We start from the raw sequence: 68,416 nt of genomic DNA, 5'->3' as shown, positions 1-68,416 counted from the left end.
TTTCTCTGTGTGTGATGGTACATGCATATGTGTGTATGTGTGCGTGTGTGCATATGCATACATGTGTGTCTATTTACTTTTTATGACTTTTTGGGCCACATCCAGTGCTGCTCAGCCCTGGTGGGTTAAGGGATGAATCCCTATGGAATGCAGGGTATCAAACCCGGGTCGGCTGCATGAAAGGCAAATTTCCTCTATGCTGTGCTACCTCTTCAGCCCCTCATGGTTTCTCTTATTCCCTCATGCTCCTGTTTCCCTATGAATTTGGGATTCATTGGAGAAGTGCAGAGTTTTTTGGGAGGAGGGGCAAACCCAGTGATGTTAAGGCCTTACTCCTGGTCTGTACTCAAGAATCACTCTTAGGGGGCTGGAGAGATAGCACAGCAACGTTTGCCTTGCAAGCAGCTGATGCAGGGCCTAAGGTGGTTGGTTCGAGTCCTGGCGTCCCATATGGTCCCCCAAGCCAGGAGTGATTTCTGAGCACATAGCCAGGAGTAACCCCCAAGTGCCACTGGGTGTACCCAAAAAACAACAACAACAAAAAAATCACTCTTATTGGTGCTTAGAGGACCATATAGGAATCAAACTTGGGTAGGCTGACGGCAAGACCAGAATCCTCCCTGATGTACTATCACTTGGCCCCCATAATTTTGGAGGGCCACATCTGGGGTTGCTCAGGGCTAACTCTTGGCTCTATGCTCAATGGGTCACTCATGATGGTATTCGGAGAACCCTGTGGGATGTCGAGGATCAAACCCAGGTTGGCTGTGTGCAAGGCAAAGCACCCTCCTTGCTGTGCAACCTCCCCAACCGCTCTGCTCCCTTTTGGGTAATGGTTCAATGATGCCCTGGCAGAGTCTATGGAGGTCCCATGAGGTGTTTCGTGGTCCACCACTGGCCTTGGGATGTCCTGCCATTGGCTAAGCCTTGTCTGTCTGTTCCACACTTCTTGGCTTTCCTCCCTTGGGTTTTGGCCCCGAGGTGCACCTCCCCTGTGCCCCTCCCTCTGCCCAGCTCACAGGTTCTGGGTGGCATGTGCAGTGCCTGAGGGGCCAGCCCAGAGGAGCCCCACCCCCAACCCCAGCAGCTGACCACAGCGAGTCTCATCTGAGCCGTCCACACAGTCCACGCTGTCGTCACACTCAGGGTTCACTTTGCTCACGCACTGGTTGTTCTGGCAGGAAAAGGCATTCCCAGGACAGCGGCCTATGGACAGACAGACAGACAGACAGACAGACGGACGGACGGACAGATGGACAGAGAGATGGGCCCTGTGGGGACCCCCACTGCCCCACCCCTTCCCAGCAGCTCAGGGGTCCCCTGATCCTCTTCAGTGAAACGCCCACAGTCTGGACATGCATGTCCACACATTGATACACTCAATATGCATGTACACATGGTAGGCGCACATGCGTGTCTGCAGAGATATGTCCATGTGGGCATTTATATACATGGTATACACACATATGAAGTTATCTGTATGTATGTCTTTTTTGTGTGAGCTTTTTGTTTTTATTTTGGGGTATTTTTGGGGAGATTACACCTATGCTATGCTCAGGGGTTACTCCTGGCTCTGCACTCAGGGATCACTTTTGACAGTGCTCGGGGGACATTATGAGATGTCAGGGACCAAATTCAGGTTGGCTACATGCTAAGCAAACACCCTATACCCACTGTGCAATTTCTCGTGGCCCCTCAAGGCAAATGCCGCTGTGCTATCTCTCTGGCCCACTCTTTTTTTTTTTAATTAATTAATTAATTTATTTATTTTGGTTTTTGGGCCACACCCGGCGCTCAGGGGGTTTACTCCTGGCTATCTGCTCAGAAATAGCTCTGGCAGGCACGGGGGGACCATATGGGACTCTGGGATTCGAACCAACCACCTTAGGTCCTGGGTCGGTCTGCTTGCAAGGCAAATGCCTCTGTGCTATCTCTCCGGCCCTTTTTTTTCTTTTTTAAAAATGATTTTAGGGGACCGGAGAGATAGCATGGAGGTAAGGCGTTTGCCTTTCATGCAGAAGGTCATTGGTTTAAATCCCGGCGTCCCGTATGGTCCCCTGAGCATGTCAGGAGCGATTTCTGAGCATGGAGCGATTTCTGAGCATGGAGCCAGGAGTAATCCCTGAGCACTGTCGGGTGTGACCCAAAAACAAAAACAAAACAAAAAAAAAACAAAAGAAAAAAAGATTTATGCTATGGCCCAACTGTGCTCAGGGGGTTCCTCCTGGCTCTGAGCTCAAGGATCCTTCCTATTGGGGCTCAGGGAACGCTTTGGAGCAATGGTGATCGAACCCAGATTGTCCATGTGCAAGACAATTGCCCCCCCACCTACTCTACTCAATATTATTCCAGCTCCACCTATTTGCATGTTTTTGTATGTGAATTCACATGTGTGGATACGTACATGGTGTCTCTGAATTCAAATAATCTATATGTATGTTATTGTAAGTGTATATTATATTATATCCGATAACCTGTATACATGTAGTCTATGTAGATATACTTATGTGCAGCATATTGTGTATGTATGTTGGAGTCACAAGGTTACATAGGTCTTGTGTGCTATGGATACTCTGTATGATGGTGGTACACATGTGAGCATGTGTGTACACAGGATGTGCCTTGTAGAGACATGCACAGTTCTTCTAGAAGCCCCTCTGAGGCCGATGGGCAGTGGTTGCAGAGAGCAACATACCTGATTTTAGTTCACGCTCTGCCCACAAACACTTCATGGCCTCCTGCAGGAACAACAGTGAAGAGACAGAAAAGTCCTCCATGAGCAAAGCTGCATCTCAGAGCCATTTACACCCCAACCGAAGGCACTGGAGGAAACCCCAAAGACTTTCTCTTCATCCAATTCACCAGGCCCCCACATGACAGCAGAGAAGCAGCACAGCTGTTAGTTACCCTGAAAGTTCCATCAGCCAGCCCAGATATTCAGGGTACCAAAGACCCTAACACTCAGGGCGAAGTGAATCAAGGTCACCCACATCCCAGAGGGCAAGGTCAAGTTGCCCCGGAGTTCTGATAGCACTTTGGCTCATAAAACACGCCCATTGTAACTGGAGTGACAAATGTTGGCTGTGGTTTCTAGTCTAACAAATCATCAAACTAGAGCCTGGGGCGAACCTGGCCTTCAAGTAATAAATTTGTCAATAAAACTTTATTGGCACCCTGGCCACACCCCACTCATCACGGTCAACCTCATAAAGATATGGCAGGAGATGGAAATATGGGCACTTTGGCCCTTTACAGGAAAAGGTTGCCATTTGCCTGGTCTCCTGCTGAGCATGAACCGAAAGTCTTTCAAGAAATACAAATTGGGGCATGGCTCCCTTCTGCCCAACTGATTGGTGTCCTCAGCCTCCTTCTCTGGGTGTCTGTGACCAACTCACCTATTAACTCAGCGGACAAGATGGTGCCATAGGTGCCCAAGGGAAGGCCGTGATCCTGCAGTCGTGCTCGCAGTCCCTGCTGTAACAGCTTCTCTTCCAGGTCTCGGTTCAGCCCCCCAACAGCTGGGAGCAGAAAGTGCATCTGGAACTGCACCAACACACTGGCATTTCCTGGACTGCAGGGAGAACAAGAGGCCCTGGAGAGTGGGGCTCCTTTTGTTTCCAGAACTTTCTAGAAGCTTCCCAGAAGTTTCCAGAATGTATCAGGGTTTGGCCTAGGTTCAGTACCCTGCTGGAAGCTCCCAACTCACCTGTAGCTGAGCACTGTGCAGCCCACACAGCGAGCCTCCAGTTCGGTCTTCCGGAAGGCTGCTAACAAACTATGACAGAAACCACAGGCAGCAAATGGGGTACAACACCCTGGGCTCAGGGACATACTCCTGCGGACTGAGAAAGAGGAGCTGGAGGATGGGGGAGACCAAAGTAAACAGCTCCTCTCATACTCAACACTGGGAGCGGGGGCAATGGCAGAAAAGGAGGGATATGTAGGTTATTCCTATAGAAAGGACATGGCCTACCTAAGTTTAATCTTTGCACCCATATGGTCCCTGAGCACCCCCAGGGGTCACTCCTGCACATAAAGCTATGAGTAGATCCTAGGACTGTTGGGTATGGCCCGGGAACCTCCAAATGAACAAATAAAAGTGCACAACCATTTGACGATGGTCTTACTACATGGACAGGGTTATGCTAATATCACCTCTTGTTCCAGAATGTTCTTTCACCCCCAAGGAAGCATACAAGTGTAGTTGCAAGGTCTAGTCTTCAGCCTTTACTGCTAAGCATGCTGGGTACAGCATCCATGCCAGCCATGCCAGCAATGCCATCCACAGCTTTTTGGAGGGGAGGTTATTTCTTTTGGGGGGGTCACATCCAGCAGTGCTCAGGGGTTATTGCTGGCTCTGCACTCAGAAACCACTCCTGACAGGCTTGGGGTATGTACAATATGGGATGCCTGGGATCGAACCTGGGTCCCTCCCGGGTTGGCTGCATGCAAGGCAAAAACTGCTGTGCTATCCTCTGGCCCGACCATCCACAGCTTTACCACTGTTCACTCCACCCCTTAGAGTCTTAGGGACACCCTGTCCCCCTATCCTTCTAGAATTCTGGCTGGCACCTTTCCCTCCACCCATCCACCCCTGCCCCCTGCCCCACTCACCAGAGCTTGCAGTGCAGGGTTCAGTGCATTGCGGTAGTCGGAGTCACCCCGCTGCAGACTTTGGCTGTACTGGATTCCCCGCAGCTCGGCCACGTGCTGTAGGGCCACGCGCTGTGTAGACAGGGCGGCTGCGGAGGGGGGACCCCCACCCCATGAATGGGCCACACCCCAGACTTCCCAATTCAACTCCCCTCCCTGGGCAAAGGGATCCAACACCCTCAGACCATCCCCTATGCCTATGCCTATTTCCGAAGACCACTTGTCTATAAGGGCCCGAGCAAATTCCGGACCAGACACAACCCCAACACCCTTTGCTCAGGAAGGATTGTGGGGGGACCCCATGTGGGTAAAGGTCAGGGTGAACAGGCACTAGTGGGGGGGGAGCCTTAGCGGGATTTTCAGGCCCCAGTTTCTCTCGCTGAAGGGTGATATGGGTCACACTCAGTGCTCGGCATTACTCCTGGCTCAGTGCTCAGGAAATAGAAAGCAATTTGGGATGGAGCCAGGAAGGGCTGTGTGCACTATTCTTCTTGCTCATGATTTCCTTGATATTTAGGGGGATGTTGAGCTTTAACAGTGGTTCTGGGGGTCACCGGGTCTGCATGTACTAGTTGGGGTGTGCCTTAAAGTACTGGGGATTCCCCGGGGCTGTTACATGCTGGGAACTGCTCCCTGCCTTTGAGCTGGCCCAGCTTTACATGTCCATTTATTTCTCTCCCTCCTTTTATTTTATTTTGGTTTTTAGGTCACACCCAGCTGCACTCGGGGATTCCACCTAGCTCTACGCTCAGAAATCGCTCCTGGCAGGCTCAGGGGACCATATGGGATGCCGGGATTCAAACCACTGTCCTTCTGCATGTAAGATAAATGCCCTACCTCTATGCTATCTCTCAGCCTCTTCCCTCCTTTTCTTTTCTTTTTTTTCTTGTTGTTTGTTTGTTTTTCCTAGTCACACTCATCGATGCTCAGGATTCACTCCTGGCTCTGCACTCAGGAATCACTCCTGGCAGTGCTCAGGGAACTATATAGGATGGTGAGATAGAACCGGGCTTGTAGCATGCAGTCAAACCCTTACCTGCTCTATCTGCTGACTATCACCCTGGCCCCCTTTCTCTTCTCTTCCTTCTTTCCTTTTTTGTTTTTTAGTTTAGTTTTGTTTTTGTTTTTGGGCCACATCTGGCAGCACTCAGATGACTATCTGCTCAGAAATAGCTCCTGGCAGGCACGGGGGACCACATGGGACGCCAGGATTCGAACCAACCCACCCTTAGTCCTGGATCAGCTGCTTGCAAGGCAAACGCCGCTATGCTATCTCTCCGCCCTCCTTCCTTCTTTCCTTTCTACTCTTTCTCCTTCCTTCCTTCCTTCCTTCCTTCCTTCCTTCCTTCCTTCCTTCCTTCCTTCCTTCCTTCCTTTCTTCCTTCCTTCCTTAGGTCCTGGGTCAGCTGCTTGCAAGGCAAACGCCGCTATGCTATCTCTCCGGCCCTCCTTCCTTCTTTCCTTTCTACTCTTTCTCCTTCCTTCCTTCCTTCCTTCCTTCCTTCCTTCCTTCCTTCCTTCCTTCCTTCCTTCCTTCCTTCCTTCCTTCCTTCCTTCCTTCCTTCCTTCCTTCCTTCCTTCCTTAGGTCCTGGGTCAGCTGCTTGCAAGGCAAACGCCGCTATGCTATCTCTCCGGCCCTCCTTCCTTCTTTCCTTTCTACTCTTTCTCCTTCCTTCCTTTCCTTCCTTCCTTCCTTCCTTCGCTTCCTTCCTTCCTTCTTCCTTCCTCTTTCTTTCTTTCTTCTTTCTTTCTTTTCTTTCCTTTCTTTCTTTCTTTCTTTCCTTTCCTTTCCTTCCTTCCTTCCTTCCTTCCTTCCTTCCTTCCTTCCTTCCTTCCTTCCTTCCTTCCTTCCTTCCTTCCTTCCTTCCTTCTCTCTCTCTCTCTCTCTCTCTCTCTTTCTTTCTATTCTTTCTTTCTATCTTTCTTTTCTTTTCTTATCTTTTTTTCTTTCTTTCTTCTTTCTTCTTTCTTTCTTTCTTTCTTTTTGCTTTTGGGCCACATCCAGCAGCATTTGGGGGTTACTCCTGGCTCCGTGCTCAGAAATTACTCCTGGCAGGTTCAGGCGAACCTAAGGGATGCAGAAGATCAAACTTAGGCCAGTCACAGCTAGGTAAAAGCCCTGCGATAGATCTGGGGTTGGCCACATGCAAGGCAAGCACCTGAAATCATTGAACTCTCTCTTTTTCAGTGAAAATGAAAAATAATTTTTTCTTTTGGAGGGGTGGTTATTCCTGATTCTGCACTCAGAAATCACTCCTGGAGGTGCTTGTGGAATGATACTGGATGCTAGAAATCGAACTTGGCTGGAGTAGGTGCAAAGCAAATGTCCAAGCTGCTTTACTATCTCTCTGGCCTCTGAAAATAATTTTTAGACTCCTTGAGTTGTTTTGTTTTGTTTTGTTTTTAACAAGAGGTTTTGTTTTGTTTTGTTTCTGGGCCACACCCACGGGTTACTCCTGGCTCTACGCTCAGAAATCGCTCCCAGCAAGCTCGGGGGTCCACATGGGATGCTAAGGTTCGAACCCAGGTCCGTCCTGGGTCAGCCTCGTGCAAGGCAAACACCCTATCGCTGTGCTATCACTCTGGCTCTGCCCTGCCTTTCTGAGTGCAAGGACTCGGGGGTTCAGAGTACCCCCCACATTTGTGCTCATACATTCACAAAACATGAAATCATATGATGCATATACGTGTACACACGTGCTTACTAACACATGAACTGTGTGAGCGCAGTCACACATACACAACCACACACACACGTATGCAAAGTGCCCAACCACACACCTGCACACACAGGGACCTAGGCAACACATAGCTGTACATGTGTACACAGAGGTACATTGCACGCCATGCAAACATATGCAAATGTCATGTGCTCACACACGTGCGCATATGCACGTAACACACAGCGCACATGCGCACACAGAGACACATATGTACCTCCTGAACACAAGGTCACTGATTTGCCTGCACTTTCTCCTGTAGCCAACAGAGGGCGCGCCTCGGTCACACTAGATTAAGAACTGCTCTTTTTTTTTTTTTCCCTGGTTTTTTTTTTGGGGGGTGGGGGGTCACACCCGGCAGCGCTCAGGGGCTATTCCTGGCTCTACTCTCAGAAATCGCTCCTGGCAGGCTCGGGGGACCATATGGGATCTCGGGATTCAAACCACTGTCCTTCGGCATGCAAGGCAAATGCCTTACCACCATGCTATCTCTCAGGCCCCTAAAGACTGTTCTAAGCTCTAGGTTTCTGGGCCTTGGGGCTCAGGGCTCACTCTTGGCTCTGCACTCAAGGGTCAACCCTGGCAGGCTCAAAAGACCACATGGGATGTCAGGAATGGGCCTGGATTAACCATGTGCAAAGCAAACAACCTCCCTGCTCTATATTATTGCTATACTTTATCACGCACTAAATAAAAAAGAAAAAATATAAGAGGATTTATAAAAAATTAAAAAATATTATGGCCAGAAAAAATATTGGGGGCCACAGCTGGCAATTCTCAGGGCTTAGTCCTGGCTCTATGCTCAGAGACCATTCCTGACAGGTTAGGGGACACTATGGGATGCCAGGGATTCAACTCTGGTCTGCCCCAGGCAAGTCAAATCCCCTCCTGGCTCTGCTATCACTTTGGCTCTATGGAAAAAAAAAAAAAAACTCCAGTAAGGCCTTGCACATGGCTGACCTCTCATGGCAAAAAAACATATTATGAAATGAATTAGGGCCAGAGTGATAACAGCAGGTTGGGAGTGCGCCTTGCAAGTAGGTGACCCCGGTTTGATCCCCGGCATCCCATAGGGCACCCTAAATCCTAGCAGGAGTGATTCCTGATTAAAGAACCAAGAGTCAGTGCTGAGTATTGCCAGATGTGGTCTTGGCAATAAATAAAACACAATTGGGAATAGACTCAATTGTCCACATAATTCTAAATGAGGGGGCCAGAGAGATAGCATGGAAGTTTAAGGTGTTTGCCTTACATGCAGAAGGACGGCGGTTCAAATCCCAGCATTTCATATGGTCCCCGAGCCTGCTGGGGGCGATTTCTGAGCATAGAGCCAGGAGTAGCCCCTGAGCGCTGCCGGGTGTGACCCAAAAACCAAAAACCAAAAAAAAAAGAATTCTAAATGAGAAGCCAGCATGTGCATATGGTGAGAGCGTCTCCCACACATATAGGCTTCCTCTTTTTTTTTTTTTTTTTGTTTTTTTTTTTTGGTTTTTGGGCCACACCCGTTTGACGCTCAGGGGTTACTCCTGGCTATGTGCTCAGAAATCGCCCCTGGCTTGGGGGGACCATATGGGACGCCGGGGGATCGAACCGCAGTCCTGATCCTTGGCTAGCGCTTGCAAGGCAGACACCTTACTTCCAGCGCCACCTACCCGGCCCCTTTTTTTTGGTTTTTGAGTCACAGCTGCTTAGGGGTTACTCCTGCATTCAGAAATTGCTCCTGGGGCCCGGAGAGATAGCACAGTGGTGTTTGCCTTGCAAGCAGCCGATCCAGGACCAAAGGTGGTTGGTTCAAATTCTGGTGTCCCATATGGTCCCCCGTGCCTGCCAGGAGCTATTTCTGAGCGGACAGCCAGGAGGAACCCCTGAGCACCGCCGGGTGTGACCCAAAAACCAAAAAAAAAAAAAAAAAAAAGAAGTTGCTCCTGGCAGGCTCGGGGAATCATCTGAGATGTTGGGAATCGAACCCAGGTCTGTCCTGTGTTGGCCACATGCAAGGCAAATGCCCTACCTCTGTGTTATAGCTCCAGCCCCACATATTGGCTTCCAGATAGCCTGAACATCACTCCATTTCAAGCTTATGAGCTCTACTCTGAGGGTCTAGAAAAGCCAGGGCTTCTGACCGTCTTGCTTTTCTTTAGTAGCTTTTGGACAATACCTGAGGATGCTCATGAATCACTCCTGACAGGCTCAGGAGACCCATGGGATGCTGGGCATTGAACCTGGGTTGCCTGCATGCAAGGCAAATGCCCTCCCCACTGCTATCACCCACTGCCCCCCATCTTGTTTTTTTTTTTTTTTGGTTTTTGGGCCACACCCGGTAACGCTCAGGGGTTACTCCTGGCTATGCGCTCAGAAGTCGCTCCTGGCTTGGGGGACCATATGGGACGCCGGGGGATCGAACCGCGGTCCGTCTCCTAGGCTAGCGCAGGTAAGGCAGGCACCTTACCTCCAGCGCCACCGCCCGGCCCCCCATCTTGTTTTTTAAGCCCGTGTCTCTCTATCATTGTCTTGGAGCCAAGATTTATTTCTACTCTATGTGTGATCCTGGAGACTCAGATGACAATGTAGCATCACTTTTTTTGTTTGTTTTGTTTTGTTGTTTTTTTTTTTTTTTTTTTTTTGGTTTTTGGGCCACACCCGGCAGTGCTCAGGGGTTACTCCTGGCTGTCTGCTCAGAAATAGCTCCTGGCAGGCACGGGGGACCATATGGGACACTGGGATTCGAACCAACCACCTTTGGTCCTGGATTGGCTGCTTGCAAGGCAAACGCCGCTGTGCTATCTCTCCGGGCCTATAGCATCACTTTTTATCTGAAATGATACCTCGGGGGTTAAGGAGAGGGAGCATGCAGGAAGAACTCAGGGGCTGAGCACAGGCTTTGCATGCAAGAGAGCCAGGTTTCATCCCCCTTTGCTGCATGGTCTACTGGGCACTGCTGGGTGCAGCACCCCCCAACCCAAATCTGAATGAGTTCCATGCAAACACAAGCCATCACCAATGGTGGTTGGAGGGAAAAGAAGCAACTTTTCCACAGTCTCTGACTGTGCAAACAAGGTTTGGGGCCTTAGAGATAGTACAGTGGGGAAGATGCCAACCCAGGTTCAATCTCATGGTGCCACTTACCCACAAGGATTCCCAGTGTGAAAAGGACAGCGCCTGTGGCCAGTGCAGCAGTCACCACCTCCCGGCAGCCCACCCTGGATTGTTCCTTGGCAGCTCCAGGACCAAGCTGCGACTGTCCCATGGCTGGTGTCTGCATAGTACCTGGAGGGGCAGGAAAGAATTCAGGGGGAAGGTTCCCCATCCCCAGTACCTCACAGTACCCAAAGCCATCCTGGACTCTTGTGGGCAGAGGCCTGCAAGTTCCCCACAGGACTGGGGGCCATGACAGGGAAAAATCTTTGAGATTGAGGATCCTGCAAGCAGATAGCCTGGAAAGGGCTTCTATCTCCAAAGCCCAGAGTTTTGTTTTGTTTTGTTTTGTTTTGGGCTATTTTGGGGGAGTCACACCTGGCAGCACTCAGGGGTTACTCCTGGCTCTTCGCTCAGAAATCACTCCTGTCAGGCACAGGGGACCATGTGGGAGGCCGGGATTCGAACCACCATCCTTCCGCAATCAAGGCAAATGCCCTACCTCCATGCTATCTCTTCGGCCCAATACCGTTGGGGTTGTTTTGTTTATTGGGGTCACACCCAGCCACGCTCAGGGGTCACTCCTGGCTCTACGCTCAGAAATCGCTCCTGGCAAGCTCGGGGGACCATATGGGATGCCGGGATTCGAACTATTGTCCTTCTGCATGCAAGGCAAATGCCCCACTTCCATGCTATCTCTCCAGCCCCTTGTTTGTTTGTTTTTTTGTTTTGTTTTTTTGTTTTGTTTTGGTTTGGTTTGGTTTTGGGGCCACACTCAGTGACGCTCAAGGGTTACTCCTGGGTATGTGCTCAGAAATCACTCCTGGCTTGGGGGACCATATGGGAGACTGCGAACTATCCTAGGTCAGCGCATGTGAGGCAAACACCCTACCACCACTACACTGCACTACAAAGCTCAGAATTTAAACCTCAGAATGTGGTTGGAGCAATAGGACAGTGGGAGGGCATTTGCTTTGCATGCAGTCAAGTCAGGTTCTATCCTCAGTTTCCCATATGGTCCCCCAATCACTGCTAGGATTGATGTCTGAACACAGCGCCAGGAGTAATCCCTGAGCATCACCAAGGGTGGTCCAAATAACTTTTGGGGGGGGGGGGTTGGTATTTAAGGTCCTACCTAGTGGCACTCAGTTGTTCCTTCTGTCTCTCTGAGATGCTGAGGATCGAACCGGGGTTGGCCGCTTGCAAAGAAAACACCATCCCCGGGGACGGTGAGGTGGCGCTAGAGGTAAGGTGTTTGCCTTGCAAGCACTAGCCAAGGATCAGGACCATGGTTCGATCCCTCGGTGTTCCATATGGTCCCCCCAAGCCAGGGGAAATTTCTGAGCACTTAACCAGGAATAACCCCTGAGCACCAAATGGGTGTGGCCCAAAAAAACAAAAACAAAAAAAGAAAAGAAAACACCCTTCCCACTGTGCTACTGCTCTGGCTCAAAAAAATCTTTTTTAAATGACCTATTTGGGCCCCAGACACATTTCCAAGAGTGGAAAAACATGCAATGTTAGGGCCCCTGGTCCCACCCCAGGATCTGAGCACCCAGAATGAATGACCTCAAAACACAGATCGAGGTGTAGACCCCACCCCAACCTGCACCTACTGGAGTGGCCCCAACCCCAAATCAAACCTCAAGCCATCCACAGAGATCTTATTTGATGGTTAAGCTGCAAACCGCTCCCTCTTTTCCCAGGGAGCTGGTAGGTGAGGCTTCAAGGTTCCAGTCAGTGGGGGAGGGTCTGGGGGGTCCCCCAAACTAGAGACAGTGAGAAAGTGGAGAACATTCCATCCTTTCTCCACCCCCTGCGCAGAATACTTTCAAAGGACACAAGGGAATCTCTAAGAATCGCTCCATGAAATGTTTGCTTGGGGACAAAGACAGCGAAAGATTCATTTCTGCCCCTTGCACACTGCGCCCATTCACGCCCCCGCTCCCCTGCACCCCACGAGGCTCTGAGGATCCCAGTGTCCCAGCGACTGTCTTGTCATCACCTCCACTGGCGCCCAGCAGGGACCCCAGTGCTATTCAGCCACAGAGATAGAAGCGCCATTCATTCAGATTATTCCCCGAGCAGGACCAGGTCTGGCTGCTCTGTGCTGGGATGGGGGTGGGGTGGGGTGTGGGCCCCAACTCTGCAGGTTCTGAGGGAGACCCAAGGTACCTCTGAGCTGCAGAGTCAGGACCCAAAAAAAAATCAATTCACAGTCAGCAGGAGATAGAGAGCACAGTGGGGAGGGTGCTTTTGACCAGGGTTCGATTCCTAGCAGCTTCTAGGGTTCCCAGAATCACCAGGGGTGATTCCTGAGCACAGAGCCAAGAGTCAATCCTGAGCCCACTGGGTGTGGCTCAAAAACAACAACAAAGAAATAAAGTTGTAGGAGCCTTACTTCATGACATTATTCTCACCATGCCCTGTGCAAACATTTCTGCATAATCTAGGGGGATTTGGGGCTATACTCTGGGATGCTCAAGGTCTGTTCCTGGCTCTATGCTCAGAAGTGACCACTGAGAGTGTTCAGGGGGTTGAACCATGTCAAAGGTCAGTGGTTGGCACCCTAAACTTCCTCCATAAGACCCCAACTCCAGCACAATTGTGTGTGTATGTGTGTGTGTGTGTGGTTTTTACTTTTTTAGCCACACCTGACAGTGTGCAGGGCTAACTCCTGGCTTTACCATCCTGGCCAGAATTGGGAGACCATCTGGGGTTCGAGGGATTGAAATCTAGGCTAGCTACATATAAGGTAAAATATCCTCCAAGCACCACCTGGGGGTGATTCCTGAGTGTGGAGCCAGGAGTAATCCCTGAGCATCAACAGGTGTGGCCCCCAAAACCAACAAAAGTACCAAGTTGAGGGGCCAGCGTGGTGGCGCTAGAGGTTAGGTGTCTGCCATGCAAGCACTAACCTAGGACGAACATCGGACCTCGGACCGAAGTTCGATCCCCCGGTGTCCCATATGGTCCCCCAAGCCAGGAGTGACTTCTGAGCGCATAGCCAGGAGCAGGAGTAACCCCTGAGCGTCACCAGGTGTGGGCCCCCCCCCAAAATAAAAGTACCAAGTTGAATAAGCCAGAAGTAGCCAAAAAAAGTATCTGAGAGGAGGAGAATGGACAGAAGTGGGGGGTAGTGGTGCCAGCAATCAAAACCAGGACTCATGTTCCCCCTTTAGCACTGAACCACCTCCTAGCAAAAAGGGAAGAAAGGGGGCAGAAGGAAGCCAAGAGAAGGAAGCCAAAAGGTTAGATATTTTCCTCGTAGTTGGCCAAACATGGTTCAATATCCAGCACTAAAGAGGTTCTCCTAGCATCCCTTAGGAGTGACCCCGGATCATGGAGCCAAGAGGAAGCCTGTGTGGCCCACCCTACCTCCCCCATTCTACCTCACACTGCCTCTGCAAAATGACCAGACACACACATTCTGTGTACACACAGATGCACAGAAATTCTGGAAATAAAAATAGCAGCTCTTAGAAACCACTTCTCAGTTTTCACAGTGTATAGCTCTCGAAAAGGCCTGGAAATTGTTCTTGTGTTGGTTGGCAGTGCCTGGGGAACAGGCAGTGCTGGGGGGGTGGGGGTCAAACCCAGGATCTCACACAGGCAAGGCAAGTGCTTTGACACTGAGCTCCGATCCCCAGCCCCAGGTCATTGTGAGGTTGTGTGAACCAGAATTAAGATCCTGAGTGCAGGGGCCGGGCGGTGGCGCTAAAGGTAAGGCGCCTGCCTTGCCTGCGCTAGCCTTGGACGGACCGCGGTTCGATCCCCCGGCGTCCCATATGGTCCCCCAAGCCAGGAGCGACTTCTGAGCGCATAGCCAGGAGTAACCCCTGAGCGTTACCGGGTGTGGCCCAAAAAGATCCTGAGTGCAAAAAGAGAAATCAAAAGAGGATCTGGGGGGCTGGAGAAATAGCACACTGGTAGGGTGTTTGCCTTGTATACAGCCGATTCAAGACAGATGGTGGTTCAAATCCCGGCATCCCATATGGTCCCCCATGCCTGCCAGGAGCTATTTCTGAGCGCAGAACCAGGAGGAACCCCTGAGCACCTCCAGGTGTGACCCCAAAACCAAAAAAAGAGGGGGGGCTGGAGCATTAGCACAGTGGGTGGGGTGCTAGCCTTGCACTCAGCTGACCTGGGTTCCATTTCTGGCATCCCATATGATCCCTAGAGCACAACCAGGAGTCATTTCTGAGTGCAGAGTTGGGAATAAGCTCTAAGCACTTTTTTTTTTTTTTTTTTTTTTTTTTGGTTTTTGGGCCACACCCGTTTGACGCTCAGGGGTTACTCCTGGCTATGTGCTCAGAAATCGCCCCTGGCTTGGGGGGACCATATGGGACGCCGGGGGATCGAACCGCGGTCCTTCCTTGGCTAGCGCTTGCAAGGCAGACACCTTACCTCCAGCGCCACCTACCCGGCCCCTCTAAGCACTTTTTGTTTGTGTCACACCCAGCAGTGCTCAGGGGTTACTCCTGGTTTTGCTCTCAGAAATGGCTCCTGGCAGGCTCGGGGTGAAAAGGGACATGAACAAGTTAAAAAGTTTAAAAAAGTCTCTGCATATGCCCAGAAAGCCCCCAAAAGGTTAAGGTGAACACAACTGAAAATTCACTGAACCTGTACAACCTGTTATTGTGTCTGTGATAAATGTTCCACATTCCACTGAAATGTAAAAGTCACTAAACTTCCTGAAATCAACAGTCATGCTGTGTTCTGTAAATTTTCCATTGTACTGGAGTGTTATAAAAGAACTGCTGGATTTGTGAACGGGACTTCCAGCCTCTAGCCCATGATGGCCATGCTGGGTGCCCATGCATGCATGTATGCTTGAGCAATAAACCTTTGCTTTTGCATGAACTTCAAGTCTTGGTGTCATTGAACAACTCTCCGGTCCTTCAGGGGGACCATATAGGATGTCGGGATGCAAACCACCATCTGTCCTGGGTTGGCTGCATGCAAGGCAAATGCCCTTCTGCTGTGCTATAGCTGTGCTATATCTCCAGCCTCCCTAAGTACTTCTGGTGTGGTCCCCAAACAAAAGTAAAACAGAGCCCCAAGTTTGGCGTGACCCAGAAAAATATGCTAGTTTGTGCCCTAGATCCAGTTCTGGGAGTGACCTTTGGGATCACAAGAATTACTAAGGAAATTATCAATGTATCAGTCAATGAATCGATGAGTCAATAGATCAATCAATGAGTAGGTCAATGAGCAGATCAATCTATTCTCCATTGAATTAGTGAATGAATCAATGAATTGAAAAAAAATTGTTCGGGGCCGGAGAGATAGCATGGAGGTAAGGCGTTTGCCTTTCATGCAGGAGGTCATCGGTTCGAATCCCGGCGTCCCATATGGTCCCCCGTGCCTGCCAGGAACAATTTCTGAGCCTGGAGCCAGGAATAATCCCTGAGCACTGCCGGGTGTGACCCAAAAACCACAAAAAAAAAAAAAAAAAAAGAAAAAAAAAGAAAAAAGAAAAAAAATTGTTCAACATGAGCCGGAGAGAGAGCACAGCAGTAGAGCATCTGCCTTGCACACAACCGATCCAGGACAGATGGTGGTTTGAATCCTAGCATCCCATATGATTCCGACCACCTCCCCATGCCTGCCAGAGCGATTTCTGATCACAGAGCTAGGAGTAACCCTGAGTGCCACTGGGTGTGACCCAAAAGCAAACAAACCAAAAAATTAAAAAAAAAAAAAAGATCAACACATCTCTCTCTCTCCCCCCCGCCCACCCTCCCTCTCTCTCTCTCTCTCTCTCTCTCTCTCTCTCTCTCTCTCTCTCTCTCTCTCTCTCTCTCTCTCTCTCTCTCTCTCTCTTTGGTTTTTGGGCCACACCCGGCGGTGCTCAGGGGTTACTCTTGGCTGTCTGCTTAGAAATAGCTCCTGGCAGGCACGGGGGACCATATGGGACACCGGGATTCGAACCAACCACCTTTGGTCCTGGATCGGCTGCTTGCAAGGCAAATGCCACTGTGCTATCTCTCTGGGCCCGATAAATGCAATTATTAAGGTCTTAGTCACTGAATCAATCAATACAGTCTCTCATGAGTCATTGATCTAGCTAAGAAATTATTCAATAAACCAGCCAATAACTTGATCTATAGTTATGCCACTAAAGTAAATATGCTTATAAGATCTGACCCCCCCCCCCAAAAAAAAAGAGCTGAACCCAAATTTGACCATTATCACAAGTCCAGGGCCGGAGGGGTGGCACAAGCAGTAGGGTATTTGCCTTGCCTGTGCTAACTTAGGATGGACCTCAGTTCGATCCCCCGGCGTCCCATATGGTCCCCCAAGTCTGGAGCAATTTCTGAGCGCATAGCCAGGAGTAACCCCTGAGCTTCACTGAGTGTGGCCTTCTCCCCAAAACAAACAAAAAACCAAACAAGGGCCCGGGAGAGATAGCACAGCGGTGTTTGCCTTGCAAGCAGCCAATCCAGGACCAAAGGTGGTTGGTTCGAATCCCGGTGTCCCATATGGTCCCCTGTGCCTGCCAGGAGCTATTTCTGAGCAGACAGCCAGGAGTAACCCCTGAGCACCGCCGGGTGTGATTCCCCCCCCCCCAAAAAAAAGCTTATGGCAGAAAATCTGAGCCCCAGCAGAGGACTGAAGAGAAACTTGGGGTCTGGCATATTGAGGATATTGACAAGGCATATATGGGGGCCAGAGCAATAGTACAGAGGGAGGGTGCTTGCCTTGCCTTGCCTTGCATGTGCCCAAACCAGGTTCAAATCCCAGCATCCCATAGGGTTCCCTGAGCACCACAGGGGTGATCCCTGAGTGCAGAGCCAGGAGTCAGCCTGAAAATCACCGGCTGCGACCCCAAAACCAAAAAGATAGTTAAATAAAAGAAGTATCAAGAGTCGGTCTGTCGGAGGTGGTCAGGCCTGAATGTAAGAAGAATCAGAGGATTATAAGAACTTTCTGTGCCTCCATCTAAGCATGGCAGGACAGGCAGTTCACCCCAAGACCCCAAGTTAGCATTACCTGGATCTTGGCCCTGCAAGCTGTTGGAGATCAGCACTCAGGTTTGGTGGGATTTTGTGTCTCCCTTCCCTGAGCCTCAAGGTGATTGAATATGAACAGGCCAGAACTGGAACAAGCCATGACTACGGCTTCTAGAAGGTTCTGCAAATCCTTTTATTTTTTGTATAAACAAACAAAAATAAATTAGCCCACATCTGGCGATGCTCATATATTATTCCTGTCTATGCACTCAGGAATTAATCCTGGATGTGCTCAGGGGACCTTATGGGATGCAAGAGATTGAACTCCGATCAGCTGTGTGCAAAGCAAGCACTCTCCCAGTTTTGCTATGGCTTCTGGTGGTTCTGCGAGTCTGTCTAATGAACTGTCCAGCTCGAGGGTGGTTTGGGGACACCCCTCCCCTCCCAAAGCTGAGAACCAGAGAAATTATTCAAATGGCTTCACATGTCTAAGTCCCCATTCCATCCTGACACCTGTAGGACCCCGAACACCTCTGGGATTCAGGCCTGGGGACTGGACCCCAAAAGCACATTGGGTGAGGATGAGGCTGGCACGGAGGCAGCTCACACTTTTTCATCCAGAAAGATCCAGCCTCGCCAATGCCAGGAATCGGTGTCCAGGGAGTGGGGCTGAGGCCAGGCGCCCGGCAGCTCCCTGCCCGGCCAGCGCATCTGTGGCCCCGCACAACCCCGCGGGGTTCTCCACGAAGGGCAGAGAAACCTCATCCCACCCTTGGCAGGCCCAGCGGGGCCCAGATAAGCATCAGGCAACAAAATCCCTCGGCAGCTCGGCAAAGTGCAGAAAAGGCAGCGACTGTCAGGTCCACAAGAAATCCCAGCATGGGAAACTCCGGGTGCTGGTCACCCCCGGATTCCAGAGGGCAAAGGCCCTGCAAAGACAAGTGCAGGGAGGCCGCTGTCCCCATCCCTCATGAGAGGAAGGATCATGCGGGTGTAATGGAATTGGGGGGTGTCTCGGATCCCAAAGCCCAGTGTCCCCCTGAGGGTCCCCATGTGAAGAAGAAGGATCCAAGTCTGCGATGCGACATCAAGTGTTGCAGGACTGTTTTAGGGTGTTTTTTGTTTTTTGTTTTTTTGGTTTTTGTTTTGTTTTTTGGGCCACACCCGGCAGTGCTCAGGGGTTACTCCTGGCTGTCTGCTCAGAAATAGCTCCTGGCAGGCACGGGGGACCATATGGGACACCGGGATTCGAACCAACCACTTTTGGTCCTGGATCGGCTGCTTGCAAGGCAAACGCCGCTGTGCTATCTCTCCCGGGCCCTGTTTTGGGTTTTTTTGTTTTGGGGTCACACCCAGCAGTGCTCAGGGGTTACAGCTGGCTCCACACTCAGAAATTGCTCCTGGCAGACTATGGGGAACCATATGGGATGCTGGGATTTGAACCACTGTCCTGTGTGCAAGGCAAATGCCCTACCTCCATGCTATCTCTCAGGCCCAATACCGTTGTCTTGTTTGTTTTGTTTTGTTTTGGGGGGTCACATCCAGCCACGCTCAGGGGTCACTCCTGGCTCTACGCTCAGAAATTGCCCCTGGCAGGCATGGGGGACCATATGAGATTCGAACTACCAGCCTTCTGAATGCAAGGCAAACGCCTTACCTCCATGCTATCTCTCTGGTCCCAAACCGGCCCCTGTTTTGTTTGTTTGTTTGTTTTTGGGTCACACCCAGCGGTGCTCAGGAGTTACTCTTGGATCTGTGCTCAGAAGTGGCTCCTGGCAGGCTCGGGGAACCATACGGGATGCTGGGATTTGAACCGGGGTCTGTCCTATGTCGGTCGCGTGGGTCTACTGCAGTGCTATCGCTCAGGCCCCGAATTGCAGGACTGGAGGAAGAACCTAGCCTGGTCTAGGAGGCGGTGCCTTCAGCCCACCTCGGTCTGCCAATCACTTCTTCATTCCACGAGGGATTGGTCTACGTGGAGCCAGGCCTGCCAATCACAGAGTCCACCCCCTCTAATCTCCACCGGGGATTGGTCCATCAAGAACCCAAATCTACCAATCACAGAGTAGAACTCCTTATCCCCACAGAGGATTGGTCCACTCTGAAGTTAGGCCTGCCAATCAGAGCACACTTCTTCACCCTCACTGTGATTGGTCTAGTCTCGAGCCAGACCGACCAATCAGAAAGCAGAGCTCTTTTATTTTCCCCCCCCACTTCCAGGGGATTGGTCCATCCTGAAGTCAGAACTGCCAATCACTGGGCCCACTCCTTTACCTTACAAGGATTGGTCCATCCTGGAGACAGGCCTACCAATCACAGAACAAATTCTCTACTTCCCTTTCATCTCCTACCAGTGTGATTGGACCAAATGCTGGCACGTGACTGGGGTGGACCAATCAGAGTGTGTCCTTGCACAGTATAAATAAGCTCCTTTTTCGGGCTGGAGAGATAGCACAGCGGCAGGGAATCTGCCTTGCAAGCAGTGTATTCAGGACGGACGGTGGTTTGAATCCCAGCATCCTATAAGGTCCCCCGAGCCAGCCAGGGGCTATTTCTGAGAACAGAGTCAGGAGTAACCCCTAAGTGCCGCCGGATGTGATCCAAAAACACACACCTCAAAAAATTTCCCTTCAGTGCACAGGATGAAGTCTGTTTCATAAGTCAGTCAAGGAAAGTGGGGAGGAAGCAGCCTTCTTCACAAGGGGGCCCAAGGCTGCCCTTGGCCATCAGGGTTGCGGCCTGGAGCCAGTCCGAGCTTGACCTGATTCTAGTTGGGCTGGTTTCTCACAGGGGAGCAAGATTTAGGGAACCCCTTCTACACCATCAGTGACCCTCGCTGAGCCAGCATAGACCCTGTGTTTCCTCCTACATCCAAGCATGACCCTCTGGGATAAGCCAGTCCCACCCCCCAGAAAGCCTCTTTTCTCTCCTCCATCCTCCTCCTCCTTGCTAGAGGATTACACAGCTGGACATGGGTACATTCGGTTCACAGAACCTTCTAGAAACTCCTGAAACCCGCAAATCTGGATTCACAACTCCTTTCCCTGGCTCTGGAGTTTTCTGCAAAGGCTTTGCAGTAAAGCTGAATGCTGCTGTGATGACTGATTTCTCTTTCTTTTTTTGGAGAGGGTGACTACATCTGGCGGGGTTCAGGGGTTATTCCTGGTTCTGCACTCAGGTACCAGTCCTGGAGATCTTGGGGGACCCTACGGGATGCAGAGGATCGAACCCAGATAGGCCATGGGCAAAGCAAATGCCTTTCCTCGCGGTGCTATGACTCCAGCCCCATGACTGTTTTTGAGAGAGGCTGGCTGCAGTCGAATTGGCTGGGTGAAGGGCATATGGGGCCCCTTGATGGGGCCCTTGATGCAGCCTGTCTGGGCAGCTTTATCTTCTCTCTAGAATTGCTGTGCGGGTGGGGCTTGGGTGAATCATCAGTCTCTGGGTGTAACAGAAATCCACTTATTTATTCCTTGATTTCAGGGGGGCCTCTCAAGGGGACCCAATGATCACACCCAATGATAATTGAGCCACACTCCAAGGGCCTGGTGGTTCAGTAATCAGACCTGTGATGTGATGATGCTTGAACTGGAAGGCTGGGGGCAATCCGGGATGCTTACTAGGGTGAGGGGGTGTTATATGGTCCAAATGTTGGACTTAGGGCCTCATGCTTGCAAGACATGTTATGGTCCTGAGCATTTACAATTTAAAGTTAATTAAATTTTAAAGTTAAATCTAAAATTTAAACTTTTTGTTTTTGTTCTTAGTTTTTAGTTTTTGGGTCACACCCAGCGGTGCTCAGGGGTTACTCCTGGCTGTCTGCTCAGAAATAGCTCCTGGCAGGCACGGGGGACCATATGGGACACCGGGATTCAAACCAACCACCTTTGGTCCTGGATCGGCTGCTTGCAAGGCAAACACCGCTGTGCTATCTCTCCGGGCCCTAAAATTTAAACTTAAAGTCATTAAAAATGGGGGGGGGGGGCGGCCAGAGCAATAGGACAGTGGAGAGGGCACTGGCCTTGAATCAATTCCCTGCACCACATACGGTACCCCGAGCCCTGCCAGGAGTGATCCTGGAGCACAGGGCCAGGAGTCAGCCCTGAGCAGCTACAGATGTGGCCCATTAATGCTAATTATTATAGTGGCCAGCAGAGGGCCACGGGCCTAAGTCTTTGATCACTGCAGCGTCTGGTAGTGGGAGTTAGTGGGGACATTCCCCATCAAACCAGAGCCTCGGGGCCGGAGAGATAGCATGGAGGTAAGACGTTTGCCTTTCATGCAGAAGGTCATCAGTTCTGATCCCGGTGTCCAATATGGTCCCCTGTGCTTGCCAGGAGCAATTTCTGAGCATGGAGCCAGGAGTAACCCCTGAGCACTGCCAGGTGAGACCCAAAAACAAAAAAACAAACAAACAAACAAAAAACCAGAGCCTCATATATGTGTATACATAGACACACATACACATAGGTACAGATACATGTGAACCTGTGAGTACATGCAACACATGCACATATATGTATATGTATATGGCGAGGCCGTCAGGAGTACTTGCACTGAGTCTGGTAACCTCACCTTCCCTTTGTGGGGACTGGGGAGTGTACCCCAAGGCTCTCTTCTTTCCTCATAAAATTGCTGCTTTCTTGGCCCCATAAAATTGCTTTTGTGGGCTGAAGAGATAGCATGGAGGTAAAGCGTTTGCCTTTCATGCAAGAGGTCATCGGTTCGAATCCCAGCGTCCCATATGGTCCCCTGTGCCTGCCAGGAGCAATTTCTGAGCATGGAGCCAGGAGTAACCCCTGAGCACTGCCGGGTGTGACCCAAAAACCACAAAAAAAAAATTGCTTTTGTACCAAAAAAAATGAAACAAGGCTTCAGGCTAGTTCTGAGTAATGTGGACACATGTTCTCCAAATGTTCAGCCCAGCTTTCTGGTGGATGGTTTTGGGGCCACATCTGGTGGTGCCCAGGGCTCACTCCTGGCTCTGCCTCAGGAATTACTCCTGGAGGTGCTCAGGGGGCCCTATGAGATGTCAGAGATTGAACCTGGATGGGCCACATTCAAGGCCAGTGCCCTACCACTGTTCTATCACAGAAGCTCCTTACTCCTTTTCTAAGCACCCCACAAGTGCTCAGAAGACCATGTGATGCCAGAGTTGGAACCCAGGGCGCCCATATGTAAAACACATATGCTCCATCCCTCAGATTTATCTCCTGACACTGAGGCCAGATTCTAACTGAAGGGGGTGCATAAGGGTCACTGCTGCAGGGGACCCAGACTCAGCTTGGAAGGACCCTCAGGCCATGCAGTGGAGAGGCCTGTGGCTGGGCTTCAAGGCTGCCCTCAGCATGAGTAACTGTCCCCCAACAGGTTCCATGGCCCTGTTCACACCTTCAGATGAGGGGTTGGAGCAATAGTACAGCAGGGAAGGCACTTGCCTTGCACGCGTCTGATCCATATTCAATCTTAGGCATCCCATAGAATCTCCTGAACACAGCCAGGAGAGATTCCTGAGCACAAAGCCAGGAGTAACCCGAGCCAGGAGTAATCTCTGAGCATCACTGGGATCAGGGACCAGAGTGATAGAACAGCAGAGAGGGCACTTGCCTTATACAGTCAACCTAGATTCGATCCCTAGCATCCCATATGGTCTTTTGAGCTCCTGTCAGGAGTGATTCTTGAGCCCAGGGCCAGGAATTACCCCTGAGTATCACAGGTATTGCCCCCCACAAATAAATTTACACCAAAAACTTGGGGCCAGAGTAATAGTATAGCATAGAGGGCACTTGCCTTGCATATAATAAATCTGGGTTTGATCCTCAACATCCCATAGGGTACCCTGAGCATTGCCAGGAGCAATTTCTGAGCACAGAGCCAAGAGTAAGACTTGAGCATCACTGTGTGTATCCCCAAAACTAAAGGCAACTAAACAAACAATAAACCCCTTCTGAGGAGACCACATCATGTGCCCTGGTTCCTGCTTCTCAACACCCCATATCCACAAACTGTGGAGGAAAGGGACATACTTGTTTTTTGGATTGTCTTGAATTTGGGGCCACTCCTGGAAGTGCTCAGGTGTTACTTCCACTTCTGTGCTTAGTAATTCTTTCTGGCAATTTTCAGAGAAGCAGGCTTCAGGCATGAGCTGTTTCCTGTCCCTGTTGGGGTTGTTTAAAGCTATTTGTTGGGTTTGGGGACTCTGGAGATGCTCAGGGAATCAGGCAGTGCCAGGGATCCAACTCAGGGCCTCTAGCCCATCAGCCATTTCCCAGGACTATAGTTAGCATCTGAATTTCAGACCCCAAGTTATATGGCAGCTAATATTAGTTCAGGGGGTGCTGACGCCACAACTTCTCGACCTGGCCCCCCACCCACCACAAATCACACATCCCCACTCACACACTCACTCTGGGTCCAATTTGCACACTCTGCACTGATCCAGCTCAGCACTGCTTCAGTTACTGATTCACAATGACCAACATCGACCTCCGACCTCCCTCTCAGGCTCCATCTATACAGGTGGGGTCAACAGGGGGGCTGCAGAATTGCTTCACTCTTTGTGTTGTTTTGGTTTGGGGCCACCTCTGGCAATGCTCAGGGCTGACTCCTAGCTCTACATTTAGGGATCATTCCTGGTGGTGCTCAGGGAATTGTATGGGGTGCCAAGGAGCAAAGCAGGTTGGCCTTGTGCAAGGCCAGTGCCCTGTCTGTTGTGCACTTGCTTCAGCCCCCTTTTCTCAAATAAGAAAATTCCAGATCAAGAGGACTGAGGAGCTGGTGCTGGCCTTGCATGTGGTTAACTCTGGTTTGATCCCCAACACCCTGATCTCAAAACTGGGAGGATTCCCCCAGAATTGCTAAATGTGGTGAATTCTACCCCGCAAAAAACACAGCCAACCAAGTTGTCAGTGTCACCACAACCTAAATCCAGGACTTTCTCACTTCTCCCCTTCCACCACAATTTCCTTCCTTCCTTCCTTCCTTCCTTCCTTCCTTCCTTCCTTCCTTCCTTCCTTCCTTCCTTCCTTCCTTCCTTCCTTCCTTCCTTCCTTCCTTCCTTCCTTCCTTCCCTCCCTCCCTCCCTCCCTTCCTTTTTCCTTTCCTCTCCTCTCCTCTCCTCTCCTCTCCTCTCCTCTCCTCTCCTCTCCTCTCCTCTCCTCTCCTCTCCTCTCCTCTCCTCTCCTCTCCTCTCCTCTCCTCTCCTCTCCTCTCCTCTCCTCTCCTCTCCTCTCCTCTCCTCTCCTCTCCTCTCCTCTCCTCTCCTCTTCCTTCCTCTCCTCTCCTCTCCTCTTCCTTCCTCTCCTCTCCTCTCCTCTCCTCTCCTCTCCTCTCCTCTCCTCTCCTCTCCTCCCCTCTCCTCTCCTCCCCTCCCCTCCCCTCCCCTCCCCTCCCCTCCCCTCCCCTCCCCTCCCCTCCCCTCCCCTCTCCTCTCCTCTCCTTTCCTTTCCTTTTTCGGGTCACACCTGGCAGCACTTAGGGACTACTCCTGGCTCTATGCTCAGAAATCACCCCTGGCAGGCTCGAGGGACCATATGGGATGACTGGATTCAAACCACCGTCTTTCTTTTTTTTTTTTTTTTTTTTTGGTTTCTGGGCCACACCCGGTGATGCTCAGGGATTACTCCTGGCTATGCGCTCAGAAGTCGCTCCTGGCTTGGGGGATCATATGGGACACCGGGGGATCGAACCGCAGTCCATCCAAGGCTAGCACAGGCAAAGCAGGCACCTTACCTCTAGCGCCACCGCCCGGCCCCAAAACCACCGTCTTTCTGCATGCAAGGTAAATGCCCTACCGCTGTGCTATCTCTCTGGCCCCACCTGCCTTTCCCTAGTCTGGTTTTTGGCACTTCTGTGTGAGGGTCCCGTGTGCCTCCTGGCTCAGGCCTCCCAATCCTGTCTATTCTCCTGATCTCCTCTGCCCAAACTCTTTTCCAATCCCAAGGGCCTGCTCGCCTCCAGAGCCCCCACTTCATGAAATAAATCACTCAGCACGCCCACAGGGAATTTAATAAGCCTGTTTGTGTGTGGTTCAGGGTGGCGGCGTTTTTTTTTTTTTCTTCCCCTCTTTTTGTCTGTGGACTTTTTGTTCAGTTTCATGGGAAGAGCTGTTTGGGAGGAAAGTTGGGAGATAACCCGGTTTCTCTGAGCTTAAGAATGAGCAGAGAGAGAGCCAAGGAGGCAGCAAGCTCTTCAGAAGGCAGGGCGGTGTGAGAGAAGGAGGAGATAAACAGGAATGATTTTCAGGAAGGCACGAAGGGACACAGAGGGAATCTGGAGGAACCTCCTTGGATGCACACAGCCAACTCAGTTCGATCCTCAGCATCCCACCACATTCCCCCCCAAAGCACCTCCAGAAGTGATGCCTGAGCACAGAGCCAAAAGTCAAACCTGAGCATCACTGGATATAGTGTCAAAACAGAAAAAGAAATACACTGACAATTTAAATGATTTTCTTTTGGGGGTGGAGAGGGCATTTGCTGACAGTGCTCAGGGCAGGTAACATGGTTCTGGGGTCACGTGTTCAGGCATGTGCTTCAGGCTTTGAACTATGTCCTGGACCCCACAAGAAATGTGATTTTTTTTTTGTTTTGCGACCACCCTCGGTGGCGCTCAGATGGTACTCTCTGACCTCACAGATATGATTTGTTTGTTTTTGAGCCACACCTAGAAGTTATCCTAGCTCTGTGCTCAAGGATCACTCCTAAATGGGACTCATTCAGAGACTATATGAGTTGCCAGGGATTGAACCTAAATTGCCTGGATTGACTGCATGCATGGCAAATGCCTTCCCTACTGTACTATCTCTCAGGCCCACATGCGCTCGCTCTCTCTCTCTCTCTCTCTCTCTCATATCTCACACACAATTCCTTTCCTTCCTCCAACACACTATTTCCAGAGGTGAATCCCCAATGTAGATTCATGTAGCAACAAGAAACAGGGTGGGGCAAGAATGCAGCTCCCCCAACCATGACTCTGAAAGTGACATAAGACCACAGGTTCCCCCCCCCAACATCCCCTGTCCCTGCTCCTTCACCACTAGAGAGATGGAACCCCAGTCTCTCTACCCCAGCTCTGCTGAGCTCTTATTTTGGGGGTTGCTTTGGGGCCACACCTGGTGATGCTCAAGGCTTACTTCTGGCTCTGTGCTCAGGGGTCGCTCCTGACAGTGCTCAGGGGACCCTATAGGATGCTGGGAATTGAACCCAGGTCAGCCACGTGCAAGGCAAGTGCCCTCCCTCCTGTGCTGTCACTCTGGCCCCTCTGGATTCTCTTTTCTGAGCCTCTTTTTTGACTCAGGGCTGACTCCTGGCTCTGTGCTCAGGAATCATTCCTTGTAGGGGTGCCAGGGATCAAACCCAGGTTGGCTTTGTGCAAGGCTAGCACCCTCCCCGCTGTCCTGTCTCTCAGGACCCATGTTCTGGCCCTGCAAGTGGGATGGGACTTAGGAGCCCTTCCAGGCCACCCCAACACTTTCTGGGGCCCCTGCAGAGCCTGTCACAGGACAACCTTGAATGGGGTGTTGGCATGGCCCAGGGCAAGCAGATGCCTGTTAATTGGACTCTGTACCTCAACAGGACCGACTAGAGTTTGTCTCAAACCCCGAGTCCTGCAGGTCTCCAAACTTTCACAATCGTTCCTACCACATGCCAGTAGTGGGGTGAGGGGCTCATGTGCAAACCCACATGTACCCTGGACCCTGAAAGGGGCTTCAAGAGGCTGGGTGGACATGTTTGGGGGGGTTTCCACTGTCCACTGACAAACTGTTCACTGCTCCCCTTTTTTTTTGTTTTTTTTTTGTTTTTTTTTGTTTTTGGGCCACACCCGTTTGACGCTCAGGGGTTACTCCTGGCTATGTGCTCAGAAATCGCCCCTGGCTTGGGGGGACCATATGGGACGCCGGGGGATCGAACCGCGATCCTTCCTTGGCTAGCGCTTGCAAGGCAGGCACCTTACCTCCAGCGCCACCTACCCGGCCCCTCACTGCTCCCCTTTTTAAAGGAAAAGAGTTTTTTGTGGGGTTTGCAGATGCAAGGCATCCTCAATTTTACAGGGACACCACCCTTCAGGTTGGCCTCACCTGCAGCTCCATCAACATATGCACCCCGACTCCCACACGGACCACAGAGCTACATGCAGCATGTCCACATACACAGGCCGTGTCTACACACACTTGCGTGTACACGAGGCAGCTGGGGGGGTTGAGTCTGTCCACACCCCCACGACTACACACGCTCATGCCCCCTCGTGTGCCCAGCAACGGTCTCCACACACTCAGGCTTTCCAGGTGGACATGGTGGACCGTGAGCTGTGGGGGCTTCACAGACTGCTGCCCCTAAACTGCACACCCCCTACATAGGGCACAAACATGAGGCCTGCCTGGAGTCCAGATTCTCAGCGGCCTTTACCAGGAAGTCCCAGTTAAAGGACACAGCAGAGCGTGGGGGCGTGGATGGGGTGAGCGCTGTTCCCATTCCTGGCTGTGACCCTGCGGGGTGCCAGATGGAGAGGAATCCTGCATGCTGTGTATCCCTCCAGGGCAATAGGGGTGACCCCAATGGGCGCCCTCAGAGCCTCCACTACCCCATTCATGCCCCCCAGACCTCAGCTGAGGATCGCTCAGTGACTTTGGTACCCCCTCTCTGCCTAGACGCTGGGGTGCTGCCTCTGTTTTACCCAAGGACAGCTGGCATCTGTCCAAACAGCCCACCCCGTCCACACAGTGACACATCCACACGGCTCCTGACACGCACCTGGGCACCACGTCTAGGGCACCACACCCAACTAGGTCCACACGCCCCAAGGGAACCCGTGCCCCCTAACCCCGGACTCACCCCGCTCAGTGGCTCAAGGCTGCACGGCGGCCCTGCCAGCTAGCTACTCCGGGATGCAACAGGACAGGTGGGAGCTTGGAGGGCGTGGCCTAAAACTAGGGGCGTGGTTTAGGGGCGGGGCCTGCTCTGAGACTAAGGTCTGGATAGGCGAGAACCGAGCAGGGGCGGGGCCTACAGTCTCCAAGGGGCGGGGCCTAAAGGGCCGCTGCCTAAGGCCTGGGATGCTGCCAGGTCGGGGAACTTCTTCCTTCCTTTCCCTTGCAAAGAATCCCTAGGGTGGGGGACGACTGCAAGGGGCACCTCCTTGGGGTGGGGGAGTTTCTGGGTCGGGGGCCGCCCACCCCGACGCTTGGTGGGCCTGTCTCCCTCCATCCCGGCAGCTGTCGGGGTGACACTGTCCAGTGGACTTGGTCCTCCTTTCTCCCCTACCTGGGACACACAGGCTGGTGGCCCGCCCCCACGACACCTGAGAATCCCCTGGTCTCCCCACCGCCCACCCACAGCTGTCTGATCTCCACAGCTTTCCTCCCCGTGCCCCACCCCAAGTTGGAGAACTGGGTCAGTCCGCATGCCCGCCCCGAAAAAAAGTGCCTGTGGGAGGGGTCCCTTGGCACTAGGGACTCAGGTGGAGGGCACAGCCGGCCAGGTGAGCCGGGTGAGTTCAGGTGACCTGGACAGAGGCCCTAGAAGGCTGACCAGGACATGCCAGAACGCAGGAGGGATTGTGTGAGTAACTGCATTATAGGGAATAAACGTTTCCTCTCCTACCAGGTTTGTTGGCTTGTTTGGGTGATTGATTTTCTTCGGGCCATGCCTGGCCATGCTCAGGGATGACTTCTGGCAGGGCTCAGGGGACCCTTTGAGTTTGACCTGGGATCAAACCTGAGTTGGCCCTATGCACGGCACCCCCCCTCCCATTTTTAATTTGTCAATATTCCATGGGGAGTTCTGTGCCACATTCCCGTTTACTAATTATGGGGCAACACTTAATAGACAAGCATGGAGAGGTCAAAACCACCTCCTAAACTGTAGCTCCGGGCCTCATGTCTCTCTCTGGGCCAGGTTCCCTTCAGGACTAAGTCTGTTTTTCATGCCTCCCCGCTTGATGCCTGGGTGGAACATGTAGGATACACTTGCCCATTGAACACACCAGGGATTTTCCTGAGATCCCACTGAACAGTGGGATTGGCCTTTTCACTTAAACCTTGGGCCTCCAGAGCTGGAGCAAGAACAGTAGGGAGGCCCATTTGCCTTGTACATGGCAGAACCGGGTTTGATTCCGGGCACCCCATAGGGTCCCAGGAGAACTGATTTCTTTGAGCACAGAGCTAGGAGTAACCACTGAGCACCACTGGATGTGGCTCCAAAACTTAGACCCCCCCGCCAGCCTCCCCTTCTTTGGGGGCAAAATTTTCTACCAAATCTGAGGAGGCCTGAAAGACTATGGGATCCTCTAGACCTGCCCGTTTTGCTCAGGGGTTGGGAGATGCATCAGCTGTGATTGCATGTCTCCTTTACAAGTACTATTTGGGACTTCCCCAGAGTCTGTCCTCACCGTGGTAGAAGCAGTGGCTCCACCTCCACATACATTCCACCTGCACCCTCTCATCACCTAGTGACCCCCAAGACTTCCTCTCTCCCCACAGCAATCAACAGGCTCCTTCTAGAGCATTCTATCTCTAGCTTCCAGATGCCTCTCTACCAAGCAGTGACTCCCACCTATGAAGCCAGTCCCACAGTCCTTGGGCTCCTCCAGTCACCTTCTGCAGGCAGTCTTCCTGTTCACCTGCTCCCCCATGAGCTTGGGGGCCTGCTCTGTCCTCATCAGACTGATCTCCCTGTGCAGAGTGAGTTCAAATTCATGGGTGCTTCTTGGGATTAGGAACTGAGGGCCTGAGACATGATAGGTGCTAAACAGAAATTAGTTCACAAGCTAATTAGCTAGGTGAATGGTTGAGTGAGTGGTTCAGTGAAGAAATAAGAAGTGGGACCTGGAGAGATAGCACAGCGGTGTTTGCCTTGCAAGCAGCCAATCCAGGACCTAAGGTGGTTGGTTCGAATTCCGGTGTCCCATATGGTCCCCCATGCCTGCCAGGAGCTATTTCTGAGCAGACAGCCAGGAGTAACCCCTGAGCACCGCCGGGTGTGGCCCAAAAACAAACAAACAAAACAAAACAAAACAAAAGAAGTGAATTAAGTGGGCCAGAGAGATAGCATGGAGGTAAGACGCTACCTTGCATGCAGAATGGTGGTTTGAATCCTGGCATCCCATATGCTCCCCTGAGCCTGCCAGGAACTATTTCTGAGCATAGAGCATTAACCCCTGAGCACTGTCGGATGTGATCCAAAAACAAAAACAACAGAAAAAAAAAAAAGGAAAATAGGGCCCGGAGAGATAGCACAGCGGTGTTTGCCTTGCAAGCAGCCGATCCAGGACCAAAGGTGGTTGGTTCAAATCCCGGTGTCCCATATGGTCCCCCGTGCCTGCCAGGAGCTATTTCTGAGCAGACAGCCAGGAGTAACCCCTGAGCAACGCCGGGTGTGGCCCAAAAACAAAAAAAAAAAAAAAAAAAAAAAAAAAAAAGGAAAATAAAAAAGAAAAAGAAGTGAATTAAGCGGCTGAAATAGTATAGGAGAGGGTGTTTTCTTGCATGTATTCAACCTGGGTTTGATCCCTGGCTTCCCATATGGTACCCTGAGTACCTCTGGGAGTGACTTTTTTTTGAGGGGGGGCCACACCCGTTTGATGCTTAGGGGTTACTCCTGGCTAAGTGCTCAAAAATTGCCCCTGGCTTGGGGGGACATATGGGACGCCGGGGAGTCAAACCACAGTCCTTCCTTGACTTGCGCTTGCAAGGCAGACACCTTACCTCTAGCGCCACCTCACTGGCCCCGGGAGTGGTTTTTTTTAACTTTATTTATTCATTGGTTAGTTGGTTTCTGGGCCACACCCAGCGGCACTCAGGGTTCACTCCTGGCTCTGCACTCAGAAATCGGCCTGCCCCCTCCCCCGGGAAGGTTAGAGGACCATATGGGATGCTGGGAATCAAACCATGTCCCTCCCAGGTCAGCCACATGCAAAGCAAATGCCCTACTGCTGTGCTCTCTTCAGCCCCTGGGAGTAATCCCTGAGTAGAGCCAGGAGCATTCCTTGGTATGGTCCCCCAAAGGGAGTAAATGGATGAGTGGGTGAATGAGAAGCGATCGGATAGCAGTAGCTGAATTAATTAAAGAAGCAAATGGATGAAAAGCAAGTGAGAATGAACAAGTGAATGGATGAGCAGTGGGTGAATGAATGATGACCTATTCGCCAGCCCATCATGTCTCTGAGGGGAAATGGGGGCCAGCCAGGGATTTCCACTGACCCTGACCGACTGTCCTGTACAGCTAGCTCTTCGAAGGGTCTGACTTCCTTTAGCCAAAGAGAAAACAGCAAGTTATTTCATGACCAGACATGACTCTTCTGGATAAATGTCTGGGGGCAGATCCTGGGTCTTTCTGGCTCAGCTGCTTCTGCCTGGCCATTATGTCAGTGCTGCAAGCAGACCTGTGAGATCTTCAGGGCACCTTCGAGTCTATGTGGGTTCACCACGACCTGGGGGGGGGGGGGGCCCGAGTTGAGTCATTTCACCCCACACCCTGCATCCCAGTGAGACGCTCACTGCACAGCTGCGCCACAGAGTGGCCAAGCCAGGTCATGACTATCAAAAAGCTGAGTTTAATGACAAGATCACCCCCGAGGCAGGAGAAGCCCCGAGATGGGCAACCAGCATTTGCTTTGCAAGTGTCAAGTCTGCGCAAAGAGCAGGTCCCTCCTTCCACCCACGTAGAAAATGGCTTTGATTGGAAGGTGCTGACGGGCAAGGAGGAGGTGCACGCAGACCCCTGCCACCCTACCCCGGGCTCCGAGGAGTCCCTGTGGGGGTGGGACCCCAGTTCCTTCAAGCCCCAGCTAAGCCAGGGCAGGTAAGAGCTCGCTCTGTCGGAAATAAAGCACTGTCCGCAAAAACATGGCTGCCAAGCGGGTCCCGTGCTGGTGGTTCTTGGAAGGGCCAGGCTGATCAGTGTGCAGTGCCGGTGGACACCTGCATGGTCCACCACCGTATTCTGGATTGTGGGGCCAAGATGCAACCCCCACCCCCAAGCCAGGACAGCCCAGAGATCAGCAGCCTGGGCAGAGACCCAAGGGCCACTGCAGGGAACATAGTGGGTGGGATGGGATGGACCCTGGCCAGTTCTACCATGGCACCTGCCTCGAGGTGGGCACCCTGACGGTGAGGTAGAAGACAACATGCCAGTTCCAGAATGTCCTTTCTCCCACGTGTCCTTTCTCCCACTCAAAGGCGCCATCTGCTTCCAGGCTGGTGCTACAGGACCTGGGTGGGTGTGAGGGGGGCGTGCAGATCCGTCCTGGGGAGCCCCCAAAGGGAGGTACAGACTTGTCCTGGCGGGACTGCTATATCATGTGCCAATGGGAGTGTGCAGGCTGGCCCATGAAAAACGGGGTGGGGGGGCCGCCTACACAACTGCAAGCCCTGGCCCTGATGGCCTCCCCCTGTCATGGTGTCCTGGTACACAGTCTTAGAGGGGGCATCCCGTGGGGCATCTTGGGAAAGCAATGTTCCTGCAGGGGACAGGGTGCTGTGCCGAGGGGGCTCCCTAAGGAAAGTGGCAGCTTCAAGCACCAATGTGGGCGTGCCTGCAGTCTCCTGCGGGTCTCTGAGCCCTCAGGAGGAAGAATGTGGGGAACTGCCCCAAGGCTAATGGGGCAGAGCTAATCAAACGGGGCGGAGCTAATCAAATAGCACAGTTGGGGTGGGAGTGGCAGGTCAGGTGGGGCGGAGTCATAGTGGGCATGGCTAGTCAAGGGGCAGGATTAAAGTGGGCATGGCTAATTAGATGGACAGATGGGTGGAGAGCCAATCAGGAGGGTGGGGCGGGGCAAGCAGAGGGGGCAGCAAGGTGAGGACCAGGCAAGCATCCATCAGAGCGAGCACCAAGTTGGGGGGCCGGGCAGTTCCAGTTCGCGTTTTCCTGCGAGGAGCCCCTCTCTCAGGGGTGGGCCTAAGCCCAACAGTCTGTAGGCCCTTCCCTAGGCCGAGGTGCCAGGCTGGTCTGTGGGTGTAGGGGGATGCTGGGCTGTGGTGCTGTCCTCTGGCTGCTCAGGTTCCTGGGGCGAGGCCTGTCCCGAGGGTGGCATGACCGGCTCCTCTTCTGCAGGCTGCTGGGACGAGGGCCCGTTGTCGGAATCTTTGGGGGGCAGGGTACCCCCAGGGGTGGGAGCCGCTACGCAGGTGGACTGAGGTAGGTCCTTCTGCAAGAGAGGAAGCACTGATGAGGTGTATGTCCTGGGTCCTGATCCCTGCGGGTGCAACTCCAGCCCTCATCCATTCCCTCTAAGACATGGGCACAAACCCTCAGGGCTCCAGTTTGTGTTCTGCTCTGGAACCTACCTGCCCACTTGGTGTGGCCCCCTGAGGGATGTCTTGGGGCTCGGGTCCCCTAGAACATAGCAAGTGCACAGCTCTCTCCCAGGGTCCTGCTATACCCTTTACTCTGGCCCCCACCCTTGTCTGTTGCGTCCCGGGGGCCCTCAGGCCCCCAGAACCCCAGTCCCTACCACATAGTCTCCCTTAGTATCCTGTCCCCCACTGAATATGCCCATACCCAGAGGATCCCCAACACTGGGCAATCTTCTCTGGGCAGGGAGTGGTCAGAAGTTGAAGGCCCCTTTACTGAGGGTGGTCCTGGGGTCTCGCTTCCCCAGAAAGGCACCCATGAATGGCCGTAACTGGTCCCTGGTGGGCAGGAAGTGGCCAGAATGGGACCCCCTGAGACATGGCCCCTGAGCACGGATGGGGCAGTGGGGCAGAGGACAAGGGCTTTACTCAACTTTAACTCTAGTTAGAGCCTAGGGGGGCCTATGGCTTGCAGGCAGACATCATAGCAAACCGGTATTCACCGCAAAGCCGCTGCCTGCCCAGAACATGCTCAGCTCCCGCCGCCACAGTGCTAGGGCACAGCTGGTGGTCAGAGTGCAAGGCACCAGATAGAGAAGGGCAGGCTGGCCACGCTGCATGAGGGCCAGTGCCATGAAGGTCACCAGGAGGCCGATGCCGTACGCTGTGGGACAGACACAATGGGGAGATAGAGGTAGCCCAAGCACCAGAACTGAGGAGAGGGAGGGCAGGAAAGGGGGGAAGAGGAGGCTGGAGGTGCAAGGAGGGATGAGGGACGAGGCTGCGAACTACAGGGGTTTGTGGTGCTGGAGGAAGCCTGGTGGGCACAGGGGTGTGTCTGAGGCTGGGGCCAGAGCCCAGGACAGGCTCTACTCCCAGCATATGCAACAAAGTGTGTGTGTGTGTGTGTGTGTGTCTATGCGCATGCAAATGAATCAGTGCATGAGTGTGAAACATGTGTGCACCTAGTGGGCAGGCAAGAGCATGTAAATGTGCTTGGCATGTGTCTGTAAGCACACATACATCTTGCATGTGTGTATGAATGTGTAAAGAGTTGTCCCCCAGCCTGCATGCATGAGTATACAATTACATGTCCACCCAGCCCAAAGTGGTCTCTGCCAATGGGAGGGGTTCCCCACAGAGCCCAGTCCTGCAACCAGTCCACAGGCTCCCAGAAAGACTCTGGGGGCGGGGAGGGCAGCATGAGAGGGCTCCCTCAGAGCTGTGCATGGGCTCATCAGACAACAGATTTTGGAGGGACAACATCCAGCCTCTATGAGGTTCAGGGGATCCATACTGGGTCAGCCATGTGCACGGCAAAATGCCTTAACTTCTGTGCTATGGCTCTGGCCCCCAGATTGGCTACTTTTAAGGAGAATCTGAGAGTAAACACAAACATGACTTCTGTGGAACTGGCTTTGGTAGCCAAAAAGGAGCTAAAGGAGGGAGGGAGGGGAGCGGGACAGAGTATGGCTTGCACCAGGCAGCCAGCTGAGGGGCGGGGGGCGGGGGCGGCAAGGAAGGAGCCTGGTCAAACTCAGGCTCAGGCTCACCGACGGTGCAGGCCACAAAGTAGAGCCGCGAGGACTGGACCTGGATGTCGAACCTATGGCAGTAGGCAACCAGCAGCCCTGGAGGGAGGGCAGCCAAAGTGAGCGCAGGCCCGCAGCAGGGACCCCAATTCTGTAGGGAGGACCCTAATTCCATGGCTAGCTCCATACCTGGAACCAGGATGTCCCCAAAGCCCAGGAGGGAGAAGGGCCGGTCACACAGGGCCAGTGGCGAAGTGTTGAGCCGGGGAACTTTCAGAACCATGGGGAGCTGGGAAGAGCAAGTTTGAGGCCAGGCTGCAGGCCCCGCCCCGGTCCACGCCCCGCCTGCCACCCTGCTGCAGCCCGATGCCCCGCCCACCTGCCAGCCCCCTCACCTTCTCGTGGGTGGCAGAGTCAGCGGGCCCAGTAGCCACTTCCACCATGATGCTGTTACCGCTCTAACCAAAGGGGTGGGGGTAAGTGTCAAGGCAGGGGTGTGGCAGCCAGGGAGGGGTTGGGGGCCAGTGGGGGACCCACCTTGGTTAGGAAGGGCGTGATGAATACGAAGAAGACGTCGTAGAAGAAGAGCACCATCAGCAGCAGCGTGCAGGCCTGGGGGAACAAGAGGGACACTGAATGTCCACTGAGGGTCCTGACACCCCCCCCCAGAACCCCCCCACATACACATCTGGGTCCTCCTCCCAGGGTTCAACCTCCCTGTTGGGGCAAGCCTTTAAGTGACGGCCTGAGCAAAGGTTGGGGCAAATGTGGAAACTTCTGGTTTATTTGGGAAGGGGTGCTCTGGGGTGAAGCCAGGAATCTGGGGTGATGAGAAAGGCCTGCACTCGGTCTCTGAGCCATCTCCCTGACCCACCTCCCCATGCCATCCTGCCTGCCAGACCCCTCCACCACATCTCAATGCAGTCATGGGGGGAGGTCGTAGGTCAGAATACCCTGAAGCCGAGACACGCCCCCTCACCTTGAACGTGGGGAGGCGAATGGTCTTGAGCATGTACAGGCAGAAGGCAATGCCCAGGGCGTCCTGTAGAATCCAGGCCCACCTACAGAGCAGCGCAGACATCATGGGGGGGCACCCCAAGTCCCACAGCCAAGCAACTCCCCCCACCCCATCTTTAGGGGAAGTTTCTGGGAGACTTAGAGGGGCAGGCCTGAACCCTCAACCCTTGCTGTGAGACATGGACCCAGAGCAGGTCCCACAGCCTCTGTCCACAAGTCCTCTTGAACCACAAAGCAACAGGGGAGTTGTGCTAGGCTGGCAACACGCAGCTCTGCCCCCGGAAACTCAGAGATCTGGGCTGCAGGGCAGGCCTGATGGATACCAGGAAACAGATCAGGAGCCAGTGGCTGCAGGGGGGTCATCGGACACCCAGACCCTCACCCCGTGTGCACTCGTCGTCCTGCCCAGAACCTCTGCCCCCCTCCCAGCAAGCAGCCTGTTCCAGTTTCAGCTGTCAAGCGAGTCTCTGGCTGGGATCTGGCCATGAGAGTTCGGATTCACTTTGTGTACAAAGGACTCCAAATATTTCCCTTCTCCTTCTGCCAGGGAAATCTGTCGGCCCAGCATGCTGTGCAGCCAAGAGCGCTTAGCGGCTGGGGGAGGCGCCGGCGGCCCAGGAACAGATGGCTAGAGCCACACTGGGGGTGTCGCAGGGACAGGTCCCAACTACACCCTCATGGGGGCCGCAGGATATGCTTGGGCCTGGTGGGCCATGTCGAACTCACTAACCCCTCCCGCTAAAGTGCCCAGACCATCCCGGAGGACTCAGCACCCATCCCCTTGGCTCTGGGGTTCCCACCACCCCAGGTCATCTTAGAGGCCTGGCAGCCGTGGGAACCCGATTCATATCATGGTCCCCCGGCTCCAGATAAACACGGTGGCCCCTGTGGCTGAGGCAGCCGACAGGGTGGCCCAAAGCTGGCCCCCTGCGGCTGCTGCTTCCAGGAGACTGAAAGGAAGGTTTTCATGAGCCAGGAGCTGGGCTGGCTCCAGGGGCCCCTGGCGCCTCAGGAGGTCAAGACTGTGTAGAGGGGCATACGGGGACAGTGGGGAAAGTGGGGCCAGCACTCACTGGTCCTCATTGCGGTACACGGCCCACAACACGCTCACAGCGACGCAGAGCAGGGCCAGCAGCAGCAGACGCACCTGCGGGCGCTGGTGGAAGTAGGGCAGGCCGTTGCTGGGCACCCTATGAGAGGAGGCATCAGGGCTGAGGCCTGAGACTACCCCCAAGCAGCCCAGGGTGTTCTTTCCCCACACCCAGTCCGCTCTGGCCAGTGCCAGCCACACTCAGCAGGGGACCACCAGACCCACCTCCACCCCAATTGCTCCTGCTGCCATAAGCCCAGTTATCCCGGGAAAGAAGGGGCCCACCCCGGATAGGGATGGGTGGCAAGGGGGGCCCTTGCAGCACGCACCGACACTTGCAGAAGGGCAGTCGCTGCACGAGGGGTGCCAGGCAGCTGTAGAGGCCGGTGGAGGATGCCAGGCAGAAGGTGCCGATGATGACATAAACTGTGGGGCAGGCAGAAAGCAAGTAGGCCTTAGTTTCCCCACTAGGGGTGGGGCTAGATGGAATGGGGCAGGACTTGTTGAGATGGGCGTGGCTTTTTGAGTGGCCCTGGTCTCCACCACAGGGGCTTGTAGGGTGGGACTTGTTTTGTGGGCGTGACCTTCTTACGCGGGTGTGTGTACAAACCCAGTTGGTCATAGAAGTAGTAGAGCAGCACCAGCATGCAGCAGCACATGACCACGAACACGCAGATCATGAGGGGTGTCACGTCCACCGCCTCGTCTTCTTGCTTCTCTGGCCCATCGTCCCGTTTGTGCTTCAAGTACCGCCTTTAAGGATGGGGCAACAGGGCCGGGACTGGAATGGAGGGTGGAGCTCCAGGCCAAGACACCCCCCTCCTGTAGGGCCGGGGTCAGACAGGGCAGCCACATGCCCTGCCCACCTGCTGTCCACTAGGGTAACTCACTTATTTTTTTTTTGTTTGTTTGTTTTTTCGGGCCACACCCGTTTGATACTCAGGGGTTACTCCTGGCTAGGCGCTCAGAAATTGCCCCTGGCTGGGGGGACCATATGGAACGCTGGGGGATGAAGCGCGGTCCTTCCTTGGCTAGCGCTTGCAAGGCAGACACCTTACCTCTAGAGCCACCTCGCCGGCCCCTAACTCATTTTTTGTTTTTGTTTTTGGGCCACACCCGGCGTTGCTCAGGGGTTACTCCTGGCTGTCTGCTCAGAAATAGCTCCTGGCAGGCACGGGGGACCATATGGGACATCGGGATTCGAACCAACCACCTTTGGTCCTGGATCAGCTGCTTGCAAGGCAAACGCGGCTGTGCTATCTCTCCGGGCCCTCCCTTACTTTTGATTTATTTATTTATTTATTTGGTTTTGGGGCCATATCTGGCAGCGCTCAGGCGTTAGTCCTGGCTCTGCACTCAGAAATTGCTCTTGGCAGGCTCGGGGGACCATATAAAATGCCAGGGATCAAACCCCCATCTATCCCAGGTTGTCTACATGCAAGACAAATGCCCTACCGCTGTGCTATCTCTCCAACCCCAGTGTAACTCATTTTCTTTTTTGTTTTTGGGTCACACCCAACAGGCTCAAGGGCTACTCCTGGCTTTATGCTCAGAAATAGCTCCTGGCAGGCTCAGGGAACCATATGGGATGCCAGGATTTGAACCACCGTCCTTCTGCATGCAAGGCAAATGCCTTATCTCCATGACATCTCTCCGGCCCTTCCTTTTCTCTTTTTTAACTTTATTTATATTGATTGATTAATTGACTGATTGATTGATTGGCTTTTGGGTTCACACTCAGTGGCACTCAGGGGTTACTCCTGGCTGTCTGCTCAGAAATAGCTCCTGGCAGGCACGGGGGACCATATGGGACACCAGGATTTGAACCAACCACCTTTGGTCCTGGATCAGCTGCTTGCAAGGCAAATGCCACTGTGCTATCTCTGCAGGCCCCCCTCCTGGCTCTGTACTCAGAAATTGCCCCTGGCAGGCTGGGAGATCATATGGGATGCTGGGAATCGAACCAGGTTCCCCCCACGTCAGCTGCATGCAAGGCAAACGTCCTACCGCTGTGCTATCTCTCCGGCTCCCTGTAACTCACTTTTTTTTGGGGGAAGGGCACACCCAGCAGTGCTCAGGGGTTACTACTGGCTCTGTACTCAGAAATCGCTCCTAGGCACAGGGGACCATATGGGATGCCAAAATTCGAACCAATACTGGTCCTGGGTCGGCCGCTTACAAGGCGAATGCCCTACTGCTGTGCTATCTCTTCGGCCCCTGTAACTCACTTCTTGACGTCGCGGCTCCCTGCCCAGTAGCCACCGAGAGCCACAGTGCCCACAGCCATGACGAAGATGATGATCATGTTGTAGTCCAGCATGGGCTCACTGGGCGCATACAGTGCCGCCCGCACAGACTGCCCGAAATTCTGCAGGGGGAAAGACAAATGTTGGGCTATGGTCAGGCCTTGGACAGGTCATCAGGGCACTGACAGGGCAGGCAAGCACGGCCAGATATCCTAAACCCAGCTTGCAGAAACCATAGGAACAGCCCTACGGGGAGGCAGGACACAGGGGTGACCAGATAAGATGATCATAGAACCTCTGCTTGGTCCAGCTGGGTCCCCAGGGTGATTCCAAGGGGCCTATCCTGACCCTTGCAGTTGGCACTTGCCCCACCCCCGCCCCATCTGCTGGACCGGCCCTACCTTGAAAATGTCCAACTTGTCCTTGTGGCTGAGCAGGGCCACCGGGATGCCGATCTCATCGTACTGGGACTTGTTTCCTCCGGGTGGGACCTGGGCCCAAGGTACAGACAGGATGAATGGGCAGGATGGGGCAGAAGGGGAGCAGGGGGTCTTGAGAGCAGCAGGAGAGGGAGAAGGGGACAGTGGGGTGGGAGTAGGGAGTGGGGTTTGGGGCAGGCATGCAGCTTATCCAGGCTTATCCAGGACATCACAAACTGGAGGAAGGGGTACCCAGACACTTGCTGTAGGGGTGTCTGAGACCCCAAGCAATGCCTAAGGCCCTAGCATTCCAGATATGGGTCAGTCCCGGACCCTGCCCTCCCGGAAAGGGCAGGTTTTGTGGTCAGCCAGGGGCTGAGCTTTAGACTGTAATGGAGTGTGGGCAGAGCTTGTGGACTGGGGACGGAACTTATGAGGGGTTTGGGGGGCCTACCAGCGCCTCTTTGCTGACGATGAGCAGCCCACGGGCCCCGCTGCCCTGAGCCAGCCTCACTTTCTCATAGAAGGTGCAATTGCCACGAGACACCAGTGGGATCTGGTTGCTGAAGCCTTGTGATGGGAGGTCGGCCGGCGAGCAGAGCAGTGAGGCTGACCAGTCCTTCAGTGGCAGGAGAGGCTGAAAGGGGGTTGGGGTGGGTCACGGGCAAGCTGCCAGCCGGCCTAAGGGGGTCTCTGAGACAGACAGACAGACACACACACACACAGACACACATACACACACTGGTCCTTTTGGGGTCTTTGCCCTGGTGTACATAATGCTTTTGCCACCAGAGGGTTTCCGAGACACACGAGCACACAAACCTCTACAAGGCACCCATGCGTGTCACACACGCTCCACACAGGCCAATCACACACCCCTAGTTCCTCCAAATATCTGAGCGTCCACATACATGTGCACACTTGCAGAACATGCACTGGTGCAATATGCACTCACACCTGTGATGCACACGCATCTGGGAGTCACCCAGGGGCGTCCAGACAGGCAGAGGGCAGGTAAGGAGGGCTCAGACATCGCCCACCCTCAGTCTCTGGGCAGGCAGTGACCCTCGATGACTTTCCTTCACAGCTGAGGTTCCCCAGGATCCATTTAGCCACCTGGTGGTACTCACAGCTTTGGCAAGGTCCTGGGGCAGGTGTGCCCACTGTGGGTTGTAGAGCACGCAGTAGTCCTTGCCCTGGGTGCCGCCCTGCTCGGAGACCACGTGCACCATGCCATACTCACAGGACACCTGCAGTGATAAGGAGGGAGAGCTGCATCCAGGGTGAGCAGAAAGTGGGCAGGGCCTGCCCTGGAAAGTTGGGGTCATCAGAGCTACCTCGGGGCCATGTGGGAAGTCTGGCTGGGTGAGAGTCTGGGCACCCTCGAGGTCTGGGATCAGGGTAAAGCCAAGGTCACATGGCCAGTCCCAATGGACACTGGCCAGGGAGCACCTCAGCCCCTCCAGGGACATAAAGTGGCCAGACCATGAATTGGCTCTGTTGGGGGTTAACCTCCATCCCAAATCCAGACATGCTAGACTCCCAGGTTTGGGTCTGGCACCCTCACCCAGCTCAGTGATGGGCAGTCCTCAGCTCTGCCTTCCAGCACCTTCGACACCTTGTTGGCAGCAATATCTGCTTCACTAGAGGCCAGACCCCCATTCCCAACTAAAGGGGTAGGCCAGGACCCTGAACCTCCAGGACCTGCAAGCTCTGTTCCTCACTGGAGGGGTAGGGCCCTTCCATACTCTGCCCTAGCACCAGCGAGGACCTGGCTCGCCCAGTTCTCTCCTCCTCCGGACCACCCCCATCCCCATCCTCCAACCCAAGGCCTCTCAGAACTCCCCAGAATAGCCCATGACTCTGCAGGCCCCACCTCAGAACTGTGCAGAGTGAGAGTGCTGCCCAGGCCCAGGGGAGTACAGGGCTCCCCAGAGAATAGTCGGTGCTGGATCCACAGCACTCTGGGCCCCATGGGGGCCCTGCTGTGCTAGTACTAGACACCCATGAGGCTCCCAGGCTATGGGGAACAGGCGGGGGGGGGGGGGGGAGGGGACACTTGGGGGCCCTGAGAACCTCATGCAACCAAGGCCATGTGGGAACTGAGGGCAGCCACCAATCCTGAACCCCTGCCCCCGCCCAGCCTGGCTGTCCACAATGGAGCTGGGTAGTTTAGGGGCTAAATGAGGGGCTGCTGAGAGGTACGAAGTAAGCCATGAGCCAGGCCACACAGCTCCAAAGAAACAGAAAACAGGACAGTGTGCTAGAAAGGAGGGGCGGGGCAGGAGACTATCTGGGGTCCAAGGGCCCCTTCCCCATTGCCTATGCCTCCAGACCACCTTGTGCTCTAGGCCACCTGGTGATCCCCACTCTGGGCTCTACTTCCACTGGAAGGCCATCCCTCAGCCTGACCCCGAGCTTCCCGTGGGTCATCCAGGTTCAGAGGCCAGAGGGCACCTGCTCACTCTCTGTCTTTCTGGGTAGTGTGTGGCACCCCCAGGCAGGCAGCCATGCCTGACTCTGCAGATAAAGCAGGAGGTGCTCAGCCACTTGGGACCCATCTGCAACCCCAGAGGAGCTGGTCTGAGGTTTCCCAGAGGCTCAGGTACCCAGAGAATGGACAGGGTTCATAGGAATTGTGTCACCCCAGGACATCCAAGGCCGTCAGAGAGTGGGGAGTCCAGAGTGTGAGGAGCAGAGTGTACAGTGCCTTTGGGGGGGCAGGCAAGAAGAAGCTGCCTTCAGGGAGCTGATGGAGGCAGGAGGGGGTGGGGCTGGGAAAGGGGGGGGGGTCAGGAGCTGCCTCTAAGGAGGGCTGTTTGTTTTGTTCCTTGGGCCACACCAGGTGATGCTCAGGGCTGACACCTGGTTCTGTTCTCAGGGATCACTCTTGTCAGGGCTTGGGGGAGCCTATGGGATGCTGGGGATCACACAGGTCAGTTACACACACAGGACATTTTGGCTAACTTTGGGCAGCTGGGAGAGGGAGAGGGGGTCTTCCTGGGGACAGGGTCATTCCCCCCTGCCCAAGGTCACATCAGAGGCCCAACCCATGGAGAACAAATATGAGGTGGGGGAAGCCCACCCTTCACAGGGCTGTTGTCCCAGGATGAACCCACCCCAAGTTCTGTTATAGATGAATGGAGCCAAAAAAACCCTCATCTCCTCAGCTGGCCTGATAGCAAGGCTAGAGGTGTCCCCTCATTGTCTAGGGGGCCTCCAAGTGGAGAGAAATCTTTCACACCCATTCAGGTTGGCTATTACAGTGAGCAGCCTCAGTATTCCCAGTAGATCACTGGTGGTGATCTTCTACTACTCCCCTCGCCCACAAGACCCTCCAGAGCAGACAAGAAGCCCTGCAGGTGCCACCTCTTCCTAGAAGTCTTTCAGGGTTGCCCAGTTTGCTCTCTTGTTCCCATGAATCTTCACCTTTGTCCCTTTAATATCAAGTGTCCAAAGTCCCCGTCAACCAAGCAAATGGGTGGAGGAGGCAAATGGAGAAGCTGAGGCTACAGCAACACTGAACTGAGTCATGGGGTTGGGGGATGAGAGGGTGTGGATTTTCTTTTTTTTGGGGGGGGGGTTTACACCCAGCGGTGCTCAGCTCAGGGGTTACTTCTGGCTCTGCACTCAGAAATCACCCCTGGCAGGCTCGGGGGACCATATGGGATACCGGGATTAGAACCGGTGTCCGTCCTGTAGTTGGCCGCCTGCAAGGCAAATGCCCTGCTGCTGTGCTATCCCTTCGGCCCCCAACCCTATCTAGAAGGGGTTGGATCCGCCTCCTCTCCCCCTCAGTATCTTCCACAAAACTGAGAGCTGAGAAGAGGGGAACCCCGCGGGACGCAAGACCTGACCCACTTGGAAAGATTCAGTTCCCGCTGTGATGACGCGAACAGGCTTTGTTCTTGGGGTGGGGAGCGGGTACAAAGGAGGGTCTGATTGGGAGAGCGGGCAGAGAGACCAGGTTGGCAGACGCATTTGCAAAGCAGTTGGGGAGAAAGGGGGAGAGAACTTGATCAGGAAGGGCGACCCGGGCCGATGCAGCCCTCGGCCTTAGCCCCCGCGGCAACTCCCCTGAGAAGCAAAGACAAATGCTGGGGGGCAGGGGACACGGAACAGTCGCCTCTGGACGCCTCCTGATGCCCATAGTCCCTTCCCCTCGCTTCCGGAGACTCCGGGATTGGGGGAGCTCCGGGGCCCAAGGTCACAAAGCAAAAGCGGGAAGGAGTGAAGCAAGGGGGCCCCCCGCCCGCTCTGGGCCAAGCCACACTTCAGCGGGGTTCAGGGCTCCCTCCCAAGCATCAAGCTTGGGAGCTTGATGACGAGGAGCGCGCATCCAGGTCGCACGCAGAAGGGAAAACTGAGACTCGAAGAAAGAGGCATCCCGGAGGATGAAGCCAGATTTGGGGGGGGTGTCCCAGGTCGTGGAATGAACCCCTAGAGGCCCAACCCACCTAGATAGGGAAAACCAAAGCAAGATGAACGTGGAGGGGGGCGGGGAGCCCTCAAACTTTTCCCCAGGACGGAAACGCAGAGTGGCCGCGGCCGGGGAGGACTTCATGGGGGATCGAGGCAGGGCCAGGCCCCGCAAGGTCACGGCCCGGACCCCGCGGCCAAGTGTGCAAGGCCTCGAGAGGGGGGAACCCAGAAGGGGAGCGCGGATCCCAAAAGGGGGACCCCCTCCTCTGCCTCAGGCCGGATCTGGAGGGCTTAGCTGGATCCGCTGAGCAGGGAGAGCTCGGGGACAGGCTAGCGGGGCCGATGCACGGATGCAGCCCTCACCTGGGACGCCAGCAGGAGGAAGGCGACCGCGAGCCGCGGGAGCACCGCCACCGCCACCGCCATGTCCGCCGCGGCTGTCAGCAGATGTTTCCCAGCAACGCCCCTGCGCGCGGCTCTGCGCAGGCGCGGCGCGGCGGGTCAAAGGTTAGCAGCCAGAGCGCCTGCGCGGACGGGCTCGCGCCTGCGCAGAACAGCGCTGCAAGATGGCGGTGAGCGTGCGGCAGCCGCGGCGGGAGACTCAAGGCGGGAGTCGCGGGGTCGGGCCCCGCTCTCGGCCTCACGCGCTCTGCTTCCCCCGCAGGACAAAGAGAAGAAGAAGAAGGAGAGTATCTTGGACCTGTCCAAGTACATCGACAAGACCATCCGGGTGAAGTTTCAGGGGGGCCGCGAAGGTGAGGCACTTTGCAGAAATGGGGGCCCGGATCGGCTTTTCCTTTTGCTTTTTGGGGGGCTCGGACGGGGACAGCACCACACCCGGGAGTCGCTCAGCATGGAACCCCTAGGGTTCCAGCTTTGCACCGCGGCGCTCTGAGCTACCTCGTGGCCAGTTAGCACGGGCTGCGCGTCCTGAATTCGGGAGGCTGCGTGGTTCTGACTTCTGGGGGTGCTCCCGGCGCCCGCGTGGGGGTTGTGTGTGTGTGTGCATGAGTCCGAGCCCTGGGGACAGCCCCGAGATGGGTCCAGCTTTTGCATCTGGACGCGTCTGCATCCCAGCTCCAAAGCTGCACCGCGCCCCGAGGGATCCCTTAAAGCCCAATTGCATCTCCTTGTTGGTTATAAACCCGGGGTGGCCCCGCTGGGATTAATTTTGGGCCTCTTGAGTAACTAACCACGGCAGCCCCAGGTTGGTGAAGGGACCACTTAACTCTGGTGCCTCTCCTGGCTTAAGCCCGGTAGCTTGTTAGCAGGTTCGCTTCCAAAGTTTTCTGCAGATGGAGCAATAATAATAGGACAGCGGGGAGGGCGTTTGCCTCTTTGCACGCCACCTATCCGGGATGCCCATAGCCGACACTCAGTATGGTCGCCTCCCACCCCCACTTCCCTGCTCCCCAGTGTCAGCCGTGCGGGGCGGGGCCGGGCTGGGGCGCCTTCACGGTCTGTCCTCTCTTCCCGCAGGCCCCTGCTCAGTTGGCAGCTGAAGGGAAGGCGATGGGTGGGGAACGCTCCTGGCAGCGTGTCTGGGTGTCCCTCTGAGATGCCCCAAATTCCAGCTCTTTTTTGCTGCCGCTAGAACTTCAGAGTTCTCATTGATTACAGGGAAACAGCTCCCCCTACCTGACCCGTGATAATGAGAGGCACAATGAAAGGGGCCCTGCGCTGAAAGCCCCCCAATCCTCTCCCACAAAGCTCCTCCGTGGCTCAACCATATCTTTGATCTTATATTTATTTCCCAGGAGAGCTCCCCAGTTCTTCCCAAGACCCAGAGGACATGGTAGCTCCCTGGGGGGGGGGGGGAAATGCCACATTGGTGATTGAGGAGGAATCTGGAGAGGGTGCAAGGAAAATTGCACTGAGCAGTCTTGGGTGTTGCTTTCAGGAGCCTCGGGTTCAAACCCCATCCTCATATGCCCTTCCCCTCCTACTACCATCACCACCCACCCCCCACATGTTTGGTAGTGATCCCTGAGCACAACCAGGGGTAGTCCAAAGATCCTAAGCAGCCCCATAGTCACTATTTGGGAGCTGGGACACACATTTTGCATCTGGGAGCCCTGGGTACCATCCCTGTAATGGTATGGTCCCCCTGAGTCAGCTGTGGCCCCAAAACCCCAACCCAAACTCTGTATTCACAAAACCAGGCGAGGAGGTGGCTCGCATGGCTACACAAGGGCTCAGCATGTCTCTGTCATGTTCCTCACATGTGCAAAACCCTGGGTGTATTCCCCATCGTTGGGTGCCCCATAAGCAGTGCTACCAGCTGTTGCCCCTCGATTATTATGGAGTAGGGGTGGGTCAAATCTGGCAGTGCTGGGGCCAGAGTGGTGGTGCAAGCGATAAGGCAATAAGACATTTGTTTGTCTTGCATGCGCTGACCTAGGACAGACTGTGGTTCGATCCCACATATGGTTCCCCCAAGCCAGGAGTAGTTTCTGAGTACACAGCCAGGAGTAATCCCTGAGTGTCAGCCGGTGTGGCCCTGGAAAAGCAAAAAAAAAAAAAAAATAAAAAATCTGGCAGTGCTTAGGAACTTACTAGCTCTGTTCATGGGAGGCAGTGATGACATCCTCTGGGGGTCTGTGCCCCCCCCCCCAAAGCCTGCAGGCTGCTACTGGCTACCTGTTTGCCTAGAGAATAACCCAGCTTGGCCACTTAAGCAAATGTTTCCCTTCAGGTGCCTGAGTCAGAATTCATGGGGCTGTAGGAAAGGGATGCCTTCTGGGACTAGAGATAACCCCCTCCCCTGAGCTTGAGGAGGTTCCCAGAACTCAGCACTTTGGGGTTGTCAGCTCAGTTTCTCCTGCATTTATTATTTTTTATGGCTATATTTATTTATGGGCCAAGCAGTGCACAGGGCTAACTCCTGGCTCTAGACTCAGGGATCATTCCTGGCACACTTGGGAAACCCTCTCGCACCTACCTGGCTATCTTCTCACTCTGGCCCCTCCATTCTTTTTTTTTCCTCTTGGATTTTGGGCCATACCCGGTGTGTTCAGGGGTTAGTTTCATCTTGGCTCTGTGCTCAGAAATTGCTCCTGGTAGGTTTGGGGGAACTATGGGATATCAGGGATCAAACCCAGGTTGGACGCATACAAGGTAAATGTCCTATCTGCTGTATTAGGACCTTATTATTGGGGGTCTAGTATTGGAACAAGAGTGAGCCCCAGAACCTGCTTCTCTCTCTCTCTTTCTCTCTCTCTCTCTCTCTCTCTCTCCCTCTCTCCCTCCCTCCCTCCCTCCCTCCCTCTCTCTCTCTCTCTCCCTCTCTCCCTCCCTCTCTCCCTCCCCCTCTCTCTCTCTCCCTCCTTCCCTCCCTCCCTCTCTCTCTCTCCCTCCCTCCCTCTCTCTCTCTCCCTCTCTCCCTCCCTCCCTCTCTCTCTCTCTCTCTCTCTCTCTCTCTCTCTCTCTCTCTCCCTCCCTGCCTTGGCTTTCTTTTAGACTCCTGCCCTCCAGGCACAGTGCTGAGGGCCCCCCCCCCCCAGGGACAGTATTAAGACCCTTGGAAGATAGTTGCCATTTTACTAAGGAGCTGTGTGCCAATAAGACTTCATTCACAAACACAAGAGACAGGCCTAAAATGAGGCTGGATAGAACAGTTGGGACACAGTAATGATCTTGTGGGACCCAGAGCTCCTGGCAAATGGAAATGGAGGGGTCTGCAAGATGGGAGGGTTTAGGGGTAACCCCCCTCTTATGTGGTGTGTCTGTGCCCAAGGCTTTGGGCTATGCTGGTTGCAGATCCAGGAGGCCAACTTGGCATGTTGAGCGCCAAGTGGCTACTGAACACTGCTGGGTGTGGGCCCCGAATCAGCATCAGCCACTGGTGGCCCTGTGCAGCGCTCAGGATCCTCTCCACCTCCAGCCATGGGGGGGTCCGGTGGAGTTTGCTCCCCAAACATCCCTCCCGGTCCCCCTCAGCTGTGCCCATGCTCCCTCACCCCCCCAGCCCCAACAAGGCTGTGCTTCAGGTTTGGGGGGTACCACGGCCCCCTGGGGTCTCCCCTCATACCTTCCGCTTCTCCAATCCCCCTCTCTCCTCTGCTTTGTCCAAGCCAGTGGAATTCTGAAGGGATTCGACCCACTCCTCAACCTCGTGCTGGATGGAACCATTGAGTACATGAGAGGTAGGAGGGGGAATGAAAGGTGGGGGCGTTAGAAGACCCAAGGTCTAGGGTTCAGGTCAGTATAGCTCTGCTTGCCCCGGAATTTCTGAGCTTCCGTCCAGCCATGTCCTCTCATACATACTCAGCATATTTCCCAGACCCAGTACCACCACACAGGGGTACTGAGACCAGTCCTGTCCCACTGTCCCCCAACGAATCATAGGAGCACCCCCTGGGTCGGAGGCGGGAGTGGACCTGAGGAAACACTCAACTAAGAGTGTCTCAGGGCCCTCTTGGGGTGCTCTTGGCTGAGTTAGCCAACCCCAGCCCCTCTATGACGAGAGGATGGGTTTCCCATGGGGTCCATGCACCAGGGTCTGGGGGGACTGAGGGACTCAGGGCCTGGTTCTGATATTATCGCCCGCCCTCCCCCCCATAGTACTGAGGATGTCTCATCTGCCCCCAACAATCTCTCCCTCTCCAGAGGTGCCCCAGGTCTAGAGGGGGAGGGGTCTGAATCTGTTAGCACCCACCTGCCGGAGGCCTCTCCATTGGGGCACCCGTGACCCCAGTTAGCTCCCTTAGAAGAATGAGGATACTGGGGGAGGGTTCCTGTGCTGCCTCCCAGCGCCCTATGTCCCCTGCAGACCCTGATGACCAGTACAAGCTGACGGAGGACACTCGGCAACTGGGGCTGGTGGTGTGCCGCGGAACGTCAGTGGTGCTCATCTGCCCACAGGACGGCATGGAGGCCATCCCCAACCCCTTCATCCAGCAGCAGGAGGCCTAGCCCTGTGCTCACCACTCACCCCACGCCTGTTTCTTAATAAAATCACAAACTGCCACATCCAGAGCCTTTGTCTTCTGTGACATGAGTCCCCAGTACCCCCCTCTGGGAAGGGGTTAAATTAGGGGCAGAAAGGAACCTGGGTGGAGTGAGGTGGGGAGGAGGCAGAGCCGAGAAATGGGGCTTGAAGATGCAAGTTGCTTTTAGGGCACGCACTCCTTGAACCTGGACAGGCTCTTCCTTTTTACTTTTGTTTATTTTGGTTTGGGGGCGACACCCGCTAGTGCTCAGGGCTTACTCCTGGCTCTGCACTCAGGAATCATTTCTGGCAGGCTCAGAGGACCCTGTGAGACACTGGAATTGAACCCAGGTCAGCCATGTGCAAGACAAGCACCCTCCCTGCTAAGCTGTTGCTCACCAGGGGCCCCCTAAATCCAGGCCTCCTGACCCTAGCAAAGTAGCTTGCTTTCTGATACCTCTAAACCCATTCCTGAAAGTCTCCATTAGAACTCTGCCCCACCTCCAAGGCCTATCCTACATACATGTCACAACCAAGGCAGAGGGAGTAGGACCTGAGCTGAGTGGAAGAGTTGAGGGTCTGATTCCACCTAGTAGACAGAAACCTGCTTTCCTGGGCCTTATCCCAGCATCTCTTTGGGTCTCACGCGCAGCCACCAGTGGTAACATCTCTGCTGCAGGGATTAAAAGGGAGTTGGGGCCCAGCCAATGCCCGCCCTGGCCATCTGGCCCGGCCCCCTCCACAGGCTCCCTCAGCATCAACCACATTCTGAGCCAAAGTCCCCCAGCAGCTGGTGGGGAGTTGGGGGCAGGGACCAGCCAGAATGGGGGCACACAGCTGCTCTGTCTGCTGGCAACACAGGCTGGGCCTGAAGACCTAGCTGGGGTTCTGGAGCGGCCAGGCCTGTGCCAGGACTTTCTCCAGCCCAAAAGCCTGAGCCTGGATTGTTCTAGCGGAATTCACTCATCAGTCACATCGACAACATCTTCCGGTGAGAAAGCAGAGATTTATTTACTTCACTGTATTTTGGGCTCTACTCCAAGTCGTGTCAGGGGTTACTTGTGGCTCTAAGCTCAGGAATCACTCCTTGTAGTGCTCAGGGGACCCTATGGGATGTCAGAGATCAAACCTAGGTCTGGCAAGGCAAATGTCCTTCCCGCTATATTATTACTTCAACCCCAGAGAGAACTTTTATAGTTTATTTTGATAATCAATGATGAGAACTGGAGAAAGGCCCAAGAACGGGGATTTGGGGGACCAAAGCAATAGGTTTTTCCTCCCTCTACACCTGAAAGAGAGAGGCAGATCTGGTGGGTTCAGGCCCTCTCAGGAGAGGAGACATCCTAGGGCCCAGCAGTCTCTCAGTCTTTAAATGTTTCACAAGGGGGAATTCAATATTTCATATTTTACATCGCAGCCAATATTGAAATTTTAATATTTCACAAGGTAGCCAGAAATGTAGGACAAGGAAGCAGATGGCGGGGAGAGAAAAGAGGACAGCTGAGGATCAGGGCACCTGGGGGCAGCTGTAGAGTTTTCCCCACCTCTCTGCTGACGGATAAATCTAGGGCACACTCGGACCCTCCGTCCCAGTGCCCCACTATGCCCCCACCTCCCCCAGGGATACCAGCTCCTGTGCACCCTCACCAGCACCCAGAGTCTCCCAGTGCTGGCCAAGGGACCCTGTGTACCCAGGCTCTGCTCTGGGAAGCAACGGTGGGACCCCCAAGAACACCCCCAGGGGTGCCAGTTGGATCCCCGACCTATAGAAAATCAGAACCCCATCCTAGTTAGTATGGCTATACTAAGATGTGATCTGGCGATCTGCTGAAAGTCAGCCCTGGCCCCTAATTTACCCTGTGCCCCCTGCCTCCCCCACACCCTGGCAGCATCTTGGGAGGAAGCTCAGAGAGGGCATCTGCAAGCCCAGAGCCATGCAGCCTGCAGCCGACTGCAGACACTCCACCCTGCATCTTGACATGTCCTTGGAGCAATGACTGAGCAGCCGCCAGACCTGGGGGAGATCTTGCTTCAACCTCAGGGACCTCTGAGCCCAGAAGCGACCCCTGCAAGCAAGGGGTGTGGCTGTCAGTCTCTGGCATGTTCTGGTCAGTGAGAAGAGGACTACCCCACATGACTCAGGAAAAAGGGGAAAGATTTTTTTTGGGGGGTTCACACCCAGCGACGGTGCTCAGGAGTTATTCCTGACTCTGCATTCAGAAATCGCTCCTGGCAGGCTCGGGAAACCATATGGATTGCTGGGATTCAAACCACCGTCCATCCTGGATCGGCTGCATGCAAAGCAAACACCCTACTGCTGTGCTATCTCCAGCCCCAAAAAGGGGGAAGTTTTGTCAAGGTGGACACGGGACAATGGCTCAAAGGGCTGAGTGCCAAGTCCCAGGCTGGACCCCAGCACTATTAGATGTAGTCCCCTCAGAAAGGGGACAAGGAGGGATCAGAAAAATAGGGAACTGGGGAACTCCCAGAGAAATAGTAAGGAATAAGGCACTTGTCTTGCTGACTGTCCTTCATTCCCCGGAACCAGTCAGTTCCATGAGCTCTGTCAAGATCACTGCTGATCACAGAGCCAGCAATAGCTCCTGGCATAGCCGGGTGTGGGCCCCGGCTTACCACGAGGTTATGGGGGCAGTGGAAGTACAGGAGATGGGCACTCGCCTTGCCTGTGGCTAACCTGAGTTGGATCCCCAGCATGGGTACCACATTTGGTTTCCTGAGTGTCAGCAGGAGGAAACCCTGAGCACAGAGTCAGGAGAAAGCATGGGTACCAGAAGATGTGCCCCAAACACATTTGAAGGAGGAATTTTGAAATTGGGCTTGTCTATGAGTTTGTGTGGAAGGAGGTGGGTCCAGGCTGAGTGCAGAGGCCGCCTGGGGAATCCTACCCTGGTCCCCAGCCAGCCTCCATGCCCTGCCCCAGTCCTGCCTCCTAATCCTGCCCCTAGTCCTGCTCCTAGTCCAGCCTACCCTTGTGTCCTATCCCAGTCTTCCTTCTAGCCCTGCCCACTGCCCCGCCCCCATCAGCCCTGCTCCGCCTTCTCTGTCTGACAGCCCCGTCCCCTCGGCTGGAGGGCTTGGGGGACCCTAGGGGATGCCTGGAACCAAACCCAGATTGGCTCCATGCAAGGCAAGTGCCCCCTTCGCTGTCTTATCACTCAGGCCTCCCACGTTTTTCTCATTAGGTATGTACCCCATTCTGAGCCCAGAACTGATTCTTCAGTGGGGGAGTGACTTTAGGGAGACATGTCTTGAGTCTCCCCACTTCTCTACCTACAGTCCTCTCCTGTGGTCCCAGAAACCCCAGGGTCTGGCTGCCTAGAACCAGCTAGAACCTAGCTTGCCTGAGCTGCCCTGATGAGATGCAAACCCTCTGCAGTCGGGAATGCTGAGAATAGCTGGGGGGGGGGGGTTCTTTCCAGGCCTTTGCCCCTAAGTGCCCTTAGTCAGACACCTATCCTTCCCCCCAAGAATTCACTTGGTGTTGGGTTGTCATGGGGAACCTGTTGAGTCAATGCGTCCAGATTAGCCCGAACTACCGATTCCTGCTCATGGGATAGGGTGTGTGTGTGAGCAAGCCTAGTGATGTTCAGGGCTGACTCCTGGCTCTGCACTCAGGAGTCACTACTAGCGGTGCTCGGGGGACCCTATGGGATGCTGAGAATTTAACCCAGGTCTGCCATGTGCCAGACAAGCCCTTCCCACTGTCCTACCATTCCAATCCGGAGTCCTTCATTTAGAGCCCCACATATGCTTCTCAATAACCAGAACTGGGCTGATCCAGTCATTACTGGGGTCACGCCCATCTCCTCAGCCCCTGCCACTGCAGACCTGGCCCTGCCCAAAGCAGAGGGACAGAAAAGAGGACTGAGTTGTCTATTTTGTTTTGAGACTAGTCCCTGGTCTGAAGTAGGAATGCTGTGAGAAAGAAGAAAAGAGAAAGAAATGAGAGAAAAAGCCTGGTTCCTCCATGTAAAATATTTATGTTTCTCCTAACCAGTGTTCATCAGAAGAATAAATTGTTGATATTTTTGTTTGTTTTTTTGCTCTGGGGTCACACCTGGCAGTGCTCAGGGCTTACTCCAGGCTCTGTGCTCAGGAATTACTCTTGGTGGGCTCTGAGTGCCAGGATCGAACTAGGCAATGTCCTCCCCGCTGTCCTATCTATCACTCGGGCCCCAAGAAAAATGCCAAGCGATCTTAATCTGGCTAGACTTGTACATATCCGAGGGCCTTAGTATATCCTGACAAACATCTGTTTAATGGGTTTTCTCAAGGGGAAGTTCTTCCAGAAGAGGGAGCAGAGACAAAGCAGTTACAGGGCTGCATTCTGGGTTATAGGTTCCATAGCTGCCCCCCAACCATCCAGTCCTTCTTTATCTATCCAATCCCACACCCGGCACTGCTCAGGAATTGGCTTTGCACTCAGGAATTACTCCTGGAGGTGCTTGGAAGACACTATGGGATGCCCGGATCGAACCCATGCAAGAGTTCACAAGCAAGGCAAGAGCCCTCCCATTGTACTATGGCTCCAGTCCCAAGGATTTTAATTTTAGAAATAATTTCCCAGCTATGCAGGTGCACACGCTGGTTTCCCAGGCATGACGCCACAGGGTCCCTCCTTTAGAAGGGCACAGTGGATGGAGCTGAGAAGACCTGGGGCCAGGCAGCCCCCTCCATCCAGGCATCCAAGCCACCCTCTCTTCCACCAGGTGGTCCATCTCCATGGTAACGGCCCCATCACAGAGGGTTGTAGCCTTAGCAACCAGGTACTGCCTCCCCTTCAAGTGCAAATCTATGCATGAACCCCGTTCCTATGAACCCCAGGGCTAGCTGGCTGGGAAGGCTGGACCCAGAACCACCCCCGCTCAGGCTGGAGGACCCCAATCCTTCTCAGTGCCCCACAACACAGCAGGATGGATCTGGCCTGCCTGCACTTTTTGAGCACCGGCTGTATATTGTGGGGAAGGGGCAGTGACCAAGCCCCAATGCAGGTTCCTAAACTGCCCTCCTGTCCCATGTCCTGAGCTACTCCCACCTCCCCCACCCAAGTTGGTTTATGAAGACTGGGGGGCACCTCAGAGGAGGCTAAATCAGTAAATTACAGCGTTTCCTGGAGGGGGTGGCGCCCAGCAGGCACTGGGGCCGCAGAAGGAGGCACGGGGCGGGAAGCTGAGTCAGGGAGGAAGGAGGGGGCGACCAGCAGATGTGGGGTGGGGCAGGGCTCCAGGAGCAAGCTGGGGAAAGCCAGCTCCAGGCACCTAGGAGCTCAAGCTTTGCAGGCAGGAGTTCTGGGTGAGAGGGTTCAAGGCCATAGGAGCAGCTGTGGGTTCTGGGGGAGGGGGGGGCTGGGTACTCCTATTTCCAGATGGGGAAACTGAGGTACATGCCCCTTAGACAGCAGGTGGCAGAACCTAGAGGTTAGACTTCTGTGCCCCTCCCCAATCATCCTCTCTAGGTTCCCCCCATCCTTCTCCTGCAACTTTGCAGATAAAAGTAGATGCTTGCCCGGCTAGAGCAGGGAGGGTGCTTGCCTTGCACGCTGTAAGCCTGGGTTCGATCCCCGGCATCCCATATGGTCCCCTAAGTACAGGAAGGAAGGATCCCTGAGTGCAGAGTCAGGAGTCATCTCTGAGCATCTCTGGATATAGCAAATAAAACCAACAACAAAAACCAAAATAAAATAAAAAATAAAAGTAGATGCTTGCTGGTACGCAGTAGTTCTTGGCTTGTCCTTGAGGTAGGGACCCTAGATGTGTATATGGGGGGAAAATAAGGGGGGGAATCTCACATTTTCCTCCTTAGTTCCTGCCCTCCCCCTGGGGGGTGGGGTTCACAGCCTCTCAGGGCTGCGGTGTCTGGGCCTCACGCCAATGCGTCATGTCATCCCGGGACGGCAGCGTAGTGCCAGCACAGGTGGCCGAGCTGATGCCAGGTCTGATGCTCTGGACACCGAGAGGACACAGAGGGCAGGGGGTTCAGGCAGAGTCAGGGTTGACCCCTCCACACACACCTTCCCAGCACTAGGCAAGCTGAGCCTCAGCTGATCACGCTGTGAAATGGGTTCAGGCAGGGGCACATCAAGCTTTGCACACGGGAGGTCAAAGCCCACTGAGGGCTCCACTAAGTACAGCCAGGATCGAACCTTTCTCATATCAGTGTGAGGTGGCCCAGAGGAAACTTCTGGAAGGGACCAGCACCTAATCAGACATGGGACCTTGCCTGAGTTACTCATGTGATCTGGGGGGGGGGGTGTCACCCTCTCTGTTTCTTCCTACATCACTGCAGTCATGACCCCCCACACACAAATTTCACAGGGTGTGTCCCCTAAATGGAGGACCGGAGCCATAGAACAGCTGGAAGGGCATTTGTATTGCCCACAACTCACCCAGATTCAATCCCGAGCACCCCACATGGTTCCCCTAAGCCCGGCCCTAAGCACAGAGCAGGGAAGTGGTAAAGCAAAACTGGGGTAACTCAAAACAAAACCAAAAAAGCAAATAAGGGGATATAAGTGTGGCACCGATTATCTGATGGGGGGTTGGGATCCCCCCATCTGAGTCTGTAAACAAGGATGCAGGACTAGGACTCCCCATACATGGGGATGCCAACGATTGATGGTTCAGAGTCACTCTTCTCATGATGCTTCAAGGAATTGCTGGAGATGGCAGCTTGAGTGGGGAGGGAGGGTCCCTGTAGCCTTTCAGCGAGGGGGGGGACCCCTGCATGGTTGGGGTCCAAAGGTGCCCTGAGATTAGGGTGTGTGTGGGTGTGAATCTCTTTGGGCACTTGATGCTGCAGTGGAGCTTGGTGCTTTTGCTCCTGGGTAAAGGAGGAGCGTGATGGGGGTTCTAGACTCGGGGTGCAGCGCCCCAGATTGGGGGGGCACAGTGGGTGGGTGGATCTGTTGCACGCGGGATTCTGTTTCTGGCCCAGGAGCGTGGCCTGGTGGGGGGGGTGTCCTGGCACCTGCACACACGTGTCCCCGCGCGCGCACCCCACACCTGCGGCCGCGCGCACGGCCGCGCGCACCCCTGCCCCGCGGAGGGCGGTGTCGGGCCCGCGCCGACGGGGGCGCGCACGGCGGGTCCGGGAGGCGGCGGCGGCGGCGGCTCGTGTCGGCTCCGGGCGGCCCCCGCGCCCGCCGCAGCCCGCGCCGTGTCCGCGGCGGAGCCGCCCAGGTGAGTGTCCGCGGGGGGCCCAGGGCGGCCCCGCTCCGCGCATCCTCGGTCTCGGGGCGCGCGCTGCAGGCCTCCCCCTGATGCAAACTTTGGGGGACCCTTCCCCAGGCTGGGGGGGCTCTGCACCCCTTGGCTGCGGCTCCGAGGAGCGGGGAGCCGGGGTGGGCGTCTCTCTGCAGGTTGGGGGGACCCCTGGGGGGGACGCATCTCCTTCCCGGGGAAGCTAGTAAGAGATCATCGGATTGGGGGCGTCGCTGGCATGTCATGCCCCCCTGGGGGCGCCGTCTGGCTGGTGCAGCCTGTGGGATGCGGAGCTGCCAGGAAAGGAAGCCAAGAAAGGGGTTTTGGGGTTCAGGCCGGGACTGCTGTTTCCAGGAGCCGGCGCAGGTCCGCATGGCAAGCAGAGATCTGGGGGGTACAGGGCTGGCCCCCCGCCCTCCCTGCCCGCAGGCCCTTCCTTTTCCAGGCATCTCTAACCTCGAGGTGACAGTCCATTTGCTAGAGCTGGGCCCCTGGGCCCTGACTGAGGCGGCCCCTGAACCCCATTCAACAAGTTGGGGGAGGGGACAGCACCCAGGGCTTCGCTCTGTGCCCCGAAATGGGCTCCAGAGAGATGGCCTGCCACTGCACCATCAGGACCCGGTCAATAAGCGCTAGAAGCTGCAAGGACTCCCCTTAACCCCCACACCCCCAGTTCGGAGGAATCCAAACTTCTGATGTGGGGGCTCTGGTGAAGCATGCAGAGAACCTGGCTGGGACTGGATAGTAGTGAGGGGGTGCGTCTTGTGGACCAGCAGAATTGCTGAGGCCTGAAACAACCTAGGAGGGCTACCGAGAGGAGGTGTGGAGGCTTTTGGAAAGAGCCTGGCTAGTGAGGGCACTAGATTCTGAATGCCCAGGTGGATGAGGTTGGTAGAAGCCGAGAATAGCTGAGCAGGGGGTGAGGGGAGACAAACCTGGCTTCCTTAGCCTGTGTTCTCATTCCCCAGGTGGTGAAGGACAGGACCCCAGAAATGGCCTCACAGTGGGGAGCGAATAAACTGGATATGTGGATGGGGAGAGGTTATTGCAGAGAAAAAGTACCACTAGGTTCACACGGGCAGGGCCAGGCTGCAGGAACAGCTGGCCTCAGCGCCCCCAGTATGCGTCTGTACTGGGGAGGTGGTAGCTTGCTGCCCCCCAGCTGAGGTGGAATCTGAGGCGCCTGCAAGTGTGGGCACATGAAACTGCTTCACGGCTTCCCACAGAGCTGTCACTCTGGCGCCCCTGAGTCACCACCTTGTCACCAGGTAGAGAATTTCGGGTCCCTAGTCCGGGGTGCGCTGTGACCATCCAGGGCCCTGCACGGATGCGGACATGCCCAGCAGAGGGGTGCACCAAGCTGGTGCACCTGGGCGCTGCTCAGGCCTCCAGAAAGACTCTTCTTGGCTGAGCTGGGATTCAGTTCTGGTCCTGCAGCGGGAGAGACACAGGCAGCTTATTTTTCTTGAGTGCAGAGCCCACGAAGCAGCTATTTGGGGGGAGTTGGTTTTGACTTTGTTTGGTGACCACATGCTCAGGTCTCTCTGCACTCAGGGGTCATTGCTGGTGATGTTTGGGAGACTCTGTGGTATGTTGGGGATTGAACCCAGGTCAGCTGCGTACAAGGCACTATGCCCTGATCCTAGTGTCAGGAATTTTGGGGGGAAAGCACACCCTAGCAGTGTTCAGGAGACCAAATGGGATGCTGGGGATCGAACCCGGATCAGCCACATGCAAAGCAAACGCCCTCCCCGTTGTGCTATTGCTCTGCCCACCCCCTCAACGAGGCATGTTTTAAAAGTGCCTCTGTATGGAGTCTGACTCTACCAGCCCCCCGCCACAACCCCTCAAGTGTTGGGTAAGTGGGTCGGGGACATCTCTGCTCCCCCAAAAGGTGACAGGGCAGAAGAAGGCTAATTAGGGCGTAATGAACTGTCGCGCCTGCAGGCCCCAGTGGGCTTAGGATCCAGGACGAGGAGACACTAGTCTAAAGGTGGGGGGCGCTGTGTCCCCAAAACCTGGGCCCTGGGGGCCTGGGCTGCTCGCAGCAAGAGTCCCATCAACCGAATCAATCTAGCAGTATGGATGGGGGGGCAGAACACCAGATTCACCGGCTGCCTCGGGCCCAGCTGGGGGTGAAGCGGAGGGATGGGAACCAGCTGCCAAGTTCCCAGCATCTGTCCCCCAAGTACAGCTGTCACCCGTGGGTGGACTTGAGTGACTTCACCTCAAGGGGATAGTGGCCTCTCCCTGCAGAGAAGGGGTGCAAGTGATCACAGCTCCCCAGTACCAATTGGGCACTCCCAGGAATTAGGCTATTTCTAACCAAGGGGAGAGGCTTCATAGACTCCCCCAGACTCACTCTTGCCATCCCTGTGGGTCAAGAACATTCTGATAAAAGCCAGAGTAGGTGCTGGAGAGATAGCATGGAGGTAAGGCATTTGCCTTGCATGCTAAGGACGGTGATTCGAATCCCAGCATTCCATATGGTTCCCCGAGCCTGCCTGGAGCAATTTCTGAGCGGTATAGCCAGGAGTAGCCCCTGTGTGCTGCTGGGTGTGACCCCCCCCCCCCCAAGAAAAAAAAAGAAAGCCAGAGCAATAGAAGAAGAGAAAAAAAAAAAAAAACGCCAGAGCAATAGCACAGTGGGGTGAGTGTGGGCCTTGCATACAGCTGACCCAGGCTTCGTCCCTGGATCAGGAGTGATCTCTGAGCACAGAGCTAGGAGTCAACCCTGAGCACCGCTGGATGTGGCCCCAACCCTAAATAACTAACTCATTAGAACATTCAAATAAAACCCCTCAAAAACTCCTGAGCTCAGGCCCAGGTTCTGGGGAACCCTCAGCCTCTCTGCCTCTGGCCACCCACCCACATAGTTCTGGCAGAGCATGTGAGGCCCCAGCAGTGGCTCAGCTGGTCAGTCCTGCCGTATGGGACTCCTGCTCCCCAGGGTTCCTCTGTGGACCCCACAGCCAGATGGGATGGCAGGATGTCTGGGTCTAGTCCTGACCTCAGAAAGGAACAGCTGAAGTGGGTGACCCTGGGTGCTGGAAGGAGAGAGGGAGGAGAGGAGGCAGGAGAGGAGAGAGAAAAGGAGGAGGGAGAGAAGGAAGGAAGGAGGGGGGAAAGGAGGAAGGAGGGAGGAGAGTGGGGAGGGCAGGAGGAAGAAGGGCCTGAGTGGGAGCAGATCTTGCCCCTGGCCCTGGGCCCGGCTCAGTGACATCTGTGCAGACTTTTCCAGAGGGGTCCAGCTTGCCAAGCTGGGTGAGGGCTCCCTTCCCTACCCCCCACCCCACTGCCTTTGTGCTCCTCTTTTGCAGAAAAAGAAACTGAGGTTCGTGCATTAGGTCGGCTTGGCAGCTCGTTGCTTGGTTCCTTTGGGGGCTGCTAGGCACAGTCTGGCCCTCAGCCCCGTGCAGGGGGCGCTGGTTGGGGGGGGGAACCACATGGTCCCCACATGCCGCCTCCTTCAGGCAGGAAACCAGCCTTTTAGGTGAGGCTGATGGGGGTGGGCCTCAAACTGCCACTTATGTGGCTGCCACCTGCAGTGGCTCCGCAGTTCCACTGAAAATTTGTCTCATGTGGATGAAGTGACAGTGCAGCAGGCAAGGAGGGTGCTTGCCTTGTAGGCAGGAGACCCAAGTTTGGTCCCCAGCACCCCATAGGGTCCCCCGAGCACCTCCAGGAGTGACCTGTGAGCCCAGAGTGTCTCCCCACCCAGGCTTTCTCTTACCCTTCACTGTGGTGGGACCAGGGATCAAACCCCGGGGTCTTACTTATGAAGGCATCTTCTCTCTGGAGCTACTGTGGGGGGCCTGGGCTTTGGGAAAGGGGTATAGGTGGTGCTAAGAGGAGGGAGAGGCTCACTGAGGGGCTGTACTGGCTGAGCCCCCATACCAGGAGTACTCAGGGAGGAGGCCGAAGGGATAGGAGAGTGGGGAGGACTCTTGCCTTGCATCCCATATGGTCCCCTGAGCACCACCAGGAGTGATCCCTGAGCACAGAGCCAAGAGTCAGCTCTGAGCACTGTCGTATGAGGCAAAAAAAAAAAAAAAAAAGAAAAGAAAAATAGGAGTGCTGGGAGATCAGACATTTGCCTGGGGGGAGGGAGGTGACCCCCCAACCTCTCCCCAACATTTCTTCTTGCTGTGTGTGAGTCACTCCTACATGTGTTCAGGGGACAGAAACTGAGGCTTATGTGAGTACAGATCAACCACTGAGCCTCTCCTACCCCCTCTTCACACCAGCACCCACAAAGGACAGGGCCCCCAGAAACGAGCAAAGCGGGGTCAGACCTCCCCACAACAGTGCAACGGGTCTTCGGGTGGAGACAGAGCCTAAGAGGCCCATGCCTGCCTCCTCAGAGCCCCCCACCTCCCGCTGCCCCCTGATGCTGAAAAGGAGTCCTGGGGTTCAGTCCAGCCCCCCAACCACATGCGCTATTTTTCTCCCCGCCCAGACCCTGCACATCTCTGATGGGGGGGCACTGGAGTGTCAGAAGCTCCAGCCCAGCTGCCCCACACACACACCTCCCTGCGCCTGCAGGGATGACAGATGGCTCCTGGGGGCGAGGTCAGAGCTGGCAAAATGGGTCACAGCTGGAGCGGCCCCCACTCTGCAGGGGCGCAGAGGGCGGCTGTCTGTCCTCTCATATCAGGAGTAATTATAGCATGAGCACTTCCCGGGAAGTGAGGGCAGGTTGGGGGAGCTGGCGTACGCCATGCCTGTGAAGCCCAGAGAGGGCATGCATGTGCCCGAAGTCACACAGCATGGAATCTCCAGGGAGGAATTCTGGGGCCTCTCTGCCTCAGGGTCCCAGTTGCCAACCCCTCTCTGTCCCCACCTGCCAGCCACAGAGCCCTTAAGATTCTGTCCTGATTCACTGTGACAGGCCACATCCAGCCATGCTCTGCACGAAGGGATTACTCCTGGTGCTGCTGCCGGGGTTCGAACCCAGCACCCTCCCACTGTATTTAGTTAACCTCATGGTTATTTCTTGGTCCTGGGATCTTTGTCCTGTCCCCTCCCAAGTCTCCAGTGCTCCAGCAATACGGCATTTGCTTTGCACGTGGATGACTGGGACAGACCCGGGTTCAATCCCTGGCATCTCTTATGGTCCGCCAAGCCTGCCAGGAGCGATTTCTGAATGCGGACCCAGCAATAACCCCTGAGAGCCACTGGGTGTGCCCCCCCCAAAAAAAAAACCCAAGTCTCCGGTGCTCTGATTCTCAACATCAAGTCCTGTTTGTTCTCCTTTGTTTTGTTTTGTTTTGTTTTGTTTTTGGGCCACACCCAGCGGTGCTCAGGGATTACTCCTGGCTGTCTGCTCAGAAATAGCTCCTGGCAGGCACAGGGGACCATATGGGACACCGGGATGTGAACCAACCACCTTAGGTCCTGGATTGGCTGCTTACAAGGCAAACACCGCTGTGCTATCTCTCCGGGCCCTCTCCTTTGGTTTTTGTTATCGAGGCTACACCCAGCCATGCTTGGGGGCTCCTCCTGACTGCACTCAGGAATTACTCTTGGTGCGGCTGGGGGGATCCTATGGGTTGCCAGGGATCGAACCCAGGTTGACCACGTGCAAGGCAAACATTCTCCCCATGGTCCTATCGCTTGGGCCCCCCTGAAATCCCGTTTGTTAACTGACAGACAGAATCAGAAAACCATGTTACCAGTCTCAGGGGGAAACAAAAACATGGATTCAAGCTCAGCAAAATCTATTTCACATTCTTGCTAACAAGCTGCCAGACTCTGGTCCTGATGTTCTCAAAAGGAAATGAGCTGGGTGGAGTCATGCCATAGTAGGGAGGGCACATTTCTTGACCCAAATTTCATCCTCGTCACCATAGGGTCCCCCCAGCAGGACCAGGAGTGATTCTCCGAGTGCAGAACCAGGCGTCAGCCCTGAGCACCGCCAGGTGTGGCCCAAAACCAAAACTCAAAATAATAAATAAGTTAAAGTGGAAAGTGAGGTCTCACATTGTCTGACAACCTCAATTTTTTTATTTTGTTTTTGGTTTGGTTTTGAGTTACGCCTGGCAGTGCTCAGAGCTGATTCCTGGCTCTGCACTTAGACGTCACTCCTGGTGGGGCTCAGGGGACCCTTTGGGATACTGACGAATCGAACCCAGATTGGCCCTGTGTAAAGCAAACGCCCTCCCAGCTGCCCCATGGCTCCTGCCTGGGGTCCATGTACTCTGGTTCTCGCTTCACTTCACCAGAGGGAGGAGCCATAAGTGTGTGTGTGAGTGTGTGTGTTGTGTGTGTGTGAGAGAGAGACAGACAGACAGACAGACAGACAGAGACAGAGACAGAGAAGGCCCCAGCACGATGCCAGGCGGGTGGAAGGGGGGTGCAGGCAGAAAGGGGCATGCACTAAGGGTTCAGCTGCAGGGCTGCCTTAGGCATCATTTAGCCACCACTGGGCCACTCCCTTACTCTCCTTCACCCCACTTGAAACCACACAGAATCACAGCGCCCATAAGAGAACCATTAAAGTTCCAGATGGAGCCTTTTAAAAGGTTGGAGCAGTAAGACATCGATGAGGATGCTGTACAGGCCAGAGAGATAGCATGGAGGTAGGGCATTTATTTGCCTTGTATCCAGATGAACGGTGGTTTGAATCCCGGCATCCCATATGGTCCCCGTGCCTGCCAGTGGCAATTTCTGAACCCAGAGCCAGGAGTAACCCCTGAGCAATGCCGGATGTGACCCAAAAAACATGGGGCTGGAGCAGCGGCACAAGCGGTAGGGCATATGCCTTGCATGCACTAACCTAGGAAGGACCGTCAATCCCCCGGCATCCCAAATGGTCCCTTAAGCCAGGAGCGATTTCTGAGAGAATAGCCAGGAGTAACCCCTGAGCTTCACCGGGTGTGGCCAAAAAAAATTGAAAAACAAAACAAACAAAAAGCAACAGGAGGGATGGAACCTTCTAAAAGGCCAGGCACAAAGAACAGGGCTTAGGACTCCAGGGTCTTCTGTGACCCCTCCCCGCCTTCCTGCTTCTCCTTTTGGCGGTGCTCTCTCATGTCCTGTGGTTATTTTAACAGAGCATGTACACCATACTAAAACCCCTGAGCACTGCCGGGTGTGACCCAAAAACCAAAAAAAAAAAAAAAAAAGTAGGAATCTGGGGGCCTGAGCAATGGGAGAGCACTGACTTCATTCAGCCAACCCCTGTTCAATTCCCAGCAGCACATATGGTTTCCCCAAGTCTTACCAGGAGTAGTCCCTGAGTTTAGAGTCAGGAGGAAGTTCCTAAGACCACCAGATGTGGCCCACCACCATTCCCAAAAAGGAAAAAGAAAGTAGGGCTGGAGCGATGATAGCACAGCGGTAGGGTGTTTGGCTTGCATGTGGCTGACCCAGGGTGGACCTGAGTTCGATTCCCAGTATCCCACATGGTCCCCCGAGCCAGGAGCGATTTCTGAGCGCATAGCCAGGAGTAACCCCTGAGCGTCACCCGGTATGCACCACCACCACCACCACCACCACCCCAAGAAAAAAGAAAGTAGGAATTTGCGGTTAAATCCAGGAGTTGATAATTCTGCAGTCAGGCACCAGCGTGCGCGCCATCTAGAGGTCGTAGGTGGGAGGACTCCTCCCTGGTGGGCCCAGAGTCCCAGACGCCTCCTCCCCGTCAGTCTGTCCCCTATGGGCCTCCCAAGGGACACCAGACCTAGGACCGCCCTCATGGAGTTCGATGTTATCTGCATAAAGCCTGTTTTGCCTCTTTGGGGCTGGCGCACATCTTGGAGGGCGGGGCAGACAGGCTTCAACCCCTTCTGGTTTCTGCTCCCATGACATCTTTCCTGCCTGAACCCACTCCTTCCACCTCCACACCCCGTCATCTACCCACGCAGCAGAGGAAGAGAGGGGGCTCAGTAAGGAGTAAGGGGGTGGCGAGCCCCAGGGCTGTGCAGGACAGATTCACTGGTGAACTCAGAGCCTGGCATGCAGAAGGCCCCCAGGAAACGGACTTCAGGATACCAAAAGGTTCTACATTGGTTTTTTGTTTGCTTTTTGGGACACACCTGGCAGCGCTCAGGGGTTCCTCCTGGCTCTATGCTCAGAAATCACTCCTGGCTGGCTCAGGGGACCATATGGGACACAGGGATTCGAACCACCGAACTTCTGCAGAAAGGCAAACGCCTTACCTCCATGCTATCTATCTCTCCGGCCCTTTCGTTAGATATCTATTCTTTCTTTCTTTTCTTTCTTTCTTTCTTTCTTTCTTTCTTTCTTTCTTTCTTTCTTTCTTTCTTTCTTTCTTTCTTTCTTTCTTTCTTTCTTTCTCTTTTCTTTTTTCTTTTTTCTCTTCTTTCTTTTCTTTCTTTCTTTCTTTCTTTCTTTTCTTTTTTCTTCTTTCTTTCTTTCTTTCTTTCTTTCTTTCTTTCTTTTCTTTCTTTCTTTTTTCTTTCTTTTCTTTCTTTCTTTCTTTCTTTTCTTTCTTTTTTTTGTTTTTGGGTCACACTCAGCAGCTCAGGGGTTATTCCTGGCTCTATGCTCAGAAATCACTCCTGGCAGGCTCGGGGGACCATATGGGATGCCGGGATTCCAATCACCGTCCTTCTGTATGCAAGGCAAACACCTTAGCTCCATGCTATCTCTCTGGCCCCTCTACATTGTTTTTATATTTTGTTTTGTTTGGGGGAGAGGCTCACGGATTACTCCTGGCTCTGCACTCAGGAATCACTCCTGGTGGTGTTCCAGGGACCCTATGGGATGCTGGAGATCAAACGTGGATCAGCCTCGTGCAAAACAAGCACCCTCCCCTCTGTCCCAGTTCCAGCGAGAGGTCCAGTTTCTAGCCCGTGAGTTTTGTTTTATTTTGTTTCAGGGGATGCACAGACTCCGAAGTAGAGCTCAGCAGGCCAGGGTCCACCTCCCAACAACTACAAACCCATCAGTCCAGTTCAAAGCATCTCTGGTCTCTGCTGGGTTCCTACAGAGGGGACCCCCGAGGCTTTATCTATATGTCTTAACCCCTGTGCAAATTCTTTTTTTTTTTTTTTTTTTTGGTTTTTGGGCCACACCCGGTGACGCTCAGGGGTTACTCCTGGCTATGCGCTCAGAAGTTGCTCCTGGCTTGGGGGACCATATGGGACGCCGGGGGATCGAACCACGGTCCGTCCTAGGCTAGCGCAGGTAAGGCAGGCACCTTACCTTTAGCGCCACCGCCCGGCCCCCCCTGTGCAAATTCTAGCATCTGTCAGTGGTGTTTCTTTATATAGTTGTGGTGGTAGTTGGTTTCTGGTCCACCACCGGTGCTATTCAGGTCTTGCTCCTGGCTCTGTGCTCAGGGATCACTCCTGGCAGGGCTCAGGAGACATTATGCAGTGCCAGCGGTCAAACCCTAGTCCAGGGCCCCAGCCGTGGTACAAGCGGTAGGGTATCTGCCTTGCATGCACTAACCTAGGACGGACAGCAGTTCGATCCATGGCGTCCCATATGGTCCCTCAAGCCAGGGGCGATTTCTGAGTGCATAGCCAGGAGTAACCCCTGAGCGTCACCGGGTGTGACCCCCCCAAAAAAAAAAAAAAAACCTAGTCTACCCCATGCAAAGCCAGCAAGCACCCTCCCCGCTGTCCTAGCTCTCCAGCTCAATGCCCCTGGTATTCAAAACTGGCCACACGGCCACAGGGTCCCTTTGCGGAGTGGATGGTGGTCCCCTGGAGCTAACGCAGCCCTTCCCCTGCCCTCCCAGGTGCCCACGAGGATGGTGGCGCGGCCCTAGGCCCTCGCTCCGCACCATGACCGGCTGGCTGCGAATGCTGGGCCTCCCGCTCCTGCTCCTGCCCGCGGCCGCGTCCCCGGCCCAGGGTTGCCCAGCCCGCTGCGAGTGCAGCGCCCTGGCGCGCTCAGTGGCCTGTCCCCGGCGTCGTCTAACAGCCGTGCCGGACGGCATCCCAGCGGAGACGCGCTTGCTGGAGCTGAGCCGCAACCGCATCCGCTGCCTGAACCCAGGTGACCTGGCCTCCCTACCCCGCCTGGAGGAGCTGGACTTGAGCGAGAACATCATCGCACACGTGGAGCCGGGCGCCTTCGCCAACCTGCCGGGTCTGCGGATATTGCGTCTGCGGGGCAACCTGCTCAAGCTCATCCCTCCGGGCGTCTTCACACGCCTGGACAACCTGACGCTGCTGGACCTGAGCGAGAACAAGCTGGTGATCTTGCTGGACTACGCCTTCCAGGACCTGCGCAGCCTGCAGCGGCTGGAGGTGGGTGACAATGACTTGGTGTTTATCTCCCGCCGGGCCTTCGCGGGGCTGCTGGCGCTGGGCGAGCTCACCCTGGAGCGTTGCAACCTCACCGTGCTGTCGGCCGAGTCGCTGGGCCACCTGCGGGGTCTGGGCGCGCTGCGGCTGCGCCACCTGGCCATCGCCGCGCTGGACGACCAAAATTTCCGGCTCTTGCCGGGCCTGCGACACCTGGAGATCGACCACTGGCCGCTGCTAGAGGAGGTGGCGGCAGGCAGCTTGCAGGGCCTAAACCTGACCTCGCTGTCCGTCACGCACACCAACATCACGGCGGTGCCTGTGGCAGCGCTGCGCCATCAGGCGCACCTGACCTGCCTCAACCTCTCGCACAACCCCATCAGCGTGGTGGCCCGAGGTGCCTTCCGAGGCCTGGTGCGTCTGCGGGAGCTGCACCTGGCTGGGGCCTTGCTGGCCGTGGTGGAGCCGCAGGCCTTCCTGGGCCTGCGGCAGATCCGTTTGCTCAACCTCTCCGACAATCTGCTGTCCACGCTGGAGGAGAGCACGTTCCACTCGGTGAATACCCTGGAGACCCTGCGCATGGACGGCAACCCACTGGCGTGCGACTGTCGCCTGCTGTGGATCGTGCAGCGCCGCAAGACGCTCAACTTCGACGGGCGGCTGCCCGCGTGTGCCAGCCCGGCCGAGGTGCGTGGGGAGGACGCGCTGCGCCGGCTGCCCGACTCGGCGCTCTTCGAGTACTTCGTGTGCCGCAAGCCCCAGATTCGAGAGCGGCGGCTGCAGCGTGTCACGGCGATGGCCGGCGAGCCCGTGCGCTTCCAGTGTCGCGCCGACGGCGAGCCGGCGCCCACGGTGGCCTGGGTGACGCCGCAGCACCTGGCCGTGACCGTGGCCAGCGCGGGGCGCACGCGTGTCCTGCCCGGGGGCACGCTGGAGATCCGCGACGCGCGGCCCCAGGACAGCGGCACCTACACGTGCGTGGCCAGCAACGCGGGTGGCAACGACACCTACTTCGCCAGCCTCACCGTGGAGCCCGAACCCAATTCCAACCGGACTCTGGGCAACGGCGAGGGCCACAACGAGACGCAGCTGGCTGCCCGCTTCCCGCTGGACCTCACCACCATCCTGGTGTCCACGGCCATGGGTTGCATCACCTTCCTGGGCGTCGTGCTCTTCTGCTTCCTGCTGCTCTTCGTGTGGAGCCGCGGGCGCGGGCAGCACAAGAACAATTTCTCCGTGGAATATTCCTTCCGCAAGGTCGACGGCCCGGCGGCTGCTGCGGGCCAAGGCGGTGCGCGCAAGTTCAACATGAAAATGATTTGAGAGATCCGAGCGGTGGTGCAAGCGGTAGGGCGTTTGCCTTGCACGCAGCTAACCTAGGACGGGACTGTGGTTCCATCCCCCGGCGTCCCATATGGTTCCCCGAGCCTGCCAGGAGCGATTTCTGAGCGCAGAGCCAGGAGGAACCCCTGAGTATCACCGGGTGTGACCCAAAAACCAAAAAAAATTATTTGAGGGAGCACCGCCATCACCATGCCACCCACAACAGCCAGAGTGCAGC

At 54.8% G+C, this 68,416-nt stretch overlaps 4 protein-coding genes across 5 annotated transcripts in view; 2 read left to right on the top strand and 2 right to left on the bottom strand.

Moving 5' to 3' along the window:
• The window catches only part of TMPRSS9 (transmembrane serine protease 9), a 27,281-nt gene extending 16,660 nt beyond the window's left edge, over window positions 1-10,621 (bottom strand). Inside the window, exons 1-6 of the mRNA XM_049788250.1 lie at window positions 10,501-10,621; window positions 4,611-4,742; window positions 3,707-3,767; window positions 3,388-3,571; window positions 2,696-2,735; window positions 1,093-1,206 (exon numbers count right to left, since the gene is read on the bottom strand). Coding sequence (XP_049644207.1) covers window positions 1,093-1,206; window positions 2,696-2,735; window positions 3,388-3,571; window positions 3,707-3,767; window positions 4,611-4,742; window positions 10,501-10,621 — 652 coding nt within the window. The remainder of the gene's footprint in view (window positions 1-1,092; window positions 1,207-2,695; window positions 2,736-3,387; window positions 3,572-3,706; window positions 3,768-4,610; window positions 4,743-10,500) is intronic.
• A 22,550-nt stretch (window positions 10,622-33,171) lies between these two features.
• SPPL2B (signal peptide peptidase like 2B) lies at window positions 33,172-44,912 on the bottom strand. 2 transcript variants are annotated; one of them, XM_049789400.1, is made up of 15 exons: window positions 44,846-44,912; window positions 41,191-41,310; window positions 40,515-40,697; window positions 40,043-40,132; window positions 39,624-39,763; window positions 38,006-38,148; window positions 37,725-37,821; window positions 37,379-37,495; window positions 36,268-36,349; window positions 35,826-35,900; window positions 35,684-35,746; window positions 35,478-35,577; window positions 35,310-35,387; window positions 34,260-34,420; window positions 33,172-33,611 (listed from the first exon to the last, which is right to left on the bottom strand). In XM_049789400.1, exons 1-15 carry the CDS (start codon window positions 44,906-44,908, stop codon window positions 33,390-33,392), a joined length of 1,734 nt encoding a protein of 577 aa, XP_049645357.1. In that variant the 5' UTR covers window positions 44,909-44,912; the 3' UTR covers window positions 33,172-33,389. The 2 variants fall into 2 exon arrangements, with proteins under 2 accessions (XP_049645357.1, XP_049645358.1); XM_049789401.1 differs by having other exon boundaries at window positions 33,516-33,611; window positions 34,191-34,420.
• Window positions 44,907-49,457, top strand: LSM7 (LSM7 homolog, U6 small nuclear RNA and mRNA degradation associated). The gene is made up of 3 exons (XM_049788249.1): window positions 44,907-45,237; window positions 48,556-48,627; window positions 49,254-49,457. The coding sequence occupies exons 1-3, from the start codon at window positions 44,907-44,909 to the stop codon at window positions 49,394-49,396; spliced, it is 546 nt and encodes a 181-aa protein (XP_049644206.1). The 3' UTR covers window positions 49,397-49,457.
• Window positions 49,458-56,571: 7,114 nt separating this feature from the next.
• On the top strand, window positions 56,572-68,216 carry LINGO3 (leucine rich repeat and Ig domain containing 3). Its single transcript, XM_049789055.1, has 2 exons — window positions 56,572-56,611; window positions 66,345-68,216. The coding sequence occupies exon 2, from the start codon at window positions 66,391-66,393 to the stop codon at window positions 68,176-68,178; it is 1,788 nt and encodes a 595-aa protein (XP_049645012.1). The 5' UTR covers window positions 56,572-56,611; window positions 66,345-66,390; the 3' UTR covers window positions 68,179-68,216.
• The last annotated feature ends 200 nt before the right edge of the window (window positions 68,217-68,416 follow it).

This window comes from Suncus etruscus, chromosome 15 (assembly GCF_024139225.1).
Source record: "Suncus etruscus isolate mSunEtr1 chromosome 15, mSunEtr1.pri.cur, whole genome shotgun sequence".
NCBI classification, from domain to species: Eukaryota; Metazoa; Chordata; class Mammalia; order Eulipotyphla; family Soricidae; genus Suncus; species Suncus etruscus.
Note: the sequence above shows the minus strand (reverse complement) of the source record. Positions and strands in the feature narration are given on the sequence as shown.

Bases quoted from the DNA above. Each gene is read 5' to 3' on its own strand.
- LINGO3 (XM_049789055.1), top strand. From the start codon at position 66,391: ATGACCGGCTGGCTGCGAATGCTGGGCCTCCCGCTCCTGCTCCTGCCC.
- LSM7 (XM_049788249.1), top strand. From the start codon at position 44,907: ATGTCCGCCGCGGCTGTCAGCAGATGTTTCCCAGCAACGCCCCTGCGC. The intron at 45,238-48,555 runs GTGAGGCACTTT...GCTTTGTCCAAG, and splicing joins GTTTCAGGGGGGCCGCGAAG to CCAGTGGAATTCTGAAGGGA. The intron at 48,628-49,253 runs GTAGGAGGGGGA...TGTCCCCTGCAG, and splicing joins AACCATTGAGTACATGAGAG to ACCCTGATGACCAGTACAAG.
- SPPL2B (XM_049789400.1), bottom strand. From the start codon at position 44,908: ATGGCGGTGGCGGTGGCGGTGCTCCCGCGGCTCGCGGTCGCCTTCCTC. The intron at 35,388-35,477 runs GTATGGAGCTAG...CCCTCCCTCCAG, and splicing joins TGGGGACATCCTGGTTCCAG to GGCTGCTGGTTGCCTACTGC. The intron at 33,612-34,259 runs GTGAATACCGGT...CCTCTCTTGCAG, and splicing joins GGGCAGGCAGCGGCTTTGCG to AAGGACCTACCTCAGTCCAC.